The sequence below is a fragment of the Eucalyptus grandis genome, chromosome 3, assembly GCF_016545825.1.
Source record: "Eucalyptus grandis isolate ANBG69807.140 chromosome 3, ASM1654582v1, whole genome shotgun sequence".
Lineage (NCBI taxonomy): Eukaryota > Viridiplantae > Streptophyta > Magnoliopsida > Myrtales > Myrtaceae > Eucalyptus > Eucalyptus grandis.
In genome coordinates this window covers 1,338,863-1,410,216 of record NC_052614.1, presented here as the reverse complement: position 1 = coordinate 1,410,216, position 71,354 = coordinate 1,338,863, and the positions used below count along the sequence as shown (strand labels likewise).

At 40.0% G+C, this 71,354-nt stretch overlaps 5 protein-coding genes across 5 annotated transcripts; 3 read left to right on the top strand and 2 right to left on the bottom strand.

Moving 5' to 3' along the window:
- Positions 1-375: 375 nt before the first annotated feature.
- Positions 376-5,034, bottom strand: LOC104435988 (protein SUPPRESSOR OF MAX2 1). The gene is made up of 3 exons (XM_010048718.3): positions 3,311-5,034; positions 2,537-2,825; positions 376-2,437 (listed from the first exon to the last, which is right to left on the bottom strand). The coding sequence occupies exons 1-3, from the start codon at positions 4,537-4,539 to the stop codon at positions 803-805; spliced, it is 3,153 nt and encodes a 1,050-aa protein (XP_010047020.2). The 5' UTR covers positions 4,540-5,034; the 3' UTR covers positions 376-802.
- A 20,932-nt stretch (positions 5,035-25,966) lies between these two features.
- On the top strand, positions 25,967-30,913 carry LOC104435987 (tRNA (adenine(37)-N6)-methyltransferase). The gene is made up of 9 exons (XM_010048717.3): positions 25,967-26,098; positions 26,200-26,324; positions 26,866-26,966; positions 27,477-27,672; positions 27,767-27,859; positions 28,121-28,180; positions 28,696-28,770; positions 29,140-29,220; positions 30,428-30,913. The coding sequence occupies exons 1-9, from the start codon at positions 25,996-25,998 to the stop codon at positions 30,785-30,787; spliced, it is 1,194 nt and encodes a 397-aa protein (XP_010047019.2). The 5' UTR covers positions 25,967-25,995; the 3' UTR covers positions 30,788-30,913.
- A 6,318-nt stretch (positions 30,914-37,231) lies between these two features.
- On the top strand, positions 37,232-46,483 carry LOC104435986 (diacylglycerol kinase 4). The gene is made up of 12 exons (XM_010048715.3): positions 37,232-37,967; positions 39,147-39,269; positions 39,382-39,516; positions 39,595-39,680; positions 40,592-40,679; positions 42,402-42,477; positions 43,067-43,149; positions 43,363-43,433; positions 44,761-44,838; positions 45,138-45,225; positions 45,567-45,683; positions 46,088-46,483. Exons 1-12 carry the CDS (start codon positions 37,638-37,640, stop codon positions 46,244-46,246), a joined length of 1,434 nt encoding a protein of 477 aa, XP_010047017.2. The 5' UTR covers positions 37,232-37,637; the 3' UTR covers positions 46,247-46,483.
- Positions 46,484-56,888: 10,405 nt separating this feature from the next.
- On the top strand, positions 56,889-57,804 carry LOC104435985 (protein GLUTAMINE DUMPER 2). The gene has a single exon (XM_010048713.2). It carries the CDS (start codon positions 57,058-57,060, stop codon positions 57,577-57,579), a length of 522 nt encoding a protein of 173 aa, XP_010047015.1. The 5' UTR covers positions 56,889-57,057; the 3' UTR covers positions 57,580-57,804.
- A 10,621-nt stretch (positions 57,805-68,425) lies between these two features.
- LOC104435984 (zinc finger protein CONSTANS-LIKE 5) lies at positions 68,426-70,482 on the bottom strand. The gene is made up of 2 exons (XM_010048712.3): positions 69,513-70,482; positions 68,426-69,183 (listed from the first exon to the last, which is right to left on the bottom strand). Exons 1-2 carry the CDS (start codon positions 70,260-70,262, stop codon positions 68,791-68,793), a joined length of 1,143 nt encoding a protein of 380 aa, XP_010047014.2. The 5' UTR covers positions 70,263-70,482; the 3' UTR covers positions 68,426-68,790.
- Positions 70,483-71,354: the final 872 nt, after the last annotated feature.

Here is a 71,354-nt window from a genome sequence, read left to right as displayed (position 1 = left end):
CAAATACAGAAGAAGAAAGGAGAGCAAACGACGCACGAATAGCGCCGATTCAGTTCATCTCGACGAGAGAGAGAGAGAGAGAGAGAGTTTCACGAGGACCGACCCACGTGGTTTCCGCAAAGGGGGAATTTGCCAGAAAGAAAAGGGGGGCTCTTAGTTTCGGGAATTGATCATGGCACAGTTCAAAGAACCGCCGAATACGTCCTTTTTTACAGCACAAAATCGATAGCTGAAAATTTACCTTTTCACTCGTTTGGAGTCCCGACCTACTCCATTGCCTGCCTCATTCAGAGTCAAATTTGTCTTTCACCAACCGAAGAAAAAGTCAAAACATAACAAAAACCCTTAATGTTCATGACTTGGTAAGTCAGATCAGACCAATAAAGATGATGTCATTGTGATATTATATATACATCTTTCCATACCCACATGAACAAAACATGGGGGGAGAACTAAAAAAAGAGGAAAAGAATGCTCATCTTATTGATCATCGTCCGTAAAATTAATTAAATAGACATATTTCTATGGTAAAGACCCTATTATATCTTGTGCAATTTTAATAAAACAATACAAAAAGGCTGAGACATTGAAGGAGGCATCTTTTAGAAGGGGTTCTCGGCTTAAAATCTAATTTGATCAATGTCTCAAACCTCATACTAACTGTTTTTTTTAACCTCTTTTTAACTTTCAAACCGTCTCAGCTCACTCGCCGCACCACAAGCAGCCTGAGATGGTTTTTCGACCCTATTTACATCTCCCTCGAAAAACATACAGAGGACATTACCGACCGCACACCGCTTGATCACGGCCCGTCCACCACCACCTTGATTCTTCTAGGCAGCCACTCCCCCTCTCTCGGGCTGCCGGGCTCGGCGTCGGACTCGAGCCTGATGAGCACGGATTCATCGGGTGTCATGCCGACTGTGGCAGGCAACCGCGCCCTGAGCTGGTGGAAGAACGGGACCAGCACGTTCTCCATCCACTCCTCCAATCCGGTCTGGCCCAACCAAACACCCCCTAGAATCTTGTGGATGGCCTCCTCTTGCACTTCAATGGAGACTCGGTTGCCGACAATGGTCAAGAACGTCTCTCTGATGGAGTTTATGGTTTCCTGTACAGCAGGATCGAAATCCACAGGGCTAAAGATGATGGAGTCGTCAACAAGATTGAGCAGTTCCTTGTACACTTGCGAAGCCGTGGATGCTCGTCTATTGTCGAGGCCGTGGTCCACATCATGATCAACTGTCAGATCGCTTGAATTGTGAGACCCGTCAGCCCGATCATCATCCACATATGCAGCTTCATTCAGGTCAAATCCCATTCCGAGACTGTTCTCCTTCCTGGGCTTTGTGAGCCTGTCCTGCTCCCGTAACCAGCTAGCCCGGCGCTTCGCAGACTTCTCGCAAAGGGAAAGCCTCAACTGCCAACCGCTTCTGGCCAACCTAAAAAGCTTTTCTTCACCCAGGGAAATACCATCCGATGACAACTTCTGATTATCCGGCAACCAATGCAGAGTAAGGATGATGGTGACGTTCCCAAGACTGATTTCACGGCCATGAGAATCGGCAATCCTGCCTGTCTCCATTGCTCGCTTGATGCTCCCGCGGACTAGAACATCTGCTTCATCAATGTCCTCGAGCAAGACTACCGAGGATGGGTTCCTCCTGACCGCGTCAGCTATCCGATCGAGCACTGTCTTACCACGGAAACTGGTAGGGGAATCCCCACCACCACGATGGGATCCGAAAGAAACCACAGTCGGACTAGTGCGACAGACTTGGTCCGAAAGAGCCGAAGCCATCTTCCTCTTGCCGATCCGATCGGGACCAATAAATACTAACCACGTGCCACCCTTAGATCCAGGCCCACGCCGTTTGCTGTTACCAAGCTTCTCCCGGGTCATGGCAGTGGCTAAGGCAGTTGAGGCCTCACGCTGCCACCGAACTTTCTCCAGTAGACCTTTAAGAAGCTTCTTGTATGAGTCTGTATCTGATTTGCTCAGAAGCTTCTCAATGTTCAGCTCAGTGATCTTCTGGGGTTCGGCAGGCTTGACACCCATAAAGTCCCTAAATTGGTCTCCATCGGCTGTCTTCAAGGTGGTTTCAGCAACCTTGGCTGGCCCAAGAGCCAAGTCTGTCCTGACGGGACTTCTCGGTGGGCTAGCCACTGACTCAGGTGGTTGGCTAGCAGGCGTGCTGGAATTCAACTGCAGGGCTTCCCCGAGGCTTCTGTTAAGTTGTAATTTGGGTTGGAACGGCTGGTGCAAGAGTGGGTTAGGATTGCACAATCCTGGCATCAACCGAGGCATAGAACTAATCTTCTCGGAGCCAACGTTTTGTTGATGGAATTGAGGATGAGAACGCAGACACGTGTCTTTCCATTTCTTCTGTATCTCATGGCTCCTCTGCTTTTGTAGGAGGAATCCTTGGTCTTTGGTCTGCAAATGAAACAGAGCAAAATTGAACATTCATAATCAAACAATTTCACATTCCACTCTTTGCAATATATCCGTATCCCAATTCACATGCAAAATTACCTGAAACTTATTCTGACTCCCATGGACTTTTGCATTTTGCAACCACTGGGGAAGTGGCGATCGGCCCGATTCTGATTCAACTTCCGGACTGGGCTTCTCAAGTTCTGTGGATGCGGCTCTTGCAATTTCTTGTTCACATTTTTTATTGCACTCCGGGCAGCAGCCCATTCTTCGAGCAGAATCCAAATTCTCAGGGAGAAGTCTCGGAGATGCAGAAATGGTAGTGGGAAGATTCCTCAGTGGCGAGAAAGATTCAACTGAACTGCCTAGAATTCCATCCGCTCCGAACCTAGAAATCAAAGAAAGAATTTTAAGCATCCACATCCATCCAGTATCCCAAAAGGGCTTTAATATCTCCAACCCATCCTTGTCTTTCCAAACACTAGATAGTTCCTTTACATAAAACTCCTTTTGACTATTAAACCAACTCATCCTCATATCACCGAACTGGTTATCCGAACTAGAAAATTCCTTTGCTTACTCCCCAACAACAACAAACAGGATCGAGGAAATTTAGATTTCAACAGCAGGTAACTTTCAGGTGTCTAACTTTATGCAGTTTGCAAAATGCTCGGAGTTCAGTCCGCACTAAAATTTCTTAGAGACCAGAAGCATTGAATCTAGTTGATTTGCTCGAGACAACACTCGACATTGAAGTTGAATCAGAAAGACCCAGCAACAAGGTTACTTTTCTGCTTATTGATATATAAGTAGAAACTTATTCTTGGGAACTACACATTTAATGCAAAATGCAAAGATTAAAACTAATCATACCTTGGGAATAATCCAGGAAGAGGTGATCTGGCTGCAATAGGCACTGCTTGCAAATCCCAGTCATTTTCCATTAAAGGATGATAAACCTGACACCTCAAGTATGTCTCGCAAGTAGCAGTCCCAATCAACCACAACCTACAACTACTCTTCTCAAACCTTGCCAACAACTTCCCCACCTCCGCCACCATGATCCGCCCCTTCTCGGATACAAACTGCTGCGGCGGCTGAATCGTGCTCAAACCGTAGACGGCCGCCGGCTGCTCCACCAGCCACTTCAAATCCCCTAAATCAAGAACCACGCCACCACCTCCCGAGCTCCCCATCTTGGTCTCCAAGACGTCGCCCAATTCTTGAAATTTGGTGGGTATCTTTGCCTCGTCCGACCCGATTTCCTTATCCAACGGGACAACCTGAATATTCTTGAGCAGCCCATCACCCAATTCTTTGTTCTCGATCCTCTTAAGCAATTCTTTGACCACGGCCTCCGGCTCCGACTCGCCGACCAATACCGGGTTCCTCTTCTTGGGCCTCAACAAGATATCAATCACTCTTTTGACCTCCTCCCCTCTCTGTTGGGTCGAATTCCCGAGCTGCTGCTGCTGCTGCTGCTGCTGGAGTCGCGGATTCAAGTACAAATTCCTTGTAGGAGCTGCAGTGGGTACTGCCGGCGATCGGAAACCCAATCCAATTGGGGACGAATTGGTACCCGCGGTGGCCGGGGCGGCCGAATTCAGGGACTGCTCAATTGTGGCCTTGACCGCAGGGCTGGAGAAGCTAGCTTCCCGCATGACCCGGCTCACGCTCGGGTCGTCGAGAATCGATATGATCAGCTGCTCGAGCTCGACCTTGACGGCGAGCAGCGGTTGCTGCTGCTGCTCGGGGCAGCCGCGGCGCTGGTGGGCCTGCGCCCGCTTCAGGGCGGCCATGAGGGCGTTCGAAATCGGCGGCTCGAGCCCCGGGCTCGCACCTTGCGCGGTCGGGAGCCGCTCGAGCGCGACGCTGAAGCAGAGCTCGAGGGCGCGGCACTGGAGAGGGTGGGACGAATTCGGGTGCGACTTGATGCAGGCCTGCCGGAGGAACCCGGACGGCGAGGCCAGGAGGGTGGACGCGACATGGAGCGGCGTCGTCTGGCTGTGGTTCCGGCGGCCCGCCTCGGCTATGGAGTGGCTCAACACGTTCGCCGCCTCTGGCGTTAGCGTTTGCTGGATCGTGCTTAGACCAGCTCTCATTTGCAATCAAGAATTTATTCGTCGAAAGAGCTTAAAGAAACGCTCCCGACTGTCTTCCGGGCCTCTTCGCAAAAGAAAGGACGCTACCCAGTTTTCGATTTGATGGGAGAAGAATTGGGTCGTGGGGATTCAAATTTCGGGGGGTGAAATCGGAGAGGATGGAATTGGGTTTGAATCAAGAAGCAAGCTATGAAAGAGAGAAACCGGAGGGGAAATTTAGAGGAGGAATAAAAGGAGCTTTTGGCAAAAGGTGAGGTGATGTTATTCAAGTGAGAATAGGGGGGCTTTCCGAAATTGACAGGAAGCTCGTTTTCAAGAAAGGCAGGAAGAGGAAGGGGAAGGGGGGAGGTGCTTGAAAAACAGAGAAAGGGATGAAAAGCTCTGTATCGCAATGGGAACCAAAATAAAAAAGGGGGAAGAGAGAGATAAGGAGTGATGGATAATAGTGCGCGAGAGAAAGGACTCTCAGCTATAAATCCCCTTTTTTGCGATCTCCCCTTAATCTCTCTCCATCCATCTCTCTCTCTCTCTCTCCCCTCTGTCTCAGAGAGTGTCAACAAAAATAAAGCAAGATGTTGAGAATTCAACGCGAAAAGGAGAGATCAGATCCCCTCTCCTTCACCAAGAACCTCTCTCTCTCTTTCTCTCTCTCTATTGAATTCACCCATCAAACCACACGCGCAAAGGAAAAAGTAAAAAAACATCAAGGACAAAATGTAAGACAACAATAATGCAGGGGAAAGGAAAATGGTCAGGGAGAGACAGAGCAAAATTAAAAATGGGAGGACTGCAAAGCCTTTTCGCGTATTAAGAATAAACAAACAAAAACAAAACAAACCAAACCCAACCCAACCCACCCCCCTTTTTCTCTCTCTCTCTGTCAAAAAGTGGGCAAGTGAAAAAAAATTCGTTAAAGTAAGTGGGAAAAAAAAGGAAAATTCTTTTCTCTTTTCAGAGGTGCGAGAGAGAGAGAGAGAGAGAGGAGCGAGGAATTCCTGGAAGTACCACTGCTCATCTGCTCATCTTCCGCTCCCCTTTCTTGGGTCATCCGTTTTTTCCCCATTTTCCATCTCAATTTTCAACCCTTTTTTTTTTTTAATTAGTTTCGCAGCAACAGGAAGTGGTGCTGCCGCTCCTGTCTCTGTATTTCCTTTTCCAATCTCTCTCTCTCTCTCTCTCTCTCTCTCCTCTTTGTCTTCATCCGCCGTGAGATGATGGAATAGGAGAGAGACTCAAAAACACCTTTTCAGGAGAGAGAAAGAAGAGAGAGAGAGAGAGAGAGAGCATTATCGTCTTTGCTGATGAATCGATGCCATCACACTCGCTAATCTCTCTCTCTCTCCCCCTCTCCCTTCTTTCCAATTTTCCCTCTCTAGCGGACTCGCGACCGAGGATTGACTGACCATTTTTTATATTTTCCTCGTCCTTTCTCTTTTTTCTCTCTCGCGTGAAATTCCCTTTCGATCCTTCCCATGCAATCATGCCGCCCCCCTCCCTCACGCGCCGCCGCGAGGGCGTCGGGTAGGCCGGCGGCGGGGCCGCGGGAGGGCCGCGTGGGGCGCACGCGCGGGAGGCCGCGATGCGGACTCCGCCGGGGGTGGGGGGGTTTTGGATTTTTTCTATTTTTTCAGGCTTTTCACACGGGAACCCGCTCCAAAGGGGCATGGCACGGCTTTCTCCTTTTTCATACTTCCGACTTTTCGTTCTCTCTCTCTCTCTCTCTCTTTCTCTCTCTTCCTTTATAGCTTTCGCTTTCTAAACTCTCGTATTTTAATATATATATATATGTATATATTAAAATGTTATATATGTGTGCTTTTAAATTGTGATATTTCGACGAGAAATTAATAATTATGTTCACACGACAATATTGTTAACAATTGCCCTCGAATGCTTGTGGAGAAAAAAAAAAATTAAATGTTGTAATCTTCAATTAATTGCCTTGGTCGGATTAAGTGCGATGGGCATGTGCTCTTGCTAAGTAAAGTACACTTAAACAAAATATCTAGAGGGTAGCTGACGGGAACTTCATTAAATATTTTTATATTTTTGCTTCGTATTTATCGTCTAATGCTCGTCAAATGAGCGTGACTTTTTTTTGGAAGTTCGTCTCTTGAGGGAGCGATTCTTTTTCTTTCTTTTTTGCGTGGAAAGACATTTTCTTGGACTTCTTTTTTATTGGTACAAAAATTCTGGTATTTAAATGAGTGAAATTGGGACAAGAAGATGGTCCGGCGATGTTATTCAGAATGCGTTTGCTTCACAAAAAATTAATGATTTGATATTTACTTGCGTCGCGTACAAAAATAAACACACGAACATTAGTTTCGTTGTCCATAAAAATATTTAAACATGAATTGTTAAATAAGCATCTATATATTTCAAGTTATATGAGTAATTGTTTTAGAAAAATATTTTTTAAATTATTTATTTTTCACATAATAAACAGAGTCTTAATTTTTATATTTATTAATTATAGATAAGTAGAATGATACCCAAAATAAAATAATCTCATTACCTTCTGTTGGCTGCGTCGTGCCAACTGCCAATCAAACATTGAATAATAGCACGTAGCACCCTCAACAAAATAATAGTTTATCCTATAACTAGCCTAATCAGTATTAAAGGTCAAGAAAACCCTGAACCTATAAAGATATTGCCTGAAGTTTGGCATTATTTACAGGGGAATTCACCTAACTATCTTTCTTGTGCCAGAAACTAAACTCGATATGCACATACTTAAATAGTCCATGCTTGAGAAAAGTTTTACCAACCTCATCACTTGCACGCGTAAAAAAAAGGAATGATCCGGCATAATCAAATGATAATTTAGTGAAAATTAATTTGCCCGCGACGTAAGTAAGACGGTCATGTAGCATGTGACGTAATATCAATTGGTCAATCGACTTTTTTCATCAGAATCGATTGGGTTTTCTTCCAGAAAGGGGGGCCTCAATTATTTCAAAGAAGTAGTCAAATTTAGGGCAGGAGAGAGCCGCGTTCCACGAGGCGAAGATGAGGATGGCCCTAAAGAACATAATTTATGACGTCATTAACACCGACACCAAATGCAACATCATTAATTAGGCGACGCAACCTTAAACGAGAGAGAGAGAGAGAGAGAGAGCTCGGTTTTTTTAAGTGATTTTTTCTTTCTTTCTTTTTTCTTTTCTTCTCGTTTTTCCACTATGAGAAAATGATGGTCGTTTGGAATGTTTCGAAATTCGTGTGGCTCAAGCTTAAAAAGGGCCAAGCAACCATGAGTGATGAAACGTATCTCTTGTCTTCGTCCAAAAGCATTGCATGATGCACCCTCGCATTATATCATAAGCCACGCAGCTAGAAAGGTCCGTTTTCTTATGGATGCAATGATTCCCATCTCGAACTCATCATGAAGCAGATGGATATGCGCGAGCTCCGACGTTTCAAAATCTATTTTCTCAAATTGCCTCGAGAGGGCGTGTTATCAAGACTTGCAAAACATGAGCAATCGTTAATAAAACCCTTTTTTAGAGAAGAAGAGTTAGCCATCACCAACCCCTAATTAGTTGCCATCTTGTATGTTCGAGTAAAATAATCCTTGTCGATTGGGATCGAGTCATTATCCTTCAAATAGAATTATTTGTACTTTTTAAGGATTAAAAAATGACTATTACAAGGGTCTTATGGGTGCTCTCTTAACATTTTTGTATCGAAAAAAATTAATAAGTAAATAACGCTGGCTTAGGATAAATTTTTGTTTTAAAGAAGATACCAACATAAAATGTATAGCTTGATATATAAATCATGTTAACTTCAGAAAAAGATGGCTCATTAAATGCATAGAAAATGGTGGAATGCTACCCATCTGACCTCCCAAAAAAATCAAGCATTGATGGTGGAGGTTGGCCTCATGTGCTTGAGTTGGTTTTCAAAATAGACAAATTGTATTTATGACCATCACATCACATCTCCTCCTCCTCTTAGTTTTAAACTTTCACCTTCGCCTCATCGACAGTAAGTATGTCAAAACAGGTGATGTATGTAACGAATCGAATTTGGGCACTGAGTAGGAGGAGAGTGTGCCTGAAATGTAATATGTAAATACTATAATTAACTTACGGAGGCACCTTGATATGAAACAAGTCAAAATAGATAGTATTTTAATAGGTTAAATCCAATGTATCAACCTGTGCCTCCAATTAATTTAAAATCCGAAATATTAAAAAAAAAATTTGGGATTTGGGACTCACATAAATAAAGTAATTAATTTGATGCGTTTCATAAATTGGGCGAGTACCCATCTCTATCAACACATGTTAGAGTTGCACTATGTGATTCTTTTTACCTTTCCCTCCAATTATATTAACAGTTTCATAATAGAAAATTACATGTAATTAACAAAATCATTATGCAATTTCATCACCACCACAAGAATGTGAAACCTTTCTTCATCACTGACCCTATCCGTGAAGGATATGTGCCAACATTTCAATTCATAAATGCATAACTCGTTGATAGAAATATCTTGACAAATACTAGATTAATAGAAAATAGAAGAAGTTGAGTTATGAGAGCATGTCTCCCGTTATATGTCAGGCTGCAGGTACTTTGAGAAGGCAAGATGAATGGGTACCCATCATTTTTTATTTATTTTTAATTTAGGACTCACATAAATTAAGTAATGAATTTGATAAGTAATGAATTGGGTGAGTACCCATCTCCATTTACTCACGTTAGAGTTGAACTAGTGACTTTTTTATTTAATCTCTCCCTTCAACTATATTGATAACTTCACAACATAAAATTATATGTAACCAACAAATTATCATGCAATTTCATCACAACCACTAGCATGTTAATAGTTTCTTCATCACTGACCCTATCCATGAAGGATATGTGCCAACATTTCATTTCATAGATGCTTGACTTTTCGATGGAAATATCTTGACAAACACCATATTACTAAAAAGTAGAAGGAGAATTATGAGAGCATGTCTCCCGATATATGTTCCATTGCAAGTTCTTTAAGAGGGCAAAATTTTGACGTAGTTTATAAATGGGTGAGTCCCAATCTCTATCTACTAACATTATACCTGGACTGTGTGATTTTGTCTATCTCTCCCTCCAACTATATTAGCAGCTTCACAGCAAAAAATCACTTGTCACCAACAAATTGTCATGCAATTTCATCACCACCATGAGCACGTGAAACCTTTCTTCATCACAAACCATGTCCATGAAGGATATGCGCCCATATTTCATTTCATAAATGCATAATTCTTCAACAGAAATACCTTGACAAACGCATATTACTAGAAAATTGAAGGGCTTGAGTTACGAGGGCATGTCTCTTGTTTTATGTCGCGCTGCAAGTACTTTGAGATGACAAAATGAGTGGATACTATTTTTTTTTTTTTGAATTTAGGACTCGCGTAAATTAAGTAATAAATTTGACGAGTTCATAAATTGGGTGAGTAACCATCTCCATCTATTCACGTTAGAGCTGAACTATGTGACTTTTTTTTTTATCTCTCCCTCCAACTATATCGATAGTTTCATAATAGAAAATTACAATTGACCAACAAATTATCATGCGATTTCTTCACCACCATGAGCATGTCAATCATTTCTTCATCACTGACCCTGTCCATGAAGGATATGTGCCAACATTTCATTTCATAGATGCATAACTCTTTGAGAGAAGTATCTCGACAAACACCATATTACTATAAAATAGAAGGAGTTGACTTATGAGAGCACGTCTCCTGTTATATGTCCTACTGCAAATACTTTGAGAGGGCGAAATGACTGGGTAACCATCTTTTTTAGAATTTGGAATTTGCCTAAATTAAGTCAATTGACGCGGTTCATAAATGGGTGAGTACCCATCTCTATCTACTCACGTTAGAGTGTACTATTTGACCATGTCTATCTCTTCATCCAACTATATTGATTGCTTCACAGTAGAAAACCACATATAACCAACAAATTGTCATGCAATTTCATCACTGCCACCGAGCATGTGAAACCTTTCTTCATCATTGACCCTGTCCAAGAAGGAGTTGTGCCAACTTTTCATTTTATAGATGCATAACTCTTCGACAAAAATATGTTGATAGACGCCAGATTACTAGAAAATAGAAGGAGTTTGAGTTGTGAGAGCATATCTCCCGTTTTATGTCCTACTGCAAGTTCTCTAGTATCATTCTCAGGCGATCTTCAAGAAATATATGATGTTTTGACTGTGTTAAGGTATAAAACACAACATCTATTGTTCTCTAGTATTTTAATTTTTAGAATGAATGACCAAGCGCTCAAATTTGATTCCTACATTAAGTCGTTCTTTTACCGGCTTAATCATATTTTTCTTTATATCTCGAATTTTATCCATTCTTTCCTCTATAGATATTGAGTTCGTTCGCTTGGAACATTCATGATCAGACTAGGGATGCGAATCCTCTATATGCCTTTATTTGTATCCTAAACAAGTCAGCAGTCCTTGGACAAAGTTGGTCAAATTATGCATGTAGCCTTAAGACCGAAGCTGTCGCGATGCATTCTCGAAGAGATCTACAAATGTAATGGCGAATCCATGTTGCCACATTTGAAATCCTACAATGATTTTCTAATATGGAAAAGAAAAAGTGATACCCTAATTGCAAAAAAAAAAAAATGTTAAGAATAGTGTTCCTAAAATATCTGTTAGGAGTCATTTAGAGTACTTTGGGAATATGCCAAGAACTAACTATGGGAAGTAACTTACTTTATTTGAAAAATAATATCTTTGTAAATTTAGGCGTCTTGCTGGTTTAATTAACAAGAATTCCATTAAAAAAATAGATAGGTGGCCACATGATTAATCCAATACTGCTGAATTAAAAAATAGGGAGCACAAGGCGTTAAAAGCGAAGCAACTTTTCGGATTCCCAAGCCTTTTTTTTCCCCTTTGAAAAGAATAATTAAAATTTCGGGAACTCGCCAGCTTTATGTGAAGAGGTGAACAAAATCATCATAATTCCCTTTTGGCAACGCACGCCCTCCCTTGCCTTTTACGCGTTTCTCGAGCTAACCCTTTTTCATATTGTTCCTTTTTCTTGAAAATAATAAAACAATAAAACAATAACAAAAAAATAAATAATTATAATGATAATGATAATTATTATTATAATGATAAAGTGTTCCTCAATATCCCTTTTACACAACTTTTTACTGCTTTCCACCTCCAGGCCCTCTTTTTAGGGCGGTTTTTTTTAAGCATGATTGATCGATTAATTGAAAACTATGTTTTAATCAAGTGTTATTTAATTAAGGGGGCCCGATGTAGAAAGTGGCCTCTCTTTTTGCTCTATTATTATAATCATTTTTTGTCCTTTAATTCATCAGAAGTGCATTATAGCACATTAATTTCGCTTTTGAACAAATCCCCCGCTAAGCTTTGCTCCAACGTATTCATGCTCACCTTAATAAAGTCTTTAATCCACGGACCATATTGTTTCGGCTTATGCTATCATCTTATGCACTTATCATCATCAATAAATATTTTCTGGAATAGTAACTTCGACCTAATTGTGTCTCTGTCACCGCAAAATTAACTTCAAAAACAAAATTTAATTCGAAGAATTTTACTATGAAGATTATGTTTTGCTCTCTCAACATATGTAATAGCTATCACATGATCAATACACCTAGCAAGGCTAGGTAGGGGTCGCAACCTAACTATCGTGCTTAGCCTATTGCCGTGAATTTCGCTTGAACTATCGCAAGAGGTGGCAGGTTGATTAAGAGAGACGACTCTCACCGACTCTCTCTCTCTCTCTCTCTCTCTCTCATAGCATATGCATGTGAATAGATGCAATGGGAAGTGACATCCGTCACTCGAGCCTGGCCGTGATTGTCGCGCCCTTGCTCAATCCTTGAAGACTATCTGTCAACCGTCATTAAATCCGCGATAATCGGCTGGTGATTCACTTCATTTAATTCTTATTATTCTTTAATTATGATAATTTGTATTGTGAGTGGTCACTTTTGATCTAGTAATCGTTTATGTTGTTCTTTCCCCCTATTTATTTCAAATATCATTCTGAACATAATGAATCATGGTTAACTATATTAAGGGGTATTCGACAAAAAAGGAAAAAAGCAAAATTAAGGGGACCAATTTTTATTTTTATTTTTGGTCAAATTAAGGGGTCCAATTGAAAAAATTTAAAAAATTCGAAGACCAAATTGCAACGCGTGAGGCAGAGGGTCCATTCTCCTTTACGCTGACCGAGAGGACTTTCGGCATTTATTACCGTTCAAGTATCTCTGCAACCTGCAAGAGACTTTATTGGGACCGGCATGACCATTTTGCCCCCGCCCCGATCCTTCATTTCCCATGTTACCCGTTACTCACACGTGGCATGCCCTAACGACTTGGTGGAGTCAATTTTAAGCTGTTGACTTTTATTTTATTTTTCCCTTGCCTACTAAGAAAACTAGTTTAGGTGAAAGGGAAAGGAAGGTGGCTGTGCTCAGATTTTTACCTAGGTCTATCTCTCGTAGACTTGATATGAATTCAATGCCCTAGAGAATGCATTGGTTACGACAGTGATTAATAAGGCCGAATTGACATTTAAGAAATCAGAAAGAGGGTACATAAAATCAGGATAATTTTTTAATTATATTTGGTTAATGAATGAAAAGGGAAGTTCAATTATAAAAAGTGGGATTAGGAATTGTGATACCAATTGACGGAGCTAATGCTCCTAATATAAGAAGCTCCATGCTTTTGTCTTTAGTATGCCCTCAACTTAAGCATCATACCATAATGATTCTTTCCACTTTATAAAAGAAAGCGAAGGTGACCTCATCACTCCAACTCCTACCCCCATACTTTTTGAAACAATTGTTAGATATCTTCCCATCATTCTACTTCTTTAATTCCAATTGAATCTCTCTCTCTCTCTCTCTCTCTCTCTCTCTCCAATTTTTCCTTTTATTATTTCTTTGATTAATTTACCTCACCATCACTTTCAAAAGAATTTGCTTTTGTAGTTGGTTCCTTGGTGAGGGAAAAGTTGTTTCCTCACCACACCTTGTGCCTTTTTCCTCACCCATTCTCTCAACCTCCCCATCAATAATAGAGGAACAATGATTCCAATTTGCTCTTGTTCCCTCTAAGATTGCTAGATCAACCAATGACCCTAGTCATATGGATCTTCTATCATAAGGACCAAAGTGGCACTTATCTGACCTAATAGACCCCGAAAAGTCCCTTTCTTTCTCTCCCTTAGTTCAAAATGCAATGAATTAATCTATGATAATCATCAATCGGGAGAAAAAAAAGGGTCTCTCTCTCTCCTTCTCTCACTCCCTCGAATCATCAATCAGGAAGAAAAAAAGGGATCTCTCTATATCTCTCTCACAAAGGGACGATGGATCTAATATCATGAAACAATAGGGCCCATGCCACTTCCTTTTCAGTAGTGCAAGCGAAGCCCCTCCTAGCTTTTTGCACATACACGTAAATAGTCGATATAATCATGTCATTCTAGGTCAAAACTTTAAGCAAACACAAAGCAACAAAGCACTCACGAGGTGGGGTAAATATAGGAGCCCCCCCATCCCATGTAGCTTAACCCACTCTCCCTCCTCTCCTGAAAAGTTTTTGGTAGCTTCTTGCACTCAAAGAAAGTAGACTTTCGACTTCCCCCCCTTTTCCTCATCATTCAGGACAAAGGAAAGTGGGTTCGTTTCTTTACGGGATGTTGGAGAGAGAAAAGAAAAGAAAACCATAGATAAAAAATTGAATTCGGCAGGGAGAAGCACCAATCAAGCAAGACACGACCATTGGCTTTCGCCTTTTTCACAATCGAAGATTCCTATGTTATTTCCTTTTTCCAAAAGGGAAACGTTTTGCATAGGAAAAAAGTTTGAAAAGTTAGGTCGACAGATAATGTGGTCTCAATGACAGGAGAGTCCTGGAAAAAACGAGGACTTTTGCTTAGCATTTTCATGTTCATGAACCCATAATTGTCTTTTTGAGCAGAAAAAAGGCGAGCGCGATCACATGAAGCTTTCCCATACATTCCTTTTTCTCGTGCGATATTGATTAGTTCTTGGAGTCTTTCCCTCGGGGGCCAAAAAAAACAAAGACATCAGATATGTTTCATTTTAATTCTATGATTAGTCTAATAAGCGTCTAATGTATGCTTTACTCATCCCCTTTTTGTCAACACGAAATGATTCCGGACAAGATTAATTCCAAAAGACAATTCCGCCAAGTAAATATGGAGGGCTAAACCAAATCATGATTGGGACATTGCCACCGCCGTATCGAAGCATCTTTCTGGGTTTTTTCTCCCTCTTTTTCCTGTCTTTTTTTTATTTTATTTTCCAAAGAAAAAGAATAGAGGAAAATTTAAAGATGCCAAATTCCCACCTCAAAAGCCTGCTTTCAAATTCTACATTGGCATCTAACTTGCTTTTCTAGCTTTCTGGAATTTCGGAATCCTTAAAGATTTTCTAACAATAGAAAACCCCACTTTAGATTAAAATAGGCAAATAATTAAAAAAAAAAAAAAAAAGCCACTTTTCTTACCTCCTTTCTATTCATTTCTTTCTATTATTTTGATTATTTTTCTCCCCCCGCAGTCGCGAGGGTGGAAATTTCGGGGTCTTTTGTTGTTGTCTAAGCACTAATCTGCTTTGCTTTCCACATAAGCACTCGACTTTTCTTAGAGATAACACAAACAGGGAAAAGGCTACCGCTAGAAACGACTGGCCCTTTTGGATACATTTGCAAAAGGGTGACATGCCTACGTGAGACATCTTGAATCATACATAATCTTTTTCTGCTTCCTTCAGTCCTCCGGGACTCAATTAAGCCATAAAGTTAGGGTTTTCTTTCTTTTTTTCTTTTAACGTGTGTTATTAGGGCTAAGCAATCTTGTTCCTCTTCCCTTTCCAAGGAGGGCCCCCCCCATTGGAGTAATCTAATCTAAATGACACTATGGTTTTCTTTTTCTGGGCCACCCAATGATATTAGAGTCTTATAAACTTGGATTGCGTACTTAGGTCAGATCAGTGCATGGACATTGCGAATGGGGAAAGTAGCTAAAAAGTCTTAAACCTATTGCATTCAGTTATAAACATTTTAATTGGATTAATTTAATTATAAACCTTTTGCATTTATACTATTGAATCCATCTAGCTAATTTTGATCGGCAATCACTAACATTGACATTGGCTATCCTACGTGTTATGATCGACGCTATTATGAACAAATTTTACAATTTTTAAATAATTTTATGAATTTTTTTTTTCTTTCTTTTTTGTTCATTGAGTTTGCACGAGAGCTAGCAAGGGCCACCCTCGCCCGAGCTGTGAGGGTTGAGCCCTCGCCCATGCCATGAGGTTGAAAGTTGGGCCTCATGGCCTTTGGAGAGGGCCACTTTCGCTAAACATGGCAAGGGTTTGACCCTCATGGCCCTTGCCCAGTGGCCGGCCACAATGAAAAAAAAATAAAATAAAAAAACATAAAAAAAATATTTAAAATTCTATAATTTGTTCATGTTAATATTGGTCGTGTCACATAAGATAGCTAGTATCGATATTAGTGATTTATGGCTAAAATTGGCCGAATAGACTTGATTGGCATAAATGCAAAAATATTTAAGACTAAATTGATCCAATCGAAATGTTTAAAATTAAATTAGTACTAGTGTCATAAGTTTAAGAATTTTTTGGTATTTTTCTATTTTGAGAATAGAATCTTGTAATAATCCGGCCATTAGGTTGGTTTGACTTACATAATGTGGGAAAAGCGCCAGGAAGCTATGAAGATTCATGATCAGTTCGTATCAACAAATGAAGAGATAATAAGTCTTTCAATAAATGGTAATTTTGCGTTTTTTTTTTTATTGATTAAAGATAGTAAGCATGCTACACAATTGAGGTTGCAAGTTAGCTAGAGAGATCATGGTATGCTACTAGCATGCATTGTAGTTAGGATGATGATGTAGCAGCTCTTTTCACTCACATGAAGGCAACTTTAACTCTTGTATCGTTGATATTAGGGTTAATACCCTGAAAAACCCCAAACTGGTACACTTATGACAAATTTATCTCAAACTATTTTTTTGACCATGAAAAATCCCAAACTGGTACATTTATGACAAATTTACCCAGACTGATTATAAAAAACCATAAACTGGTACATTTATGACAAATTTACCCCAAACTAATTTATTCGATTGCAAAAAACCCCAAAATGGTCAATTTGTGACAAATATACCCTATGCTAAATTGGATTAATACCACAAAAAAATCACTAAGATTGTAAACGGTGATAAACGGAGTGTAAAATTCTAAATTGGTATACCAATCAATTGTCACGTGTCATTTAACTTAATAATTTGAAAATAAAATTTAACGAAAACTAACAAAGGGTAAATTTGTCACAAGTGTACCAGTTTGGGGTAAATTTGTCAAAGGTATACCGGTTTGGGGTTTTTAGTGGTCAAAAAAATAGTTTGGGGTAAATTTGTCACAAGTGTACCAGTTTGGGGTTTTTCAGGGTATTAACCCTTGATATTATATGGTAAAGTCATTGCAAAGGTAACGATGCAATGGTAACTCCCTTCATTTTGTAGCATTGACCAAATTAAGTACCACACACAACGCGAATCAAAAGACACAATGAACATGAATCCCTTGATGATTAGTCCCAATTCATGTGGCTAACGTTTTTAAAATCGATGTTCGGTTCACTCAAATTTGACCTTGCACATATCATGTATCCAAAGTTTGGATCTCTCTGAATTATCGACACCAACGTATTGTTTAAGTATGTCTTGGAGATATGCATCTCTTGCACGAATGGCTTAATTTAACTGTATCTTAGGTCCAAATTGAGTATCTAGTTTGGACTTCCGCGTCATGCCTTCAGCATAAATTCATTAACCCCTCTATTTTTTTTTTTTGCCTCTGTAGCTAATAAAGTCAGCTGCTTATGATATCAGAAGTTAGTCAGAGGAAATTTCTATGCGCAGAAGTCAGCAGCCAAAACCACAAGCAAAAGCAATTTCACCAAGTCAATTTTTGCCTTGTATTTCTGGCCGTTGGAATTTAGTGTGAAGGTGTAATGCTTAGTTACCTAAGATCTTATTTAAACAAAAGTAATGGCTTGTAACGCAGTCCCCACTTAATTTAAACTAAAAGGCATGAGTTAGAGCTTACGTAAACGTTCGGGTTAGGAGCTTATAAGTTATAATTAGTCTCACCAAATATTGACTTTAGCAACTTCACCCTCTCATCGATATCTTGGCCAAAGAAAACCCCCTCACAAATATGCTCTTTCATTTCTATCCCCCAAGCGAATTTCAGTCCCATCATTCACTTTAAATTTTGAACATCGAGATGCTCTTTCAAAAGTTCGCCGATGCACAAACATCGATCGACCCATATTTTCAATCACCACGAATTCATCTGGATTAATAAGAAACTCGTAGAAAATCGCGCCTACTTCCTAGAAAATCATGCCTACTCAACATACTTTTCGATTCTATTTGTATTCAAGTGTTCAGCTATTTGAAATTTTCGCTAGGATCAATTTGATCTTGTTTATCAGAATAATTTTTGAATTGTTTGATATATATATATGTATCTCGAAATATTACGAAATAGATATATTTTAACTTAATAAGACAAATCGATCATTATTGAAGTTGTGATTACACGATAATAATGAAAGATAGAGAATCTATTTTTGACTTTTGCAAAACCTGAAAATCTAATGGATGACATCCTGCACATCTGTGCTTCCTCGAACCGCTCGTCCCATGGTTTGAAATAGCAACTTCCGATTCCCAATCGGGCTATGGGCAAGGGAGGGACCAGCTCAAATGGTGTGTATTCATCATCTGCATCATGACTTTCCCCCCCACTTTCAACTCTCCCTATTCAATGCGAATTTTGTGGGGGGGTTTTTTCTAATTTCTTCTCTTATCCCCACGGCATTCCACGAGATCAAATCATGAGGTGACTGCTTATTCACACATGCTCATCATGGAGGGTTGTTCGTGATTTGGTTTTGGCTCGTTTGGAGGGGTTGACATTTTTCTACCAAAACGGATGATTTCTGCATTTGTTTAGGTTGAATTATGCTGATAATTCTAAGTATTCACGTCCGTATACCAAGCTTAACATAGGATGACTACCAAAATAATTATAAATCTATTATATGGATGTCGATTCAGTTATAAACATTTTAACAATTTGTCAATATAATTCGTCTAGTCAATTTTGGCCAGAAATAACTGACGTAAGATGATTGGTTCCAATGATGACAATTTTTATAATTTTTTTTAAAGTAAATAAAAAGGAAAATGGAAAAAAGGAAAAAAAAATTCAAAAATCTTTTATTAAAAATTACAAAATTATTCACGTTAACATTGGCGTTACCATAGGATGGTGGACCTCAAAGTCAGTGATTTCTAATCAAAATTGGCCAGAATGACTATATTAAAAAATCCTCAAAAAATTCAAGACCAAATTGGCTAAATTTAAAAAAATGAGATTGAATTAACATTAATCTAATAGGTTTAGGGCTTTTTTGGTAATTTTCCCACCTATCACCATTTAGTCGTGAATTCATAATTGATGTCACATACAACTTGAGAGAAAATTCTCTTCTTTTTTGACATAGACGTCTTGTTTTCACACCATAATTCATCGAATTTTGTGCAAACACCTCAAACTATTCAAAAACATTAAGCTCTTGATTAGATAAATGACGTGAATTATTACTTAAACACTCTAAAAGCCTAAACGTCCATTTCTTCCTCATAATTAAGGATCTTATCTTTATTTCGGGTCATCCATGTATTGTGAGAATCGTGATGTATTCCTAGAATATCCTACTACTGTCGTGGCTTTCACTATTTGTGGTAAGACTTAGTATATACATATTTTTCAGGTGATCTTTTCATGTCTACATGATAGAATTACTTTCAACTTTGAGGTGATTATTAGATATCAAAATCGCTTGCTAAGAAAGATTTAGACGAAGAAAATTCAGAGAGCGAGACTTTTGCCAAGGTGAGAGAACCACGAAAGCGGGAGAGAGACTTTTGAGGGTTGTAGTTAAACTACCAAAACCCTAAATCAAGGGCTTAATCATGATCAATCACGTAATCTAAAGAAGATTACGAGCAAGAAAACTTTGTGCCGTGGTGATGCTCGATTCAACATGTGAATCGAAGCCCTTTGAAGCAGAAGTTGAGATCAAAAGGTGAGACAGAATACATTTATAAAGCCCTTAAAGCTGGCTCCTGTCCTCTAATGTCCGAGGGAATAATATAAAGCGGTCTCTTGCAATTTCTAGCTGGTTGAACGGTCACTTATGTGCATTATTGTGCTCGAATAAGAATCTAAATCTTTCTTTAAGATCTTTTATTAGTCAATCTCCATGTGATAATCTGACCTTTTGGGTAAGAAGCAATGAAGACAAAACCATCATGGCTTTGCTGACCTCGTTCCAAATAATGTAACTATCTTTTTTCGTTAAGGAACTCAAAACTCCATTAGACTTGTTTAGTTAAAGAAAAGGACGTACAACAATGCATATGACCTAGCCTTTTGATAGATAGTCCTTGCGTTTTCCAATAGAAAAAAACTCGCCATAAATAACGTAGTTAAACGGCTAACGGCATCCTTTATTACATCATGCATAGACATATTCAGTCAAATTTCTCAATACCCTTTTTGGGTGTAGAGAGAGCATCGCAACTTTTTATTAGGCTTCGGACACATTTTGTTGAGACCGAATCAATAGTCACCATTCCTTCAGTTGATTTTTCCTAGATGGAGTAGGACCAATTAGGATATTCTAATAGACATTGATTCATGGAATTCCTCACAAAAATTTGAAGTCGGAATATCTCCTTTTAATCCGCATTATGTATATGCGTGTTGAATCTCTTTTTTGTGATTCAGGTCAATGCGGAATATTATCCTCCACCAATTAATATTCTCTTTAATTGATCACTAATAGTACCTAAAAGTCGTGACTTGTGCTCTATTTGCATAACTCACCAGCAGGTAAGAGACGGTACCTGGCTTGCTCTGCCTTGATATCCTTTTACTAGTTATGTTTGTTATGATTCATTTACAAAACAAATTTTGTACCTTCATCTTTTTACTAGACTATCATTTATTCTTATGAAAGAATAAGTTTAGGATCAAATGAATCAGATGCGCCTCACAAAAACAGCGGATCGAGAGCATCCAAACTTGCTTAATGCAACCCTCACTCCCCCAAGTCCACAATATCAGGGAGGATCGAAATTCAACGCGTTTTAACTGAGTTAGTACCTCCAAAACCTCTTGCTTTGATTCTCTCTTTCCGTCCTTGAAAATCAGAAGGAGAGAAAGGACATTGCTGGACAAAGTTTTTCAAGGCTTTCCCATTTCAGCCAGCTGCATTTCCCAGTTCAAAGGATTGACCGACGAGTCAACACGTTGGTTAGCTATCAAGTCTGGTGAGGAGCACTCTCGCCCGGTCTCTTTCACAACTCAAAGTGACCTTCGCTTTGTACTCTTGTTCATTGACCTTCGCAGCATCTGCAGAAACGGAAGAAGAAAAAAGAGGAGTAAAGTCCAAAGCAAAGTGTGCAAGTATATAGGCTCAACAGTAGGGCAACCGATGCGGGGGACGAAATTCAACACGTTTGCCAAGTCCGTGAGGGTTTGGAAGTTGGCAGAATTAGCACGAAAAGCGATAGCAAGCGGCTGTTTTCTCCTTTTTTCATCAGCAGAAGCGATTTTCAATTTTGCCTAGAAGCCGTTTGAGAAAAGGTATAGAAAAAAGACAATGTGAAGTGAAGAGAGAGAGAGAAGGTAATGAAGATGGATGGGACTGGGAAAGAGGGTGACAAAAAGCTGACCGACCCAGGAAACTTTAGTGTCAGGAAGAAAATGAAAAGTAGCAGGGCACATAGGTCAAGAATAACAGCTTTGAACCCACCTTTTTAAAGCCCACCCCACCCACAACAACATGGATTGAATTTGAGAGTGAGAAAGAGAGAAAGAGAGGGGAAAGAATCTGCAAACAGTTCGCTGGAAAAGCCTTTCCTTTTGCAATGATGATTATTGACGACCCTGAAAAAGAAAAAGGGGAAGGGAAGGGAAAGGAACCCTCTCCTTCTATGTGAAAATATTGACGATGCAAACACGTCTTTGTTTCCCACCAAAAAGATATCTTTCAACAAGATCACATAGCTTTTCCTTCTAGTAACCCCTCTTCCAAAAAGTTTTAACCCTTGATCCCACTAGTCCTTGCCAGATCGCACCGACCACTTGGTTCGCCTAAATATGATCGGCAGTACTAATCTTTACTCATCAAAAAAGGAAAAGGTATAGGTCGATCTTGTTCAAATACTGTCTTTTCTTTAAAAAAATCAAGTAGACGATTGTCCAATCAATGTATATTTTTTTCTCCTGGTGAAGGGATATGTTTGGCCAAGGTGCCTTACGAAAAAAGCCAAGACATTTGCCTTTTCTCTTCTTCTTTTTCCCTAGGGTTTGTCTCCTTGTTTTCAGAATCTTTTGCAGTGGGAATTCAAGTCGCTGCTGTCCCTCTTCTTTTTTAATTTTTTCCTCTTTTCCATCCCACATGAATGCACTGTCGAGCACCCCAGGGATGCGCAGGTGGAGAAAGGCAGGAAGGACAGCAACCACCACCCCCTCCCCCCATTAAATGCGAAAAGTAGGAAATCGAATTGGCATTTGCAGAGAACGGCTTGCGGGATTGGCGCTGCGGAAGCTCTTGTTTATTATGCTCGGCTCATCAGTTCGATAGGATGCGTATGCATGCTGCATGCACGACACCGCTTTCAAAGCCGAGCATACGATCTTTGTATGTGACAGTGTCAATGACAAATTGTACTATCTATAAATATAAATATATATGCATTTATATCGTGTTGCCTGTCTTCTGTGCTGGGTATAATTGTTAGGATACGAAGATAGGTTACGAAAATATACGAGCATTGATTGGATAAAACAAAACAAACAAAAAAAAAACATGCCTCAATTCTTTTAATCTTTTTTTTTTGAATTCTATGTTTATTATTTGGGAAGAGTGCAGGTTATAGGAATATATGTAAAATATATTCTATTATATGGATACGTGGTAAACAAGAGGATACAATTGGATAATTGGTCGACCCATTTGATTGAGGCATCGGAAGACTACCAGTTTCGAAACTGGAGGCTACTTGATAAAATCACACTACTTACATGTAAATTGTTCTAAGGTAGGGTCATCTGTACAAGGGAGATATCTAAACCTAATCACTTCGTGGAGTTTATAGGATATTTTATGAGCTTTTGTACTTGTATCCCTAGGTAATGACAAATGGAATGGAATCGAATAAATAACATTTGTAAAAATCAATCCTAAATCTGCTTTGAAGGTTGGCCACCGCCAATCCTTGTTGATGACAACTGCCACGATTTATGGTAGTCACTTGAGTGGACAATTGACCGAGACGTTGATGTATTTTCAATAGTCAATGCTTTTTAATGTGCATTAAAAATTATTATTTTTATATATCTTTTAAGTTCTTATCATCGATACTCCTAGACATTTGTTAACGAGATTTTGGGCGTTATTTGATACTATACCCGATTGTTATGCTCCCCTCCTGTTGACATTAGTATGGGATGCAATATGCTAAGAGTCAAGGATAAAAAGCACACACAAGTTGTCATGTTTAAGTATATTGGGGATGAGGGCTCTTTCGTTGCATTTAGTTTGGCTTTCCAAGAGGCTTTGAGGAAAAACTAAGGTGTTTAGCAAAGTTTTTTGGGACCTTCTAATCTTAGAAAAGCTAAAAGTCCAAGATAGGTCCCATCTACTTTATGTTTTCCATTTTTGAAAAGACTAGTTCTTAAGATTAATAATTTTTTTTTTTTATCTTCGAAAACTAACGTCACCATTTTTACTTTTTGTAATTTTACCCTCGTAAGTGATTGTTCATCTCCTCTATGTGGTGAAGCACTGTTGAGAGTTGCAAAGACTAGTTGATGGTTGCCAATAACCTTAGATTGAGGAGGTCGGTGTTGCTTGACCCCTATGATGGCCACCTAAGGTAGCCCAACCTTTGTGAGGGACTGCCTAGGTTGTCGACCTCGACAAGGGCAACCCCAAGCAAGGGGTAGTGAGACCCTAGGCAGCACTTGCTAGGGTTGGGGACCTTTGCAAGGGTCATGCGTCTCTAGATGGCATCGTTGAGGGTACGTGACCTCTACAAGGGGTCACCCGAGGTTGTGCTATCTCGAGCAACGTTTGCCAACAGCCTAAATTCTTTGCCGGAGCCGGTGAAAGGTTTGAGTTATTTTTTTAAAATAAAAAAATGTCCTCTGGAAAAAATATTTTCCAAACACTATTTTACCCAAAAGTAATTTTATAAAGGACTTTTCAATTACAACTTAATCGGTTCGTGGAATTTATAGGATATTTTATAAGCTTTTGCACTTGTATCCCTGGAATGGAATTGGATAAATAATTTTTATAAAAATAAATCCTAAATCTACTTTGAAGGGTGGCCATCGCTATTCCTTGACGACAATTTGGTTGTTATTTATGGCAGCGCGTCCAAGAGGACCACCGTGGCAACAATCACTTGAGCAAACAATCGACCGAGACACTAATGTATTTTCAATTGTCAATGCTTTTTAATGTGCATTGAAAATTGTTTTTTATATATCTTTTAATTTCTTATCAACGATATTCCTGAGACATTTATTGATAAGATCTACATGTTATTTGATACTATATCCGATTGTTATGGTTCCCTCATGTTGACGTTAGTATGGGATGCAATATGCTAAGAATCAAGGATGAAAAGCACATAAAAGTAATCATTCTTCAAGTATAAAGGGATGAAAAATTAGGGTATTTGGGGAAACTCTTTTGGGACCCTTTTGTTCAAATGTTGGTCTTAGCAAAACTGAAAGTCTAGGATGAGTCCCCATATGCTTTGGACTTTAAGCATTTTCGAAAGACCATTTCCTAAGATTAATAAATTTTTTTATCTTCAAAAACTCCCCTCACCCTTTTTTTTTCTTTTTCCGATTTTACCCTCATAAGTAATTCCTCATCTTCTCCACATTGCGAAGCTCCATTGAGAGTTGTGGAGACTAGCCAATGATCGCTGACCCTTAGATTGGGGAGGTCATTGTTGCTTGACCCCTACAAGGGCTACTTAAAGCCGTCTGACCTTTGTGAGGGACCGCTTAGAGCACCCCAGGCAAGGGGTAGTGAGACCCTGGGCAACCCTTACTAGGGTTAGGGACCTCCGTGAGGGTCACACATCCCTAAGTAGTTTCATTGAGGTTTCTTGTCCTTCGCGAGGGGTCTCCTAAGGTTGTGCAATCTTAAACAATGTTTGCGGACGACCTAAGCTCTTTTCAAGAGCTGGCGAAAGGTTTGAATTTTTTTTTAGTAAAGAAAGTCCTTTGCAAATAATATTTTTCCCAACACTAATTTAATCAAAATTGTTTTATAAAGGACTTTTAAGATACAATTAAATTAACACACTTTGCATTTCGAAAAATACCGACAACTTAAATTTGTTTACATTTTGCCAAAGGGTTTTCCCAAAGCGAATCAAACGCAATCTTAGAGGACTTCACTGATCCTAGCAAGTTACAGAATCCCTCTCCTTGTGCTTTAAACCAGTGCTAGAGGACTCTACAACGTGGACCATGCTTCTTAAATGCAATAGTATAGGGTCGAGCCTTAGGGCACTTGGCAACCACATAGACTTTGACAGCACATAGAAAAACAAAATAATTAGTGGATGAGAATTAAAGCACGTGGAAAATGCAATCATGGTTAGAAGCGAAACATTGATTATGCTTCTTTACCTCAAGATCATTTCACAATTAGATTCGGGACCGAAATGTATAATTTCTAAATTTTTGGAGAATGAGTTCATTTCATTAGGAGACGAGATTCTTCCAATTTAGGTTTTGTTCGTGTAGATAAGTACATTACATGAGTAATATGCCTTATGCAAATGCTTTGTCCAGTCGACTGTCAATATTAATTATTGATATCGACATCATGTACATATTAAAGCTAATCGATTTACATAAATATTTCAACTGTGTACACGTCGGACTTCAAACATTGGATGTGGGATAAACGGTGCATAGAAAAAATTATAAAAACATCCTTAATTTTTTCTTGGTCAAAATTGAAAAATAAAAAAAATTCTTGTTTGACCGTTTAATTAGAGTCAAGATGGGGGAAATACAAAAGCGACCTTTTCGCTCTCGCATTTCAAAGTTTTTAGTTGGGCCGAGAGCACTGGGCCATAAAATTTGGGCCTTTGATGGGCTTATTCGAGAGAGAATATATATCCACGGGGAATTACGTCCGTCCGATCGCTCTCGCCCTCCGGCGAGCGATCTCCGTCTTCCATGGCTTCGAATCCGAACGGAAATTCGAAGCTCGGTTTCGCCGCCGCCGTTTTCCTGGCGCTCGCCGCCACGGCGTCGGCGTCGGCGTCGGCCGCCGTCTCCGGTACTTCGCCGAGCTTCAGCCGGACCGGCGTTCTCTCGCGTTATCCTTTTTCGTCGTCTCCGCCTTCGTCCGCGCGGCTTTGATCGGTGTTGTTCTCGCAGTGTACTTGTGGAAGAGGAGGAAGTCGAGGGAGCTGGAATCGAGGATTCGGGAGCTCGAGGCGTCGCTCCGGTCCTCGTCGGAGAAGTGCGCCGCCGAGAGGCGAGGCCGCATCGGGGCTCAGCAGGTTCGGGACTGCTTGTTATTGTTTTCCACACTCGCGGAATTGCTCTTAACGCGAATCAGTGCACTCGCGGATCGCGTGCATTTGCATTTGCGTGTGCGAATTGGTGCGAAGAGCCTTTTGCTATTTCGAAGAGTGAGAGTAGGATGAGAGTGGCAAAAATGAGAAATGATGGAGGGAGATGGAGCGGGGATAGTAGGAAAGACAGTGGAAGTAGTGATAGACTGATGGTGATGTCACGACTGGTTTGTTGCTAAAGTAACAATTGTTTGATCATTGCTGTTTGAAGTTTGCGAAATTTATGCGTTCGTCCAATTCGCATCCGTCTTTAGGATGAGTAGTGTATTCAGTATATTAGAGGGAAAAAAGGGAGTTGTTCCTTCTCCCTGTTGTTATTGATAATATGTCTGCAATTTTTTGTTTTTCAGGATTTGTGATTTGGCTTTTACTTATTACTTAGCATCGAAAATCTTTAAGGAATGTATACACATGGACATTTAAGCTGATAGGCCCTTATATTTTCTGTGCAATGTGTTCGCTCTAGGCTTTGAGGAAAGCTATAGCGCAACCTCGGTTGGAAAATTCTGAGGTCACTTCTTATCCGATGAGACCTATTGGCATTGTCAAGTCATGCTTTTCTACCAGGTACGCAATTTTCCAATCTCCCTTTTTGCCATAATGAGCTTTCTTTTAGTGGTTCATAGCCTTGGTGATAGCTTCTTGTGACTATGATGACGTATAGTATCTTGGTTTTGGAGATTTCGCAAGTTTTTCGATTTATATGATTGGGTGGAGATGGCATAAGAATTAGTTTGGAGAATCATAGTTGGCATACGTGAAATGAGATCTGAATGTTCACATGGAAAGATCTGTGAAGTCTCTTGAAACTAAAGAAAAAGTTTTAGGCAGTGTCATTGCATCAGTTAGCCATCAATTACAATGTGTGTGTGTGTGTGTGTGTGAGAGAGAGAGAGAGAGAGAGAGATGCAAATTTTTTTAGTCTGGTCACTGTATGGAACTTCTAGAAATTAGATTTCTTGTTCAGCCTTCTCTGTTAAGAAGGCAAGCCCATCCAGTTAGCTGTCCTGTGTGGTTAGTTAGCTCTTTATGTGCAAGCTGTTTGGAGGCCATGAGTTGTTGTATCTCCCAATGCAGGAATGGCACGCCAAGGCAGCCTTTAATTGTGCCCCTTGCAAGAGCATCTTTGGTATTTGATGCATCTCTAGTCCCTCCGGCATCACTTGAGGGCCTTGAAGGATATTCTCATTGTTGGATTATATATGTTTTCCATCTCAATACAGATTTGGAGAAGTTGTGGAAGGAGACATCTAGATCAAAGTTCAAGGCAAAGGTTTGTGGTCCATTATTATAAAACTGTTATGGGGAAAGCTCCAACTAGCGTTTGTGTTTGTTGAACTTGTTTAAGAAGATCAATAGATGGACAGGTCAGGGTGCCAAGACTGAAAGGAGAAAAGGTGGGAGTCTTTGCTACAAGGTCTCCACATCGACCCTGCCCTATAGGGCTAACTGTTGCAAAGGTAAACAGCATTATATGAGAAAATTGTGTCTTCTTTTATGGACTTTTCAATCGTTTCTGTCCTAGATTATATGAACATTTTACTATAGGAGTATGTGATAATATGACTTATTTAATAATAAGAAACTTCTCAACAGATTGCTCTGACTACAGTGGAGGATTTCCTCATATTTTGGGATTTTCTGGTTTCTACTTGCAGTTTACTCTCCTGTATTTGGAAAATGCAAGAACTATAACGGACACTTTGCTTTGTATAACCTAGGTGGAAGCTATCAAAGGAAACACGGTTTTACTCTCAGGTGTAGATTTGGTTGATGGGACAGTGAGTTCTCTTTTCTCATGATCTGCTTCCTCGTTCAATAAATTATTTTTTCGAATTGACCCATGATAACCCAAACTGGCCTCATGTACACTGTCTTACAAGTGGCCATCATTGGATTAGGAGTTGTAGTGTTCATGGTCTGATGTTCCGAGAGTTATATTGTCATTTGCATTTGCATCATAGTAATCTTTGGCCACCTCTAATTGATTAACTTTTATTGGCTCCTCAGGCTAGCGCTGTGGCATTAGAAAGCTAATTGGTTAAGAATTGTGCAAAAAATTTAGAATATCTATAGTAATTTGCTACCTGAGTTACTGGATCTTGATTTTTTGTTGCTAAAGCATGGTATCAGCTCCCTTTAACATTGTGTTTTGGATGATTATGTAGTAATAACTGATTGCCACTTGAGCAATACACGTATCAACTGGCTGTAGTGCATACGTCTGTACTTTCCTTTGACAAAATATAGAATTGCTTAACATTAACATATTTATGATTTTGTTTATGTTGGACAGCCGGTTCTGGATATTAAACCTTATCTCTCATACTGTGATAGCCTCCCAGGAGCAAGAGTACCATCCTGGGTAATGGTGAGAACTCGGTTTTTTACTGTTTGTTGTTTGTGATTCTCTTTCAGGGGTTGAATGGTTACCAAACTTTTAAGTATGTAGGATGTTAGTTTCTTTTTCATGACTACCAGTAAATAATATTCTCGAGTGTGATAATATCTGTTGTGACATTTTTAAGCTTCATAGGCACCGTCAGACTTAGGACTCTTAATGATTTGTGCCTTGCCTTAATGAGGTATTTGTAGTTCGTGCTGCAATTGCTTCTGATCTTTGGTTACCCATTCTTTATATGGGTAATATAACCACGAAGAAAATAAGGGCCTTCATATCTAGAGTCTTCTCTATGAAAGACACATTTCCTGAGATCTCACATGCGCCTAATTTGCTCAGGTCGACAGCTCACTAGCAGTTGCTTCTGTGAACTTCTCTGGTCATTTCTCTTCAACACTAGCTGATTGCTGGGCAGTTGCGGTGAGCTTTCTTAATTAATTTGACTAATCATTATGGAGATCTTTAGTTCATGTACTCTCTCTACTCGGGACAGAGTCTTCAGAATTTTTTTTGTCATCTTGTGATGGCTTTGTTTTGTAACGTTTTTATTTTTCCCAATTTCTGTTCTTTTGTTCTCCTTAAAAAAAAAAAAAAACAGAAATCCGTTTGGTAACGTTAATTAATTTTCTATTCCTTGGAGTAAAAAAGTGGAGAATAGATTTGGAACAAAAATAAAATGTAGAAAAAGGTAACTTCTTGTTCACAGGAATAATTTTTAGAAATAAGTTTTTTTTTTTTCCCTTCTTTTCTTTTTCTTTGTTGGCAGCCACCCCTCGTTGCCGCTTGCTAGCCGGCTGACGATCGCCATTGGTTGGCTAACAATTGCCGACTGCTACTGACTGCTGTCGCCAGCCCCACTGCTCTTGGCCGACTGACAATAGTTGACGACTATTGCCCGCCGCCTGTTGCCAATTGTTGCCGACTGCGGATTGCTGCCACCAAATGCTGCCGCGGTGGCGGCGGGCGGCAATCAGTGGTGGTCAGCGGTCGGCAGCAGTCGGCAGCAGTCGTCGGTCAGCGATGGTGGCGTTGGCGGTTAGCGGCGACAATTGGCAGGAAGAAAAAAAAAAAAAAATTTAAAGAAATTTTACATTACAAAAATTTTGTGAATCGTCTCAAACGCATTCTTATTTTTTTTCCATTCTGAAAATAGAAATTTTATGTAGTTACCGAACGCATTCTTTTACTGAAAAATTATTATGAGAAATAGAAATAGAAAAAGATTATTTCTGAAAGGAAACTATTTCCCAGAGTAGAAGCATTACCAAACGGATCCTTAGTTTACATACATTTCCTAATTGTGTGGGAAGATTAGATGATTGATATGCTCATCTAACCTTTGGTGATAAATTTGCAGTTTAATTTTGTTGTCGGTGAATGTTAAACGTGTGTAATTACTGGAATTTCTCAATCAAGGGGTGTTTGCTGCTCTGTTTTTTCTGTAGTTCTTTCTATCTCATGTCAGCATGTATGACTACTTTAGTTAGCAGAATATCCTATCAGAAATGCAGTTGCAAATTATTTAATCTCGTCATATAACAGGGAATTGATTTTCGGAGTCATTTATAAGTAGCGTGGCTTCTCTTAGTTCTCAGTCTGTTCATATTGTGGATAATGTGCATTACAGGGAAAGAGTTCGATGTATGCATCACCAGAAGAGCTTCAGAAGTTGATCGAGGAAGTCCTTTCATGGGATATACGATCGGTATCTCAGAGAAACCGATCACATGATTTGCCTGTCGGGGAAATTAATGGTAAAGCATCTGATATGACTTCGGACCTCGACAATCTGCACGAAGATGGTTCCGATGGACATGAGAAGGCACCTCTGCATCCCACGGATATAGTCTATCACCTTGTTTTGGAAAGATTCGACATTTCGTATAGTATTGATCCTGATGGAAATGTCTTTGTGGAGAAAGTCTCACTTCCCTCGGACATCCCAGATAATAACAATGAGAATATTGCAAACCAATACGAAGAATGACTTGGATGACTAGGTTGCTCAAGGATTTTGGTAATCCAAATGATGATTTGCTTGGATTAGGGTTCATTTCATGCTGGAGCTTGGGGTTCCTGTTTTTTCTCTATGTCTGATTATCCATTGCTACTTCACCTTAGATCCTCTCATTCAGGTTTTCTTCTTCCGTTCAAATATGTAGATCACTCTGCAAACCAACGAGGAGTAGGCTGAAGAGAATAACCAAATAAAATAATCCGAAATATACATTGAGGACAATACTAATATGTACCGAGTTTTATTAATTGTTCAGGATATCTTTTCAGAAAGCCCACCAATCACATGTCCCCAGCGAAGTTGTCCTGCCAAGATGGGCACCTGCATATTCCTTGTCCTTATCTTACACTTTATTTATGAGATCAGGATTCTTCATTTCCATCTCCTGGAGTGTAAACATAAAGGGACGAAGCGCGGGTTTTTTTTTTTTTTTTTGGTCAGTTTTACTCTATTTCTACTCTACATTCACTCTCAGATTTTTGTCTTGTCTCTTGCAGGGCGTGGGAGTTGAAATCCACTCCTGAAACTTACACATCCCCATCTCATCCCTTAAGAAGGTGGGGATTTGAACCCCTCACATTCTCCTTCCATGTTGAAAGGGTGGCCACTGGGGCGAATCGCCGTTTACTTACCGTTAAATCTATCAAAATGGGTCAAAAATTAATTTCTTGTGATGAGTTGAGTTGTTATATGAGTTGTTATATTTAATAAATGGATAATAAATGAGATTAGAATAGTAAAGCTTAAAATAATATGATTATTAAATAAGTTTACAATTTATTTAGTCTCCTCTATCAACGGCATATAAGATGGTGAAAAGAAAAAGCACCCAAGCGAAATTGTTGCTATGTATATCTTACTATGCGGTCGTCCACCCGACCAAGTCGGGCTTACGTGTGAAATAATATGCAAAAAAACAAAAACAAAAAACGAATACTTATGTGACTGATTTTGAGTTGAAATACATATGGTCCTCACCCTTTTTAGTCTCCTCAATCAACAACAGCATATGCGATAATGAAAAGAAAACATGTCGGAGTGAAATTGTCGCTTTGTATTACTTATTATGCGGGGGTCCACCCTGTTAGAAGATATCACACACCCAACTTGGGTCAATTTTTTGCTCTCTTGAGTCCACGATCTATGAATTTTCCTAAGTTAGGTTTATTATGAAAGTGTTTTAACAATATTGGTTGAGTATGAGACGCTAGTTCGTATTGCATGAAAATAAGTTAAAAAGTATTAAATGAGTTGATTTTTTTTTTTTTCGGTTATACTCTAATCCTACTTAAGACTCACTCTCGACTTTGTCCCGCTCCACGTATGTAGGGCGTGGAAAGTGAAAAACCCACTCCTGAAATGGGTTGATTTTGATCAGATTACTTTTGACTTGATCCACCCGTTTGATGGTTGATGGGTTCCACCTAGCACCAAACCATCACTCGGCCTTCAATTCGCCGTCCACAGGGCGGCTCGACCCTACCATTACTATTCCCGCGTTTTTTGATTTTTCTAGTTCTTCCTCTCTCATCACGAGTCCGGCTTCCGGTTTTTCTTTCTTCCCTTTCGAGATGAAAAGGAGCCTTCCCCCAATTGAAACAAAACCAGTGAAAGGGAACGTGGGATTAAAATCGACGTCTCATCGGACGAAGCAGAAGCCCGCGCTAAGTGAGTGGTCAGCCGTTGGTCAGCCGTCTCTTTCGTAAGTGGTCCAACGGCAGAATTCCATGTGAGGCCAGATTTTAAAGAGTTAACCGTACACCGAGTCATTTGTACATATCACGAAGCAAAACTCTGGCAAAAGGGTACTCACGTTAGATTCGTATCGTTTGATGTAGATGTTGGGGTGGGTGGATAAGTTCCAATATTGAAACATGCACGCTACCTATTATAATCGGTTCTCAATTTTTGAACTTTAGAACATATCCTATTTATCCAGAATCGATTCTCGAACCTATCATATTTTTCCGATTTGATTCTAGGAACTACCTAAGAATCTGTTTTGTTTTTGTTCCTTTTGTTGGTTCATTTTTTTTTAGCAAAATCATATGAAACAATCCAAAGTAAAAAATGAACAATAAAAATCATAATCCGCTAAAAATAACAGTCCATGAGATGAATACGTAGTCAAATATAATTATATAAAATAAGAACTTTAAACACATAACATAAAACATAAATTATAAAGCTTCATTTCCCATCCATTCATAAAAATTCTGACGATGTGTTTTGAGGAAGTACAAAGGATGAAAGAGTAACCGCCCGCGGTGGTGTAGCTGGCTTCGCGCTCTCTCCCTCTCACAAAGGGGAGGAGTTCGAATCTCGAGAGGTGTCGCATTCGCACGACTCACTTACGACTGGCCGTGGTGGTGGCTCAATCTGCCAGGTTTCTCGCTACTGCCGTACGGTGGTTCCCGAATCACAAAAAAAAAAAAACAAAAAAAAATACTGAGGTTAGAATTTAAGGTAAAAATAAATTAAAGTTTTCGCTTTTTAGCTTATAAAGTTGATGCCGAAATCGATTCCAAAACTTCAATCTGGTTCTTAGGTAAGTATTCACTTGGAACCTATTTCCGGATTAGTTACAATTGGTTTCGAAAATTCGGAACCTGTTTCCGAATCAATTTCAGTCGAAAGTGATTCTTGAACCTGTTTTTCAAGCGATCCGATCCGATTCCCGATTAAAATTGATTTGGTTGCATATTCTAGTTTGATGAATGAAATCTTGATCGTAAGCTCCGGTAAGGTAGGGGGGCTATTGCGGAACCGACAAGCACGTGAAACCCATTTTAGGACAGAAGAGGGTTTGACGATCGACGCGGGTTTCGAATAGCGTTCGCCGGTAGCGGAAGTTAAGGATGATGTGCGTGTCCAAAACGGCTTGCGCAATGCATCGAAGAAGCTTCCAAAGACCTAAAGGGCAGACTTGGAAAGTACGTGATCCAAACGGATCTCCAGAACATCAACGGTCAAGCTGCCGTGTTTGGACCACGGGGCCTAAATTTTCATTGCTTTCGGCCGAACAAGAGTGGACTGGCCGTTTTACACATTTGCCCCTGTGGCAACGCCAGATCTACCACCGGTGCCCCCCCCGAAGGATGGACCCTCCAAAGAACATCAGCCACGTATGTATCAAAGGATAGAACATAAATGGTGGAGGCGAGACACACCTGTAATTAGCCATGATGATTGGGTTTTACTATCTCATCGCCGAGGGAACGAGTTTAAATTTATAGATACTCGCGACTTAAGTAAAGGTCTCAAGGGTGGTTTACTGGTTGGGGTTCTGAGAGTTTACATATAAATAGCGGCTTGCAGTGAGGCCACACTGGTGCTACCCAGTACTAGCATTACCAAGTACTGGAGGATCATGTGATTCCCATTGGAAAGGGTAATCTCAAACTTATCAGTCTCTCTATCATAAAAAAAAAAAAATGGTGAGGGTGAGTCCATTGGAATTTGTAAAATTTATTGTAAAAGTGTAATTAAATTCTAAAATTTTTGAAAAAATACAAATAAATCTTAAAACTTATCATGAAAGTACAATCAAATTACAAAACTTTCAAAAGATATAATTAAACTCTAAAACTTATCAAATCAGTGTAATTAAGTTCTAAATTTTGTTAACATTTTATATTTGTTAAGTTTGACGGGCCTAATGAAAGGATTTGATTGTATCAATTGTACATTCTAAAAGTTTTGAAACTAAATTTTACTTTTATGATAATTAGTTTTAATATTTGATTGCATTCACGGAAACTTTTGTCAAAATTTACTTCTCTTTTTTTTTTCCACTTCTCGATGAGCGGCTATAGTAAAAGCTCCTCCCAAAAATGTTTTCAGGTGTTTGTCTTGGTTCTAGTGCACTCGAGATTTTATATTATGCGCCATTCAATTCAAGGACGACGAAAGATTCGGTGGTATGCCGACCCCTATATAGAATTAAATTGACCAACAAATCCGGCGTGAAAATATTATTTTGTGTCAAAATATAAATAAGCCACTTGAGACAGACACTCCACATATTTGCACATGTGCATCAGTAGCACTACAGCACAAGTGTCACCTACCCAATATTCATTGCCCTCTCTTTCCAGATGTACAGAGGGAACAATATTATTATAGTCTCTGCCAACCACCCCTTTTCAATGATGCCCGAGCTGGGAAAGTGGATTGACCTTCAGGATCACAATCTTCATCGCATTTATTGGATCTTCAAAATTTTATTATAAAAATGCAATTAAATTCTTAAGTTTTAAATCTGTTAAAAAAGTTTATGAGATAAGTGAATTGAGACTCTTCAAATTTGTTATAAAAGTATAATTGAATCCTAAAACTTTTAAAAAGTAGAATGGAATCGTTAAACTTATTAGCATTTTTTGTTTGTTAAGTTAGACGAAATTAATAAAAGAACTTAATTGTACTAATTTGATAAATTTTAACATTTAATTGCACTTTTTAAAAATTTTACAACTCAATTATACTTTTGTAATAAGATTTTAGACTTTATTACGCTTTTTGAAAGTTTTAATACTCAATTATATTTTCATGACAAATTTTATACATTTTTATACACTTATCTCAAAATTTATTTCTCTACTCACTTATCGATGAGAAGCTGTAGTAAAACACCCCCACTCCACATATATGTTTAGTGTATTTTGTCTCGGTTCTGGTGCACTCAAGATACTGTTTTATGTTCATTTAATTCACGGATGGCGAAGCGTCTGGTGGTGCGCTGAACTTTTTATAGAATTAAATTGACCAATAAATTCGGCGTGAATATCATATCGTGTCGGTATAGAAACAAGCCGCTCGAGACGGAAATTCCCCATATTTGCACATGTGCATCAGTAACACTACAGCACAAGTGTCACCTAACCATATTGATGACCTTCTCTTTCCACATGTACAGAGGAAACATATTATTATTATCATTATTATAGTAGTCTTTGCCAACCACCCATTTTCAATCATGCACAAGTTGGGAAAGGAGATGGACCTTGAGGATCTCACTGTTCATTGCATTTAATGAGGGTGGCCCGCTAATATCCTACAAACAATAAATCATAATCAAAACATTGATTTTTGACATGTTTGGTTTTTTTTTTTTTCAACTAAGCGCTTTGATTGTACTGCATTCTTACATGTCGCATTTAGTATTTTTGCAGGGTGCGAATCTTCACACAGCCCCCACCACCCCAAAATTAGGTGGGGGAAAAGGCTCTTATCCAAATTTCTACTCAACATCAGAAGCCCCAATTAGTCATAATTTCTACTCAACATCGGAAGCCCTAATTAGGGGCTGTTTGGCAACGTGACAAACAGTTTTAGATTCTGATTTTTTGTTCCCGGAATTAGTTTGAGAACAGAATTGCGTTTGGTAAAATTTTTGTTCTTGGGAACAAATTTGGAGTGAAATCAAGAATAACAAAAAGAATTGATTCTTATCCCGGAAATAAATTTGAGAATTAAAACCAACTCCTCTTCTTCTTCTTCTTCCCTTTCGCCACTCGCGACCGTCGTCCACCACCGTCCGCCGCCTTCTGCCGCCGCTAGTTGCCGTCCACTTGTTCGGCGAGCTCAGTGGAGGCTCAACCCAACCCCGCGGTGGCTAGGCGGGCCTCGTTCAGCCCCGACGAGGCTCGGCTGACGAGGGCCGATGACGCTCTGGTGAGGTCGCCGGCCCTCGTCTGGCCGATGGCCATAAGAAGAAGAAGAATAGGAGAAAAAGGAAAAAAATAAAAGAAAAAAAGGAAAAAAAAAAAAAAAAGAAAAAAAAAAAGGGAAAAAAATTTAAAAATTAAAAGAAATTGATTTGAAACAAAATCAATAAGACGATACCAAACGCTTGATTTATTAAAATAAAAAATTTTGGATAATGATCAAACGACTTAAAAATCTTAAAATTTGTTCCGAGAATAGAATAAATAATAATAATTTCTAATTAAAATCTACTCGGGAACAAAATCGTTACCAAACGCACCCTTTAGTCTATCAATCCAGAAAACTTAACAAAATTTAGATAAAGAAGGACTGTTGGACTGGGACTAAATAAAAACCAATCGACCACCTTTACCCACGTCCAGATCACTAGCCTACGAGTCGTTGCCCTCCCACACCAACTCTCGATGCTTCGCCCGCCTCGCCTTGATTTTGCGATCCTCGGTAGCCCCTTCACCTCGATTATCAATTGGGTTCGGACGATTAGTAAACCTCAAAACGAAACGAATTCTCAAGCATCACGCGTAACCACCTCGTTTCCGTTCGTTGGGCAAACGGAGCCGAACCTTCGACCATCTCGAAAATGGCAAAACACGTAAATAAGTCGCAAAGCGATGGGCTATTTCTGTAAACCGGAAGCTTCCTGACAAGACCCAACAGCAACCGGTTACAAAAACCGAAACTGCGAAAATCCTCCGCCTGCTGGTGGTGGACGTGGTGGTGGTGGCGCGGGGGTGGCAGTGGCGGATTGTCATTCGCCATTCTCTCTCTCTGTCCCTTTCTCTCTCTATTTCTCATCGTTCTACGCTTTCTCTCTCTAGACGACTACGAATCTATGCGTACTCGCGGGGACGCAATCGTCGTACATTTGATTACCCATTTTCTAATCTACGAAATGCGCTAGCGAACGCCATCATTGTTCATGATTTCAAGTTAGGATTTTTATACTCGAAGTTTGGATTTTTATTTTCTTGAAATTCGTCTCTCCCCTCCCTCCCCTCGACGCTTCGCTTTCCTAGTTTCCAGTGCTGCTTGATTGGTTCTAGAGGGAGAGAGAGGGGCAGAGGGGTTTCTGGGTTGTCTCTGTTCGGGCGCGATGGATCCCCCAGCGTCGCCGGGGAGCGGGGTGCGGGTGGCGGCGCGGTCGTCGATGATCGACTCGTTCCGGAGCTGCGGGCTGAGGGGGATGCGGATTGACAAGGAGGAGCTGCGGCGGAGGCTGGTGATGCCCAAGTACATCCGCATCGCCATACGGAACTCGATCCGGTTCAAGGACCCGAACAGCGTCGACGAGAGCCAGCCCGCCGCGGACGAGAATGCCGAGCCCCCCGAGGCTCCCATGGTCGTTTTCATCAACTCCCGCAGCGGAGGGCGGCACGGGCCCGAGCTCAAGGTCCGGCTGCGCCAGCTGATCGCTGAAGAACAGGTACGGATGATGCGGTAGTTGATGTTCAGTTGAGTTTGATCACAATTCGTCTCTTTGCGTATGTCTGAGCTCAAGCTCTGGCTTCATATGGCGATAGCTGTGAAATGGGTCTGCTTTCTTGAAATTCGTTTGATCATTTGGAAGCCTAGTCTGGGTTCGCTGCTGTGCTCTGGACTGCTCGATTGGGTGTGTTGGGCATCTTTTATATGGGACGCTTGAAGCATTTTTGGGCAGTGTTGGGCTGTCTTAAGATGAGAAAGGCCATAATTTGGGAAGCGATGTTAGCCGCTGTGATGCTGGAAATGCTTTTGCTAGCTTGAATGCGCATCATTTCTATGCTTCCTTATCGCTGCATAAAATTCGAAGCTCCACTGTCTGTGATATTGGAAAGCCCTTCTGATTTTCTCTTCTCCTTTATTCAATTGGGAAAGGATGCATCTTTTATATGCAGTTTATGATCGCTTCATCAGAGTGACTGTGGATAGTGAATGTCTGTTATTCATTTGTAAAAATTGGAGCTTAATATAAGCCATGAAGTTGTTGAATCTCTCAAATTTTCGAGGGGTGGACATCTGTTGGTTTGTGTTTGTTTTTTAAGTACAGAATTTTCAAGGGGGCGGAAACTTGTTGGTTTGTGTTTGTTTTTTTGTAGTACAGTATTTCTCTTTGAGTTGTGGTATAAACAAAAAAATTTGAGAGAGAGAGAGAGAGAGAGAGAGAGAGAGAGAGAGAGAGAGATTTGAGCCATTTTATGACAACTATAGCAGCGGACAACTTGAATTATTGCAGTGACTCATAAAGATTATTTGATGGATGTGTTCAAAAAGACAAGTTTTTCTCTAAAAGTATGGCATGCAATATTTTGGATATTTATATCTTTCAGTACCACATGCACCCTCTTCAAATTATATAGTATTTTGAAAAAGGTCATATTGAGTTTCCTGAAAGCTTTAGAGCTACATTTGACGACAAGGTTTTCTTTTCCTAGATTGAAAATTATATGACTACTGAAAAAGTATAATTGAGGCAAATAGAATAAGCATCAAAGGTTGTCCGGGCATTTTGCCACTGTTTGTCATGCTGCTATATATCCTAATGTATTAATATTGTACGAACTTTACATTGCACTCTTCATGTTAAGAAGATACTCTTTTTAATCTAAGGTTATCTGTGTTGCAGGTGTTTGATCTACAAGATGTTAAGCCTCATGAGTTTGTTTCATATGGGTTGGGTTGCCTGGACAAGTTGGCTAGTCTTGGTGATCAATGTGCCAAGGAGATCCGGGAGAAATTAAGAGTTGTGGTACGTTCGACCAGCCAATCAAGTCAATTGATAGAGTTGTGCGGATGTGTATAGATGTGGATTAGAACTTTTACATTGATGCTTTATGGCCACCTTTCTGATTGTTTGGCAGGTTGCAGGTGGAGATGGTACCGTCGGTTGGGTATTAGGAGGTCTTGGAGATCTTAACAGACAGCATAAACCAGTCCCTCCAGTGGGAATCATTCCTCTGGGTACAGGGAATGACCTATCTAGGAGTTTTGGTTGGGTATGCTGCTTCTCTTTGTCGTGTTTTAAAATCTCCAATTGTATCTCTCGATTCATTGTGGTGTAATTTTGAGTTTAGGGTGGTTCGTTCCCCTTTGCCTGGAAATCTGCTGTCAAAAGGACTCTTGACAGAGCAAGTACCAGTCAAGTGTGTCGTCTGGATAGGTATGATATCTTTCTTTAATTGTCGACTAATGGCTTTTGTCAACAAAAACTTCATGTTTAGCAGATTGGTGATGCTCATTAGCAATGACTAGGTTTAGGCTGTCCTTAGAGTTTCACAGTAGAAGACAATGACCGGTTGAGAGCTTTTAATGTCATTTATTGCACTTCGATGACTGATTGCAAATGGTAGGCATGGCATTGGTGCTTTTTAATACACCTTCTTGCTTATCCAAAGAAAATGTCAATTGTTGCACCATGCCACGCACCATTGTTGATAGAAACCAAGTGCATGTACATATGAACTTCTGCTCTAAAATTTCCCAGTCCTACTAGTGTGCGTTGAGTAGGAAGACTAATATGATTCCATTTCAGCTGAGGTTTTAATGGATTTGGACAACTTTGTGGGAGCAGAAAAAATATATTGGGATTACGACAGGAAGTGTCTGAGGATGGACATATTGTGAAACTGAGAGCAGGAAAGTAATTCTATTAAGGTTCATTAGTAATAATTAGTGTCAATGTACAAAACCAACAAGTCGATGCAACATTTGTTGAGGGGTAATCGCAGTAGAGGTTGAGAGAAAAGATGCAAAGCCTAGCATATAGGGTTGGCTTCCTGTCATTGGGGCCTGTAATCTTCGGGCCAGAGTTTCATGTAAGGCATCTCAAACAAGGCATCCCAAACAAGTGCCTCAGCATCACTGTTTGTCTCTTATTTGCTAATGATAAAAAAATGTGCTGGTTATATCGCTTTTCCCACGAGAATGGGCTGAAGCATTTTCACAACCTCTTTTGTGTGCTATATTCTTTAGTCTGTCATCGGTAATACTTAATGTGTGTTCATGAGTATTTGATCATTATTCTCTCATTGAACAATCATTTATTGCTGAAATGCTCATTTTATAATGCAGTTGGCATGTTGTGATGTCCACACCAATGGAAGAAGGAATTAAATTACCTTATTCTCTAAAGGCCACTGAAGATTGTGCTCTTGATGAGGTTTGTTAGCTCATATTATAATCATATACTCAATTAAATGTGAAATTTTGATGGATGATAGGGCATACTCAGCAACAAAACTATGTGATGGGCTTTTTCTTTTTTGAGGTTCATTGATCTGCTACATTATGTTTCCTTGGAAGTGATTTAACAGTACAGTGGAGGAACTCATTCGTCTTTATGAGTTCTTGCATGATACGCAAGTAGCATTATTCTGCTTTCACTTAGAATAAATTGGAGAGGTTTTTCAGAATCTCTTGGTGAGGTGTCCCTTCCTTCTACCATATTGTGCAAGAGCAATAGAACAATATAGCGGTTTCCTATTTTGAATGTTTAAACACTGGATTCGTGGTCAACCTCGATAGCTTTAGGAATATAAAGGGTAATGTATGACCCATTAAAGAGTAGAATGTGATTTATGTTCAGATCTTGATAATGTGGTAAAAATGATATTTTCTTACTCTTTATAGTTATAATGTTTTGTATGACCAAAGTCATATAACATGTGTAATCTTACTTAAAAGTGCAGCATGTAGGTAGTGCACATTTGGTCAAGTTCCTTAGCAATTGGTCAACACTATGCACAAGCTTTCATCTGTAAAACTGACATAAGGTTGAAATACTGTATGAAATGAGTGTTGGACTGTTATATACTAACATGTTCGTTAAATGAGTGAAAGTGAAAATGAGAATGTCTTCATGAGTTTCTGGGTCTCATAAAAGATAAGATGTAGGAAAAAGCATATATTAAAGAAACTTTGTAGAGCCTTAATGGAGGATAAGATGAGTTAAGCCTTGTTTTTCTTTTGTTGGTGATTAGCAACCTTTCAGTGCTTTAGTGTGAACTATTCCATGGAGGTATCAATAGGTTGTAGTGGAAGACCATGGAAGATATGGGTGACCACTTAAGGAAGGACCTTAGTATCTGAAATTTGAAGGCTTGATATTTAAAGGAGTAGTAATGCAGTAAGAGATTTTGTGGAGTCTCTGTCGGTTGGGAGAAGAGGCTCGGCTGGTGGATGCTGGTGTTATTTGAGTTTATTGGTGCATAGATGAGGAGTGAATTTTCTCTCTATTTTCTGTGGTGTCTCTTGGTAATGGCTTTGCAGCTCATTGACCTAAAGCATATATGGAGATTGAGCAAAAAGTCGTAATCAACAATATTTTTGTTGTTTTGTTGGTCATAGATGTATGTAACTACGTTAGTGCCATTATAGATGACTTTTGCTGTTCGCTGAGGTTGGTACTCTATTTCATATTATCGCTCTTCACAGGCTTTGATGCTGATTAGGTTCCCATAGTTGTAATACTAGGGATTCTCATGATTTCTATACTGGACTACTTGTAAATGTTATATTCACATGGAATCTATGCTGCATCTCGTCTTTCCCAACCTTGAAGATTTTTCCTTTTAGATTATATTTCCATGTTCAGTCACTGTAAGATGAACTGAGAAGAAATTGATTTTTGGTTGTTTGGATGGGAATGTGTAGTCTATGCTTATGTGGATGTTTTATGCGTTTTGCATGCACTTTCTGTTTTTTTTTTTTGGTAAGGTAAGAAGTATATTGACTTTCAACCAAACACGGCTATACAGCAAAAGAAGCTTGGCTCCAACAAAAGCATGCACTTTCTGTTTTTAGCCAGGGATATGTTTGTTCTGGCTATTGACCTTTCAGCAACATCTATGTTTCTTATGGCCTTGATTTTCTGATGCTCCAGGGTTTGGAATATGAAGGGCAATTGCCTGAGAAATCCAGCTGCTTTGAAGGAGTGTTTTACAATTACTTCAGTATAGGTAAAGCAATTGCTGTTCAAATCTGATGCATATAATTAAGATTGGCAATGCATATGCATTTGATATGACATACGATTCACTATGCAGCACCGCGCATTTAGCATTTCACAACCCAATTTCCTTAGACCTATCTTGCTTTGCATTTATATGTGGACATGTTAATCGTGCTCCTTTGTTTGAGGTAGCAGAAATGCTATTAGTGCGGAGACATGTCACTACCTATTGTTTGCTGAATTATCTGACAAACTGTGGTTAGTGAATTAAGTGAAGCCCACTCTCTCTGTTTTGCATCCTTGTTTTAATTAACATACTCAATATTGCCTCATTACTGTAACCTGATTTATCATAGGACATTTGGAAACCTCTTAGTAACCCTAGCATCACATTTCCAATTAGCCTTTTATCGTGAAAGCCAGAGTCTCCTTCCTCTAACCATCGATCTTTCTAATTTCTCCTTTTACTTCATGGCAGCTTACCTATATAGCATATAAGTTCATGGTTGAAGTTGAACATGAATGCAGCATTTTAGGCTGCCAGTTACTATAGTTATCAACTGTTATTTACTCTCATCCTTCCTCTGGTTTTGCAGGAATGGATGCACAGGTCGCTTACGGCTTTCACCATTTACGCGATGAAAAACCTTATCTTGCTAGTGGCCCAATTGCAAATAAGGTTCTTATTAATTTCTCTTGGCTTCATGTATGGTCTCGTGCATGATTAGAATTGAGGTGGCATTTTCATTAATTTGGGAGCTAAGTGGATTTTGAAGTGTTTTGAGTTGCTATCTCCCTTGCCTTCATTTGAATTGCCACCTTCTTTTTTGCCCTTTTTACTTTGCCGAGATACACTAATTGAAGCTTTGAACTGATTTGCTTGTTGCTACAGCTGATCTACTCTGGTTATACATGCAGCCAAGGGTGGTTTTTTACGCCTTGCACAAGTGATCCAAGTCTTAGGTCAGATACTTGATGAACTTTTTGACATTTTTTGCTACCTTATTCCAGTTTTCATCACTTAAATATACGGTTAAAGATGGTATTATGTTTAGCTGCTGAAATTTTACTCCAAATTCTTCATTTGTTGTCACCTTGTAACTTGGGATGAGAACAAACAGAAATAATGATGTGGAAGTTATGGTTATTGCTCTGAAAACATCGCTTGCCCTACTTAATTTATGCCCTTAACTAGTCCAGCACTGCAAGTGAAGTTAAAACCCTTAGATCTTTGGTATGGGGTCTTTATACTTTTTCCATGCTTCCCTCACCATTGTTACTCTGTCCTTTGGATGGGTTGGCTCACAGAATCCCCATTTTCTTGGCAATGTCATCAGGTTTATTTACTGAGCAATATAAATATTTTGAAGGACCAATTTCTGTTAGCAAAATAGTGTGGTTTGATAAAAATTAGTATGACTGAGAAGCACGTAAACATTGGCAAAGCTGTTCCTTTGATTGGTTGATTTCTATATTTTAGCACTAAGTCTGAGAAATATCTTGCAATATATTTGATGAAATTTTTCCAGTTTTAAGCCTTGTTCATAGAATATAGAAATCAACCAATCAAAGGAACAGCTTTGCCAATGGAAAGAAGTATACATGAAAAAGATGGAATTTGAAGTTAGAGGTTTGACTATCATAAATAGGAGAACCAATGTAATTTTTTTGACTAATTATTTATCTATATACAACTCCGCCATCCATAGCTGGCTTTCCTATTAATTTATTTTTGGAACTGAGCCCAACATGTTTAAACCATGAAATTCTTCATCCGACAATGCTAGCAGAGGTTAAATAACTTTAAAAAGGGACAACATTAGGTTGCATGGAGAAAATTTTTGGTTAGGTTACAGGGGGAGATTGTGGCTTCAAATTACTGTCTGCATTGGACTACTATTTGTCCTCTCTAAATTTTTTGATAATTGAAATGCTTCTCCCCCTCCTCTTTTTTGAGGTATGCTACATACATGGAGACTTCTCTTCATTTTTGTTTCCCTTAGGGCCAATTCTGCACGTGTTCAGGTAGGAGGAATGCCCATCTTACACCTTGTTATTGTTCCCATCTTTCCATAGCAATTCTTTATTATGGTACCTTAAATACTCCAGCAAGTGTGTAGTAGTTGCCCCCTAACCTTTATTAGGACAATGCGGCTCTTTTTTTTTTTTTCCTCCTCTTTTGTGATCTCACTGTTGATAAGATGATATTTGCAGATTGAAAAACTGTCTATTTGTGTCTTTTTGTTCATTCATCTCATCTTACTACGCATGCAAATGTGTTGATTTTTAGGGGACTAAAGAACATTCTCAGGATACACGTTAAGAAGGTCAACTGCACAGAATGGGAGAAGGTTCCTGTGCCTTCCAGGTTAGAGTTCTAAATGTACATGGTTACACGCACACAGACACATACATATGTATGTAATTCTGTTTTACTCTTTCTTTGGGATTCTTTTTTAATGGCTCCTCTATATGTATAGATGCTCATGGTGTAAAACGTTACAAAGTTTGTTATCACTTAAATCTTTATCACTTAAATCTTTCTAATCCTGTTAAAAGCCTATTCTTTTGGTATAAGTATGTTTATCAATCAGCAGTACTTGTTTTCTGCTCCTGATTATCTCATTTTTCAAGTGTTATCTGTTCACTTTTTTCCCTGGTTTCCAGTGTCAGGGCCATAGTAGCTCTGAATCTTCATAACTATGCTAGTGGAAGGAATCCATGGGGTAATTTGAAGCCAGATTATCTAGAAAAGGTTCTTCTTATAAATCTCCTTGCATGAAAATAATTTTAATGAGATTTTTTGCTTGTTGCATGCTTCTAACACGATTTTGCTTCTTCCGTAAAATGGAAATTTTCTCAAAAGCATGAAAATCGTTAATGTCCTAAGAACCAGTTCTGTTGTTACTGAACACTGTCTTAGAACGAGCAACTTGGGACATTCTGTGCACATGAATGAAGCAATATGATATTTTATGTTAAGGTTGCATTCTTCTTCGACTATGTGATATAGAGCACTTCAGAAACTATCTGCCACTTATGTGGTAATAGTGCTTTTTCAGTTGACCTAACGGTGGGGCATCATATGTCATGCAGAGAGGATTTGTTGAGGCCCATGTGGATGATGGTCTGCTTGAAATATTTGGCTTAAAGCAAGGATGGCATGCCTCATTTGTCATGGTTGAATTGATATCTGCGAAGCACATTGCCCAGGTAAACTATCTTTGAGATGTTTTATGCTTTAGTATGAGATTCTAGGATTGAAATGCCAAAAGAAACCAAAGGAAAATAAAATAAATGTGGGATCTCGCAGTTTTCTTAGTGGCAATCAGCATGGCGCTGGCTGTGGACCCACATCAGATGCTCACATGTTGCCAAGGGCTACACCTTTTGTTTTAGTTTTCTGTTGGATCTGTTTTCGTGTCCTGGCTGTATTTCTCTAGCCGGTAATGGGTTGTCCTCAGAAGCCTGCACCTACTACTGAAGTTTTGGTTTTTCGCTACCCAAAAACTAAGCCACCTGAACTGTGAGAAATTGAGCTGGGGTGGGGTCTCTAGTTACCTGGTTTTCCCTAACGTGCAAGCTGAGTTGTTGGTGGTTTTGTTTTTGCCTGTCAGGCTGCTGCTGTTCGGCTGGAAATCAGGGGCGGGGAGTGGAACAACGCATACATGCAGATGGATGGAGAGCCCTGGAAACAGCCGCTGAGCAAGGATTATTCAACTTTTGTGGAAATCAAGAGGGTGCCCTTCTGCTCGTCAATGATCCGGGGAGAGTGAAACAGCGGTAGGATATTGCAGTAATGGGTCCATGGAATTGGTGTCTATATTTTATTTATTTATACTGGGTCATGTACCATAGTCATAGCTCAGGTTTAGAATCTTAATGTGATTGCTGTAACTGTATATTGTCGATTGGTTGTATTAATGTAATGTTGAGTTGGTTTTAATTTGAGGAGCTCTTTTGTCGCAAAAACTGATTCACTGGTTGTGAAAGCTCTTGATTCTACTTCGATACCTTAGTAGTTCTTGGAAATCTTGCCATGACAATGTTTGGAAGAATGCCTTTCAGACCACATTCAGTATTTCATACATCCTAGAAGCAGATCATAAAGATGGAAAATTTCTGGCACTCAACGTGCCTCGGTCGCAACCGAATTGAGCATGGCTTTTACACTTTTTTGGGGTTATTACATCTCCAATTCTGAATGACCCTTGCAGCTTCCTTTGGTGGCCTCAATGAATAGCTGTTCCATCTCGACCATGTGTAAGCTGGCCCTTACTGACATGTAGCTGATGAACTGGTCTGCTGTGCTTACTAAGTAATAATCACCCTACAAGATTGGCAGAGACTAAAAAATCAGTGCCCCTATTCTGGTCAATAGAATTCTGTGTACAGTTAAAACAGACGCCTTCTTCCTAAGCACGTTATTCACTTTCTGAGTAAAAAGCCTTGCTGATAATCTTCCGAGGGACAGAGATATTTGGTGGATTAGCCCCAAATCAGTGTGGAAAGATATGAGGAAGCTAAAGAACTTGTATGGTGAAACTTTTAGAAAATAGACTGAGGAAGCTGCCTCATGGTAAATTGAGCCAGGAGCCAGGTAATCCTAACACTTCTCATGTCTCCACTTCTCAGCTATCCAAAACACCATTGGCCCATGGAAGAGTAGTCATTTTAGAGACCTGAACAATCAGCATAGCCAAAACTAAAAATAAAAAAGAGAGAAATTGACAGAGGGTCTTACTGCAGGCAAAGATGTGTAGTGGGAGGAGCTTTTCTGTGATAGATACAGGCATTAAGCCAGGGGGTAGGAAGAAGAAAATGACAGAGGCAAATCGCATAGAGATGGATACAGAAAAAAAGTTTTTTTTTTTTAAAAGTAAGCCAGGTGAGGTGGTTGGGGGGGACCATGATAGATAGGGTCAGGCCATGGCGCAACCTGTGTCTTCAAGTAATCAAAAAAAAAAAAAAATGAAATAAAAAATAGGGGTCTAGGCAATCAATTTTCAAGTCACTGGGGGAAGGAAAGTGGCCTGATGACCGTCTTTTTTTCCCTCCTCGTCCATTTCTATCCACTACCCCATTTACTGACTCCTGACTCATCTTCCACATTTGGGTGTCTTTACTTTGCACCCATTAATAATGGTAACAATGCCTGGTTTGGTACTCACAATGGCCCCTGTTCCCGTTATCAATTCCCCCACTGTCTTTGGAGCTTTGCTTCTACAATGGATTGTGAATCAGCATGGCCTACCATATCCATTCTACGTCCAGATATTCGAGGGCGGTCTGTTTGATGTCGTGGTATCAAGATAGCAGGTTCAGTCTGTAAATTTCTTGGCCTTATCGTGTGGCCCCAATTAATCACTTGATTTTCATTTTTGAGAACGGGGGTGTCCACGTGTCGAGTGAGCAGTATGTAATGAAGATTCAAGTTTGCTTCCACCCACCCTATTAAACTGTTAAGACTCCGCCACAATCTTCTGGCGGTGCTTAATGACTGACAATTATTGGGCATAGCTTCAAGCTCGGGGATCAATAGCTGTTGCTATATAAATTATGTTGAGGGGTTAGCCACGTTTGTAAAGTGATTGGCACTCTTTGCTGGTACAAATTGATCACGATGTCATGCCTTGAAGAAATAGAGAAATCTTTCAAGTTTCAATATACTGATGTGAATGGTCAAGATCCGGTTATGTATTGATTTCCTTTGGTGCGTGAAAGTTGGCCAAAGCATCAACTGGTCGCAAAGTCAAAATATAAACAACCATGATTAGAATCTAAGGTTGATTTCTCGATCTATATATATAGACACACACACATGCAATTCGCTTGCCGAATTTCATCCAAATTACTGATAGTTGGCTTTGAGACATATAGATGGCTCTTTTTTCCCCCCAAAGTCTCTAGGAATTGGTATCTAACCTTTAATTATGCTTATGAACTATATAATCCATCCTTTCTCTATACATGGAGAAAGCACAGGCCCATTCGCCGCATTTTAGGTTGTCCTAGCCAATTATAAGTCAAGAAATAACAATTCCTTCGGCAAACGTCAACCCCAATATGAAAATCCCACCGAAACGATTTGTCATAGGCTTTGGACCTCCATTCACAATCTAGAGAAGATAGAGATATGCTCTTAACATGTGAAGCAAGAACATTGTTTCATGTCAACATCAATCCCTCATTACATCGACATGTGATGCGCAAAATGATTCTCGACGATGAAAACTTTTTCGAAAGACTGTGGGAGCCACTTCCAATTTGGAGATAAAGATACGCCCTGTCTTGGCTTTGTTTAAATGAGCCAACCAACTTGTTCAAGCTTGTACATCAGATAGAACTAAAATATCTCGTGTTGCTTGCTTATTGGGCTGATGTTACCATTGTGTGACGGATGCAGGTACTTAGGTTAGTGCCAGGATAAGAAAATTATGTGTCTCGCTAGCCTAGGAGGCTAGGATTAATAATTAAATATAACTTTATAGATCATAGCCATGTACCCTTGCAAAAATATTGTAATAGGCACCAAGTGATCATAGGATCACGGCTCCCACCTGTTATCACGGCTCTTTCGCAGCCATCTTTCCCCAAAATAATTTATTCTTGTTGGACAATCTTGTTACGACATCTAGCTTTAGTGCTGTCCTCCCATAGAGCCACATGAAAAATTGCTATAGTCGGGTACACTGAACGCAGTTTTGCTACACATAATTGGATCATTAAGTGCTTTTTCCACCATCAACACCTAGGAGCGTAGCGTGCATAACACAAAGGAATCTAATTAGTACAAGTGGCTTTCCTTTGCTACCAATGGTCAGGTTGCCCTTTTTTCAACTTTCTTCTGTCGAAATTCAAGCACAATAATTTGAAAGTCGAGAAAGAAGGAAAAACTAAAGGGATTAGAGACGAAAACAAAAGATATCGCTTTTGCATGGTAGATTGGTGCAGACGATGGCCCTCTGATCTTCTGGAAGTCAGTGTGTGAAGGAATTGGGCCATCCATCTGACGATAGCTCTCTTACAAAAGAGGAGGTTACTTTTCAGGGCAAAGCACATGGTGGTTTGTACTCATCCGAGTACACCAATTTTGTTTGAAATGATCGTATGGGGTCAGGTCAGATACTGAGGCTTCTTAAAGCTTGAAGTCTATCTGGTAATACAACATGCACAGCAGGTCGCCAAAAGCGAGCATAAACTTGGCCAAGTTGCTCACGAAAAGCTTGGGGTCACTAGGTCCATTTGCTTGCTAAAATGGTTACAACGGCAGACAGTCATGTTCACAACCATTATTCTAAGAGTTTAAGTCATTGGAGAACAGTCCGAATCTAGGACATGCAAATTAATCCTAAACGTGTAGATAAAAGAACCCAAGATGTATGAAGAAGGGAGACACATTAACCGAAAATGTGAGAAATCACACTCTGAACTATGTAACCTTGTTGATGATGAGTAGGCAACCATTTCTTTCGAGAGCTTGAGTTATTGAAGAATGGCGCGAATCATGCATTATATCCTAAACAAGGACGCCACTTGTTTTGAGTGCAATTACTGTTTTAATTCGTAAATTTCTCAATATTAACCTCTTAAATGTCTATACAGATTTTCCATATTCAACATCTTTATACAGAAGAAACTGACTTACATGAACTTATTGTAAGTTTTTATAGTATGAGAAATTTATTCCTTCAATTACTAATCCTTAGAAATCCAGGTAGTTTTATCATCAAGTCCGCATGAGGTGACCATATCACATGTCATAAACGCAATATTCTGTTGGCTTTTATGATGGTATGTGGGATGCTACATGCACGCACGCCGGTTCACTGCCATTAAGTAGAACTGCCAGGTATCATCTGAATTCACGCAAGGAAGAACGACAATATAAATGGTCATCCCGATAAAGTTGTTCTGATCGATTGCAACAAACTTTCTGTCGTTTGCATGATGATTCTATTTATAATATTGCGAGTGGTGTCACAGCATTAGGTCATGATCACTTGTAGGAATCTAGTGCATAGGCAGATGGGTAGATCAATCATGGACTGGAGAACCATGCTCGTGCAGAATAATCTCCGAGCATTGGATGCCGAATCTCGAGTTTATACAACACAATAATCTCATCAAATTCTATTATCGCCACTCATTAATCTCTAATTTTTATTCTTAGTATTGGCACGTGAAAAGCTGCAAAATTCATTGGATTGTTTCGTAAAATACTGAGGTGGGAGCGGAGGAATCATGTAATGGACATACCCTTTTCTCAGTTCCATCCGAGAAGGGAACATTTGCTTTTTCTCTAATTTTTTTTTTCTAATTTTTTTTTTGGTTGTTTCTTCCCTCCGCTTTCCTTGTCATTATCTTTTTTTATAAGACAGTCTTTCTTTATCTTTACATCTTTGTTGCTGTGACCATTGATTCCATCACCATCTCTTCTCTTTCTCTCTCTCTCTCTCTCTCTCTCTCTCTTTGCTTTCGGATGAATCATTCACTAAGTTAAGCATTATTATAATATAGGCAAAAAATGAAAAGCATCTTAAAAAATGGCCCAAACCCTACTCAAGTGCCTTTATCCATCATGCCTTTGCTTTGACATTTAATTAAGTACACATCTTTTGGTTACCGGCAATCATTTCCGCCCGGACAAGATTAGATTAGTGATGAGGAGGATTCCTTTGGTTGAGTCTGGGCTGGTTATTTGCACGCATGTCACTGACATCCGAAACAATCGACGGAACTATCGTTAATTAATATTGTTGTCTAGAATAGTTTTGTATTAAGCAGACTCTGGTCTGCGAAGATGAGTTATTTGTTAAGTAGGGAACTTGTACTAAAAGCTGCACCTTGTTGCATGGCCAGTCGAAGAGCTATCAGAATGATATTACTTTTGTGGTAGCCCACTTTAATTAATTCTCATCCTTAGCCTAACCTAGCAACGACCAAGGTTGTGGCAATCCCACTTCACTAAAATAATCCTACAGATTCCACCAAATGCACATCTTTATCAAAGATTAGGAAAAACTTCACTTTAATCTAGATAAGAACTATGCCAAGATGCTGTTTAGTTTCTTTATAGCATCAATGCGATCAATAACTAAGTACCCACTAATTAAATGACTTCACGAGCCTTGTACGCAATTCTAGTTACAGAATCCGCCTAACATAAGAAGAAAGAAGGTGCACCAAAAGTTCTCCATGCAAAAGGAAGCGTCGCCATAATTGTCTAAGCTTATCTATTTCAAATTACACAAGCTGATGTGCTGTAATAGAAACTTCAGTGTCTTTCCTCGGTTCTAATATCACTGGTGTCGTTAGGGAAATCAAATGCAATGATTATACGATTCTGTGTCATTGTTAAGAACGCTTCCATGCTTTTCACTCCCATCCAATGATGGAAAAGAAAGAGAAAACCATACGTGTCGATGTCTAGTATCAATCTTACCCACCTACGGAAGAGCGACGCATCGTGTCCATGCATGCATTTCGATCCTCCTCAAGCAAAGTTCGTGAGAAAGAGAGGGAGATTAAAAGGGAGAAAACGAAAGTAACTTTAGGCGACCATTGGTCAACATGAGTTCGCTGTCATGCTTTTTTGTAGAGTGCACAATGGACCAGCTGCGATAATAATATTCGGAACGACCAAGACATAAAACACCATCGTCAACTAAAACAGTAATTAAAGCATGCCCTTCATGTAAGAACAAGAACCCATTTGCAAGATAAAAACATTTTAAAATACATGAATTGATAGAGAGCTAACCAATTCTGATGGAGAGAGAGAGAGAGAGAGAGAGACGTTCAACTAATTCAAAATCATTGAATAATGGAGGAGTGGGATTTGGTTCGGATTTGTTTTGTTTTTTGGTTGCTTTACTATTCTTCTTGTTCATCATTGAACCCTTTACGCTCCATGGAAAATCGATAATGTCTAGTGGGCAAAATAGACAGCACCATAATAATTAAATTTTGGTTTCGCGTTGGACCTATCTTATGTGGGAAGGAATATCCAATTGTCCTTTGCGTGTACGTCGAGTGGTGGAAGGTGACGATGATTCTATTAGCATATGAAAAAAGAATAGGTGGGTCCAATTAATATTTCATAATTGGGAACCTGCTTGAAGTGGAACATACCATAGCCCCTGAATTCTTAGAGCTTTTCGAGGGTTCTAACCCCGGTTTATCTACTCAGGTGGTCCTATAGCTGTCTCTATTTGAATTTTTTGGGACATATATTGGGCAATGTTTATCCATATGAAATTTTATTACAGCCATCATAAGATTTATATGAAATTGTGCCGTAACTGTGTCGTGCCGCGTCGTGTTGAAGCATATGCAATTGGCAACATCGTTTAAAAGTGCTATGATGTGACTACAAATGATTATATGTTTGGCAAAAGTTGCCATAAAATCGAGGTGGTTATCAAAATGATAATAAAGAGTTATAACATTTTGATGGTGTTATAATTGTGAGATTTTTATCAAATGCCTAGAAAAGTCAAAGCACACGATTTCGCAACTATAGCAATTGTATAAAAGCCATACCAAACACACACATAATTTGTTATAAGATTACCATTTTAGGGAATGCTCACAAATGGAGAGATGTAAGAGACTATAATTGGAAAATTCTGGTTTATTAGGTGGGATTATCAATAGGTCCGTTGCAAGCATAAAAAAAAAAAAAAAAAAAATCTTTCACGTTCACATTGAGTGATCGATACTTTTGTAACTGAATTCTTTCCAATGGGAACAATCAAGCTCACTTCCATGCTTTGTTGGTTCACGCAAAGAAAAAGGCTAGGGTAAGGATAAGGGTTTTAGGTTCTTGCTTTTTGGCTCTTTGGCTTGTACCCACATTCACCTTTGGCGTAGCACAAGGCAAATGCATTTATCTCCATTGCAAACGTAAGTTAGGGTTTCGCAAATGGGAAAGAGGTAGAAGATGGCAAAACGGAAGCAAACACTAGTGGTGGTGGGTCTTACTCCTTGCGACCCCGTCATTTCTCGCGCCCCCCCGTCACCATCCTCCTTTTCTTTTCTTCTTATATAATAATGGGGACTATCATAAAGGGAATTTAGGAAAAAAAAAAATTCGGATTTAACCAATACAAAAAGAAGGGATTCAGAAAAGGGTCTCTTCGAAATTGGATAGGTGAGATACCTACACAATCTTCTTTCCCCTTTGGTGTACGTCTCAAAGGGCCTAAGGCTCTTGATGCCTCCAATGCAGAATGCGGGATTCCTAAGAAATTCACATGAATTTTGGTCCCTACACAACCCAATATATTTAAATACCAAAGTATGAGAAGCAATTTCGTCCCCTGACGTGGGTCCTCTTTTGACTTATTGCAAAAGTTACATTTGGTAAAGTTGCATTTGGTAAAGTGAATGAAACCTAACTTGAGTTTTCTTCGAAACTTCCCTTTTAACTATATTTTAAAACTCTCATTTAGGGATGAATATTTCCTAAATTGGATTTACAAGTAATGTGGTGAATAGATTGATATGAGCCTTAGTGTGTTGTGTACGATTTGTTCGATTTGATAAAACGAGTCTATAGAATATGTTCATCGGATAAATATGTATAAACAAAGTTAACAAGTAACGAGATAACAGAGAAGGCCAATTGAGTTGACCGAAGATGGCTTTTATCTTTTAAGAGGGAAACTCGTCTATCAAGTGAAGCAATTTCATTTCTTCTTTTGTCATATTTAGTTTGATTTTGGCAAATAATCACATCAAAATAAGTATTTTTCGAAGGTTTTCTATATCACTAGATAATGCCAAGTTCCACAAATTGATTGTGATCATCGTCCATTGTACAAATCTAGTACAGCCCCTATCATAACTTTCAAAATCCATTTTGCTCTAACCCAAGTGATTAGATAGAGATATGCCTTTCATTTAGAGCAGGGACATCACAAAATCCATGGATAAATAATGATTACTACGATTATCATCCACTCTCTCTTGGTGGTTTACCTTCTAGTGTCGCAACTTCACACATAATGATCTATCAAATTAGGGGTGGGACTACTATACCCATTTTTTTAACACGATCTTCCATTTATAACATAAAAAGATAAACGACAAATTTCAGTTGTTTAAGTAAGATTTAGCAACAATTTAACAACAAAAATCAAATCCAGCTTCGGCCACTCAAATTTTCGATTTTATTTACCAAACAAAGGGCATCTTCTCATGGAAATCTTAGCCATCATTGCCGTTTTCCTCCGCAATTTTCATAATCGTCCGCTTTTCTTGTGAAAAAATAGATTGTCGGCATACTCAAACGAGAGAAAGGGCTCCTCGAGGATAATGTTGTGAATTTAAAATGTAATGTAATCAAAATTAATTAGCTAGTCATTAATTGTCGAGAAGACATCTGGTAGACTTTTGGACGGTTAATGATTAAATTGATGTTTATCTGAATTCTCATCCATTCATGGGACCTACCCAGATGGGATTTAACGGGAACAACACGAAACGCGTGATATTAGATCGCAGGGTCCCCTTAGATCGCCTCAAGAAAAAGCAATTGGCGGAACCGAAGAGACTTTTGATGTCCCACTTCATTCTAATTGTCATTCTACCCCATGCCGAGATATGCACACGATATAAATATATATACACACACACTAACGTTTTTTTTTTTTTTTTTTTTTAGTATTATCTTTTACCATACCATCATTTATGTATGTTTTTACATTTTTCATAGTTATTGATGATCAGCTTTTTATCCTTTTTTTTAAGCGAGCAAGAGCCTTGTTGATTAATTAGAGATTAAGAGTTTTTTTTTTATGCTTTTATAGATATGTGCCGAAGGTGAAGGCTTAGTGACGCCACCAGCCACTAGGTCACCAGCCCCTAAGCAAGGCTCGAGAAACCCTCTCTAGCCAGGGGTAAGAGTTGTGGTGCTTCCTAGATTTTATTTTTTAAAAAGAAAAAGAAAAAAAGAAGAAGCAAAAATCATTTATGTTAATGTCAGCCGGCGCTGATTGGATCACCATATTAGCAATTTCAGCCACTGTTGGCAAATAATTAAAGGTCTAAGACTAAATTGATTATACTTAATAAAATTAAGACTAAATTGATTAGCATACAATAAGTTTAGGATTTTTTTTAGTTCTATCATCTTCAGTTGCCAGATATGGCTAGAATAGAATGGTTGAGCCACAGTCAAACCGAATCTAAATGGTTTGAGAATAGAAGCCTTTTGGAAAGGGTGAAGCTGGGTTTGGCTTAGCCCTTTTTTAGCTTGTCTCCATCGAAGATGATTACGGAGCTCTCGACTGGCTCCGCACTCGTCAATGGAGCCCTTCCCATCCCCACCATTGTAGAGAGGGTAGCAACAAGTCAAAAGTGAGATAGGCAACGGTGACTTAGATCTCAAGGAATCCATGGTGAATTGCTACGGTGATGGTGGTGGAGGCCGCAGCAGCAGGGCGACGTGACTTAGTGGTTGCGGGTACCTAGGGGAGGGCATGGAATATGTAATTAGTCTTTGGTGGGGGGATACTAATGTATCGCTTGTGAAGAATTTCATGTGGCTAGTATATGTTCAAGCACAAACGACTACCACGTGTCCGGAAAGCAGCATTACTTATGTTTTAGGACAACGGTAACACCCTTCGTTTTGTTTTTCTCATGACAAGTTTAGATAAGCGTTCTAGAAGTATGATCACAGCTAGCAAATGAGTTCCCTTTCCCATTAGCCCTCCACCAAAGTAAACAGAGAGTTGGGGTGGTGCTGGCTGCCTTATCAAAGAATTTTAGCGCCGAAATATGATGTGGAAAGGGCATGTAGCAGCGCAGGTGGAAACCCCGAAAAAAGGAAGCGAAGATCAAGAGTTTTTTGAAGGGACACTGTACAAATCTATATGCAATTTGACAAATTATAACACGTATCTAGGCAAGTAATTGCATCCGAGAATGGTTCTGCCAGGCCCCCATCCACCTATCATTGACTAGATTTGGGGGACAATTCTTGCTGAGATTTATGTACGATGAGTCCAAAATGTCTGTCCAGATCTTCTTTTTTAACAAGGAGATGCAAATAAGGTCGACTCTCCTTAAGTGTTATTATAAGAGTCTCATGTCATGCATAGATGTTTGTCCAAATTTTGGTGGAATGAAAGATTTCTGATCAATGGATTTGGAATTACATATCTTAAATTATCTGATATATCATGTTGATAAAAATGTTCCATTTTCTCCTATATCACGATTACCCTCTTTAAAGTATACTGGAGTGAAAGCTACTCAATGGGGCCTACAGCTATACTTGTGCAAAATGACGATATAAATCACCAAAATCCAAAACCCACCTCTAAAAAACCAATATACAGAAGAAGCTCATGCTAAAAAGAAAATATAAAGAAAAAGGCACCACTCTCTCTATATAAAGCACCCTTGCCATCCTCCCTTCCTCAACCCAATTTCCTGCGTATTTTTAGACCTCCGCCCTCGCTTTTTCTCCCTGCTTCCTTCTCATCTCCACAGCTCGTCCCATCCCCCATCATTTGATCTCAAAGAGAAAAGAGGAAAGGGAAAGAATTTCCCAAAAAAGCCAAGAGGGAAAGAAATGGAAGCTACGAGCGCGAGAGGCAACCCGATGGCCATGACGACGATGACCACGCCGCCGCCCGCGGCTGCGCAGAGGTCGCCGTGGCATTCTCCTGTGCCGTACCTCTTCGGGGGCCTGGCAGCGATGCTGGGCCTCATAGCTTTCGCGCTTCTCATCCTTGCATGTTCCTACTGGAGGCTCTCGGGTTACCTGGAAGGCAACGGCGAGGGAGGAGACAGAGACATTGAGGCCGGCGAGGCCAAGAACGACGAGGACGACGAGACGAAGAAGAAGAAAGAGGCGGCTTTTGAAGAGAAGATACTGGTGATAATGGCGGGTCAGGTGAAGCCGACCTTCTTGGCCACGCCCGTGTCTAGTAGCGCCAGCACCAGCAGGTCGTCCTCTTTCGGCGACAACTCCAGCGCCACCACCAGCAGCTGCAGCTGCAACGACTGTGACAATAACAAGAGTGAGAGATCGGAGGCTGAGACTGAGATGGTGAAGCAGGGGACGCAAGAAAACCCTCACCCCACCACTTAAACTCTCTCTCTCTCTCTCTCTGAGAGATGATGTGAGAAGGGCATTTCAGTTTTTACTTTTTAGCCTTTTGGGGTTTCAACCCATTTTCTTGTGGGTTCTTTGTTGATCCTTGGCCATGTTTCGGTTTTTCCTTCTCTTATTCGGGAAATGTAAATACTCACAAGAGATTTAAAGAATGAAAGAACCCCCTTTTCGTAGTTCTCGACCTAGAGTCCTGAACACAAATCCTTTTCCCTCCACATTTTCGTGATAAGTCACTAATCTCCAGTTCAGAGAAATTGCCAAATATCCACGGGAATGGTTTTCCAGATGGTTCCTTTCTCCTTTCGCGCCATGGAAGGAGAGATTCCTGACAAAAATCGGATGTTACAATGAGCCTGGTAGGATCCGTGAGTGAAGATGAAGGTGAGATATATCAGCAGAGTTCTTTTGACACGGAGAGAGAAAGAGAGGGACAGAGAGAGGGAGAAGGTGGTCACACGTGTAAGGCCATGGAGGTGGAAATAGGTGGCGCTGCGTTGGTACAGGCGTGGCTGATGCGGCGAGGTGAAACTGCTTGCGCCTCAGCTCACGGTTTTCTTTTCTCCTCTCTTCTCTTGGTCGTCGCGAAATTCTGCGTTTCCTGTTTTTTTTTTTTTTTTTTTTGAACGACTGCGTTTCCTGTTGACGACGAGGGTTTTCAGGGGTTCTTTCTCGTGAAGTCACGTTTGTTCTCCGTGTCTTTTTCAAATATTTTTTCTCTCCCCTGCTTTTCCGCAACAGTTCTAGCCCCGATCTGAAACAACACCACTTTTTATTTCATGGCTTTCTCGGAAATTCAGTTTTTGACCCTCACTATCTATCGGCCCTCCTTTACGTTTCCACCGATACGCAGTCGCTTCCATCTTTATTCTCTATCCGGCTCTTTTCCGGCAAGAAATTGCGAGTCGTGTCTCGAGTTCTCTCCATTGGTTCGTCCCCAATTGAGTGCACCGTAAGGAACGGATGACTTTCAACGTGAGCAAGGGTCTTCAACGTTAGGATGAGTCGCCCAAAACACGTCCAAATAGAGAGTACACGTCCAAATAAAATGAGAAAAAGAAATCGAGACATAAGATTTTTGTCATATTACATCCAATAGAGGGGGTCTTCCTATGGCGGGACCCTTTGACTTTCTATCAGTGAAACCACACTCCAACATTCAATTTTTTGCATGTACACGATTCATGTGAGCTCAGGGCATATTATTTATTGGATCATGTAAATATTTTTTTACTACTTTTCCTAATCAGCTTCACATGCGTATCTTTCCTGCATTCTTGTATGAGTCATCAACTCCACTAACATGACCTAATTTTCGAGAGGTTGATCTTGCTTCTCTATTCATTGAATCCCAGTCTATTTTATTATTTTATGCACAAGACCCAACTTAAAGTGGATAATTCATGTGGTAAGAACGAGGTAACCACCAATTATTTTTATTATGTCAAAATGATGAGATTGGATAGCATCGCATCGATACTAGGTGGAGGATTGTCTTAAAGTTTCTGTCACTAAAGAAGGTAGTTAACAGAATTGTGTCTCTTTTTTCATAGGAGGAAAACTTAACGACACCTATATCTCTTACAACCTAGCCAAAGATATAAAAGCCCATATCACATCGTGCCATGTGTAATTTTATGGGCCATGTCAACATAAGTAAGAGGACTAACTCTACAAAAAAAAAAGTAAATTATCATATTCTTCTTATTTCGAGTAACCATCAAAATCCATATAGCTCTTCATAATTTTAACTTCGGAACGTTCTGAAAAAAGTCAAATTGAGCGTTAATCTAATTCCACCCTTTTGATTAACCAAAATATTTTTCATTTTTCTTAGTGCCATTCCTCTGATGACGCGCGCACGCAAGACATACACTAGAGGGAGTGCGATGTTCGTCACTAGCGGAACACTCTAAGGTGCTAAGCGAAGTGTTCCTATCTTAGTGGCTTGTATTGAAAATCCATGCGATCGAGCAATGATTGGACAGCTTTTCTCATAGTGATATGTTAAGTAAGCCACCCAAGGATACATACATGATTAGGTTTCGGGAAAAAAAAAAAAATTTCTCCCGCTCCAATTGTATTCCGAGGGGCTCCATCCATTTGCACATGATGTCCTAGGAGCAGTGACTCCCATACAATCTTCGATTTCTTTTTGCGTTTAAATAGCATACCGTTCATAATTTTTTGCTACCGCGCCCTAGATATAATTCGATTTTACTTTCGCGGTAATTGTGTCCCAAGAATCAGCCAAAAGAAGAGATAAGGGGAAAAATTCGACTATAAAAGAAGGTGCTTTATTCCAGCCTTAGGAGCAAAGGCGGAGGATGCGGCAGCTAGAGAGTATGTTTTCTTTTCCATCATTCTTTGGCATGACTTCATATACTTATATTCCCAGAGTGAGACGGGTGGTACGACTGGCGAAGCCTCGAACGTCCTGACATGGGAACATAGTACCAATGCACAGTGAACCACTATGTAATGCTCGTACGATACTTCGAAGGAGAAGAATAGAGTCCATTATCCTTTGTTCCTGTCTGCTTTCAAGAAATAAAAGGAAAGGAGAAAAAACAGCGCACGAATGCATGCCATGTGTGCTTGTGGTCCGTGCTTTCTCCCTTTTTTAAACGTCAAAGCTTCCTTCTCCTTCCTAGTGAATTTTTCGCAAGAACAAAATAGATGCTCGTTGTCTAGGTTCAATCCCACCATCATACCTCATCACCAAGAACTAGTGGCTCCCCATCCTAGTATCCTATATATCATCACTAATGCATTCCTTGAGCATTAGAGGGATTCTTGGTGCCGAGCAATGAGGACTAAGCAATAAGGATTTGATTATCCGTTATATATAGGTTTGGTTTGCATGCGTCATGCAGTACGAGAATGGGTTTACTGCTTTCAATGGATCTTTGGAAGATAATCTAATTTATCGGCTTTTTCCTTACCATGTCTCCACTGGCTGGTGTGGCTAAGCAATGTGTTCTTAATGTTTAACATGGGGTCTCTCGCTCAGCATCGAAGCATTTGTCTCATTTCGAAAGAAAATGCTTTGTATATTACCGACCCAGATAGAAAGAGAGTAAAAACAGAGGCTGCCATCTCGTAAAAATCGATCGGTCGTGACATAATGGGAGCACCATCTCTGCACGGCAACATAATTCCGAGGGACCCGAAACTTTGTTCCCTTTTGGCCACGTTTTGGACAATTGAATTCGATAGTATAATGTCGCCAACGGATGCCAGGAGTGTCTTTCCAGTCTTGTTCCCCGCGCGAGGCCATTCATTTATTATCTCTTTTGTTTTCAGGGGCCGGGTTTCCATAAGGTGTCCAGGTGCCCTTTTAGGGCATAAATGTAACTTCGCTTTCCAAATCAGGTTCCCGCGTTTTTCACCCAACCCTGCAAGGCGTTTCGAACTACTACCCTTACCTTTACAGACAGGCAAAGGTTGAAAGGTAAAAGACTCTAGCGATAAGTTTCATGGAAGTGGTGCGAGTAAGAGTAAATTTAATGGTACGATGATTTGATTCGAAACATGTATTGATGGTCCTAAAATATCGAGTTTTTCTTATCACATCGAGACCAGAAGATAGAGATCTCGACCCACAAAGTATTTACTCTATCGTGTGCTTTAATTATATGTAATTCATGCAATGTTGATAAAATTTCTATAGATCTTACGGCACACATATTATTGGAGAGATGGTAGAGTTGGTGGGAAGTGATATTCTCTACTTGTATTGTACAATTGGAGTCTCTTGTTTCTTCTTCTTCATATGGGCCTAAACTCGCATATAAATGCCGAAATAGAAAACACGCGGACCAAAGTGACTAAGGCTGATAAGGAGTAAGCAACTCATAATGTAGCTGATCAAGTCTTTTAAGTTATATTTGCTGATGGAGAAAAATAAACCACAAGCGCGGCAAGTATATGCTGTCACTATTCTCAAGAGCACGAGCGATCCGCAATGGATTTCAAACCTAAAACAGTAAACCCACCATCATCACGGGCGGGAGAAAAAAAACCTAATGACTTTCTCTAGTTAATTGCAACTATTGTGTGCATGTATAAATGTCGGTTCGTGGTCAATCTTTCCACGGAAGATGTTGTCACCTCCCTGTGAACAAGAGGGAAAAAATGAATTGCGCTTGAAGTTGCCACAACAGAAGCAACCAATAGCGTCAGCATCAGACGATTCGCTCTTTTTTCCCTACAATTCCTGAGAGCTCCAGGACATGGATGCACTCACTACCTGGTCACTCATTTTGGTGCGCCCTACTGAGAGAAATTGATCGAGTACTTCATATTCACATCATGAATCATATGGCCCTGATCAAACCAAGAACTTTGACGATCTAAAGCGATCCTACTAACGCTGAATCGAGACCCTTCATGGATTCAATCAGATTTCTTGTGGCAGATGATGAACACTGATCTTCTTATTTTCTTTTTTTCGATGATGTGGAACTCCATCTTAAATGGATGAAGCTCCGGTGGTCCTAAAAGATGTAGCCTTCTAGCCTCATGAATAAGGAAAATTCGAGTCGAAAGAAGAATGAGCATCCTAACCATAAGTTTGCTCAAATTGGGTTATGGATGTTGGGGAGTGGTTCCTCGTCCCATTAATAGGATGGCATAGGGGTCTCACACCTTGATGAGCGCATGGAGGTCCAGGGCTGCCTTGGCAAAGGTTTAGGAGGTAGCACCCCCAACCACCAGAGGGTTTTTATAGTTTGAGCATGTATTTTATTGATACTTTGGACTTGGATCTATGAATAACTATTTTTGTCTATATATAATTTATTTCTCTTATAATTGAGGGTTGTAACAAATTGGTGGGAGATGCTACTTATAGTGGAATTATCTGTTGGATGTAGTCATAGTTTAAGGGTTAATCAAGATAAACCTTGTGTCTTGATTTCTCTTTCTAGCCTTCTACTCTCTCTTTTATTGTGTTTATGCACTGAACCCCAATAATGGAGACAAAAGGAGATTTGTGCAACTTTATCGAGAAGTTGTTCTGGCTATTGCTTTTTTGAATGCTTACATCATGTCAATCACTATCAATAGATTTGCCGCCCTTCGGCAATATAAATCATACTAATCCATGGTAGGGTTGTGCTAAGATAGTCGTGTGATGTATGTGTAGAGTCAAAGTCGCACTTTCTTTTCATTAGAAATTCTCACCTTCTACTCTCTATTTTGTTGTTTTTATGCACTAAAACCTAATAATGAAGACAAAAGGAGATTTGTGCAACCATATCGAGAGGTTGTTCAGGCTATTGCTTTTTCAAATGCTTACTTCGTGTCAATCACTATTAGTAGATTTGCCACCCTTCGGCAATATAAATCATACTAATCCATGGTAGGGTTGTGCTATGATAGTCGTGTGATGTATGCGTAGAGTCAGAGTCGCACTTTCTTTTCATTAGAAATTCTCACCTTCTACTCTCTATTTTGTTGTGTTTATGCACTAAAACCTAATAATGAAGACAAAAGGAGATTTGTGCAACCATATTGAGAGGTTGTTCAAGCTATTGCTTTTTCAAATGCTTACTTCGTGTCAATCACTATTAGTAGATTTGCCGCCCTTCGGCAATATAAATCATACTGATCCATGGTAGGGATGGTTGTGCTATGATAGTCATGTGATGTATGTGTAGAGTCAGAGTCACACTTTCTTTTCATTAGAAAAGGTTCAAAAATCAGGGATTGCATGACGCATAGTAGTTCCAATGTATAAAAAAGCATGCCTACGAAGTGACATTGGCATACTACATATGAACATTTAAGTGAGTGGGTTGTACTCAACATGCATGTAGAGTCGGTCGCACCATTTTGTATACTGATAGATCGTTTTTTGTATTCCCGATTTATCCGGCAGGGTTTCACATATCTAGCTAGAGATGGCTGCAACATTGTCCATGCGGAAAATCTTTTGTAGGAATAATTGGTCTTTTGAGTCTTGACAAAGTGAGTCCATTTGCTTGGGTGGGATTAAACATGCCATTGGAATTTCAGCCCAAACCAAACCCCTAAACCTTTAGATGGATATCTGCACATGCTTTGTGCTTCTATGGTGAATTTTGGACCAGAGATTTTAGGCCCAAACAAGACAGATGATGGGCCATCAACTTCGCCAAGTTCCCAGCCCATGGATATCGAGGATGTACCGGCCCACCATCTTTTTAGTTTGGCAGGCCCTATCGATTCTCTCTTTGCGCACTCCAATCATGCCCTCTCATGGATGGGGAAGATAAATTTGGCCCTAATTTTCAAGTGTCAATTTAAACGCCACCAACTTTTATGCGGGAGACAATTTGGGTCCCAGCTTTCAAGTGTCACATATAAAAAGGTACCAACTTTCACTCGGATGATAATTTTGGCCCCAGCTATCAAGTGTCACATAAACAGGAATCGAATTTTATTAACCATTTAGCCATATTTATTAACTTTTTGTCAAAACTTGTGTATGTAGCAATTGATGTGACAAACGAATGTCAACATAGTAAATAGTGAATGCTACGAAAGTAGACATGGCTTGCATAAACAATCAAAACGACATCATTTTGGAGCCAAAATTAGGGTTTTGAATTGTAGGGGTGAGTATGGTCTAGATGGGGCCAATCTAACATCTAACTCAAGGACCAATCTACAGTGTGTTGATTCCTATTTTTGTGACTGGGGACCAACTTGTTGAGCTTGGGATTGAGGACTAGTTTTAGGGCGATTCAGATTCTTCTTCTTTTGCATTCCTTGAAAGGACAAATGTACTCTTAAAAATTATAGATTCATTGACAACACGATATTAAGCAACCAAACTATGAACACCAATACAAATCAAGGAGAAATCTAGATAAGGCAACAATAGAAATCTCCACTTGCCAAAAGTAACAAACCTCAAAAAATGAACATGTGAAATAAAATTAGATAATAAAATGTTTAAAATCTATAATATGAAACATGAATTGTACACACACCGTGTGGGTTTGAGTTATAAATATAATGAAAAATGAGGAGACACCGAGCACTTTAAATTATATACTAGTGTTTGGAAAATACACACACATATACATAAATATACATATACATATACATATATATGTATATAAAGCCTCATGATTAATGAGCAACTCACGTAATACAGGTTTGAACGACCTCAAGACCAGGGACAAGTCCAATCCCCTTAGGATTGGCCGGGTTGAGCTAGTCCAGGGTAGGTCTTGGGTCAACCTTGGACGAATGCTCAGCTTTATTGAATTGGACTGAGAAGGACGATACATGTATTGGCGCTTGGGGTTCTTCACAAAATCAGAGCATATTCACTGAATTTCCGCTTAATTTCCCACTTTCAATCTGCTTTGAATTAATGTCTTTTCGTGCGACATTTGAATGTGTTGGTTACAAGGGTCTTCGGAACAAAATTTGATGGCTTTCTAAGGGGCCAAAATTGTCTCGAGAGTGGAAGTTAGTGCCTTTCCATGTTAAAATTCCACGAAACGTGTTGACCAAATTATTATATTCCGGAAGAGAGAGAGAGAGAGAGAAAGAGAGAGATAAACTTAAACGGCGAACGATGGTGGCGTGATCTCTTCCTAGTCCTCTAAAAGTCCTATTGGAGAACCAGAATTACTGCATGCAAAAAAAAAGAAAAAAACTTCCAAAGGATCAATTACGCGTACAGCGTTACTTTTACACAGCGAAGCCTGCGCTCGGCCGTGACAGCTAAAACCAATCCCCAAAGAGAGGGGGAGAATACTTCATAGAAATCCGAGACCCCTCGACAGCACCAGCAAGACTTCATTAGCAAGAAGCAGCCCCCCGACCATCTTTGGAGAAGAAGACACGCTCGGAAAAGAACATATTTCAGACACTATCGGAAACGGCTTTCCTTTCTTTTTTGCCCTCCTCATCATCATTCCTCTTCTTTAGTCGCCATGATTGATTCTTCTCTCTCTCTCTCTCTCTCTCTCTTCCTTTAATTCTTCTACCCTAATGAGTAGTAGCAGTCAGGGAGATGGAGATGAGAGCGAAGGACCACTTTTTGGACAACGTGGAGCCCGCGGGGCATGGCCGGGGGGGACGGGGCCCCGTCGCCCACGTGAAGCCCACGAGTTATGGCCCTGCCCCTTCCTTATCTTCTGATAGCTACTCCTCCTCCCTCCACTTGCATATCCCGACGCTTCTCCTCTTTTTTCCTCCAAAATAGATCTGTAAAGATTCCCTCTTTCAACATCGAAGTCGTTATACTTCATAAATCTTCTTCTCGTATAAGCAAGAACTAGGGCTGCGAGCATTGACTTCGATCCTCATGACTTCGATCCACATCATATATTAGGGTACGGGCAAGTCGCGGTTGATTTAGTTATGACGCGATCGATGCCTTTCGGAACACTTGATTAGTCAATTATCGATCTCCAGAAAATCGTTCGTGGAATTTGTTTTGTCCGCGACCAATCGGTATGATTAAAAAGAGGACATGGACCCTGCAATTTATGCCTAGACCCTAATCTGCAAACGATCCCAATTGAAAAAGTCTTTTTGGAATAATTGTCGTGACTATTAGTGCATAACAAAGATCTCTCTAGAACACTCCTGTTGGATATCAAGTTGGCCAATTCTACCTTCGCTCCAATTGTTTCGCCAAAAATGAAGGATTTGGAAAACATTTCTCTATAAACGATTGCTTGTATCACTTGGAATAATTGGCTAATAAAAAATATTATCAATATTAACAATAATTTATATCTAAATATTTTCATGAATGATTAAAATATTTTTCGTTTATTTGTTTTCATAAGCAATATAAGCATTCATTTTTAGAAAAATGGTTTTTAAATTATTTATTTTTTGTCAAACAAATTGAAATTAGGGTTGAACGATTTCAAGTTCCATCTAGGTTTTATTTGGAACTTGAAATCTACTTGTCAGAGCAAGTTTCTTAATTTTTGGAATCTGAAACCTACCATCTAGCTAGTTTTTAGGTCGGTTTCAAGGTCTACCTAAGTTCCATGCGTACTCTTAATTGAATGATTATAATAAATCATTACCTCAAATAACCACAATTTATTACAATCCATTGATCACAACTTATATTTAGACACACAAAAATTATGAAATATTAATGAAGTCAAAAATCTTAGTCAAAGATATCATTAGAAATGAAAGCTCAAATTAGTGATATTAGTTTATACACTCATCATTGAACGCTATGGAATGCTTCTGAATACGCGTGACAATATAAAACAGGAAGAATACAAAAAAACTTGTCCCAAGTTCCACCTAGAACTTGGAGTCTACTTGTCAAAATAAGTTTCTCAATTTTTGGAACCTAGATTCTGCCCTGCACATCATAAAGTCTGAAATCACATTGGTTCACACTGATCCGGCTCTCAATTTTACCATGAAATCATGATTACCCCTAGTGGAAATGTCACTTTTGTTGGTGGATGACTTGAGTTGGTTTTGACCTTTGACTGCTTTTCCACTAAGAAAGACATCTATATATACTCTTGGTTAAGTGCTGTATTGATAACACAACAGCCCGTCTAGGTTGACCGTCCTTGAGGATATGAAAACAATCTGCACACGTGAGCACATAAAGAACGCACGACAAACCGGGGATTTTAGGTATGTAAATGGTTTCCCATTTGAGTAGTCTATGCTTTCCAACTGGTTTTAATTAATGATTTTCTTTGCTAGTCACTTTTACTAATCCATTCAACAAAAGCAAAATAATTACAAAAAAAAAAAATCATATGCAATTTATACATGTGAAGGCACATATATTGTGAAAGTTTGGGTGTTACGAGATAAACGAAAAAATTCAAACCTTGTGCATAATATGATTTGAATTAAGCAGAAAAACAAATAATAGAAACCTATTCAAACACTTACGTTGTGAAGCAAAACAAAAAGCATTACTAATCGATCTATGTTTTTATTTAAGAATTTCATGCACCGATTCACTGATTATATCCATCTTTCTGCACCAAATAAAATTTTGCTCTGCAAGACTAATGCAATTATCTAACTTAAAAAAAAAAATATTTTCCCACTAAAAACCCTACTTTTTTCTTTTCTTGGTCGGACACGAAAACACAACTTCAGGCAGCGGCATTTTCAGAAACCCTAAAATGGGCAACGGTCTTCATGATTGTGCTGGTGCCAATCATCATTTTACCCACAACGCGAGAAGGTCGATAAATAAATGGAAGCTTCTCACCCGAGGCTTCTTGATTTCCACTCGAAGAAAGCTGAAGTTTCATAAAGAAGTCCCAATCCTCGAAACATTTTACAAATGGGGTAACTCCGATAACTTTTTGGGACGCAGATCCTCCTCCATTCTGTCTCTCGATCCTTTCTCCTCAATCATTTTATGAAAAGAAGCGTTGCCCTATTCTCAAAAGGAAAAAACGGAAAAAGAATAATAATAATAAAAATAAAGTGTGACTTCGGGGTCTGGCAAGATAAAAAGCAGACATGATTGTGGTCAAAGTCCTGCTTTTCTTGAAGCTAGAACGTGAGCATCTCCATCTGTCAGTACTGGAAAAGATCCAGAACACAGGGCCGGAGAGACGAGACTACCCTCGTGCTGCTCCAACTACACAGCCTTTGACTTCATTGCTTGCGTTTGTAGGGTTTCATCCCAATTTCTTAGAACGACGTTGCAATTAGTTTGACAATGACTAGGTTAAATAATGCTTGTTGCCACGGGCATCCGTCGGCCAATGGATGGGTCGAAACAGATTCGTGACCATTCCCGAACCAAGGAACGCAAACAAGGATCACGCGTATCTCTCAAGAAAAGAGGAGGGAGGAAAGCTTTGACAAGAAAAGGGTTTTACTTTTTAGATACGACTAAAGCCAAAGATAACAGGAAAAAGTTGAAATCTACACGAGCCTGAAAGTGAAAAGCAAATGGGCTTTCTTCTTCCTCTGAGCTGAAAGAAATCTTGTTCAGATGCAACAGCTCAGAATCAGGAATCAGGGAGAAAAAAGCCGGATCTGCCCATAAAAAACTTCCAGTATTTTGCACAATATATTATGACGAAGACAAACACCGTAACCTTAGACCTAGGTGCAAAAAATTGAAAATCACATTCAAGCAAAATACAAAGCTACATAAGCACGTTTAGTTGAACAAGGATCTGCTAAGCCACTAGCTGTAGCTCCCGGCGTTGATTTCAATCAAAATGTCGGGACGACCCCGTACCGCGAGTCGGCCATGAATGCTGCGGAGGCAGTCCCGTAGATGTTGTCCACCTCCGATTCGATCTCCGTCCGCTTGGCGAAACGGCCCTTGATTCTCGGCCGGGTCTCGGCATAGGCCTTCCTCGAGGCATACCGGATCGTCTTCTCGAACTTCCGGTTCTTCCTCTTCTCCCTGTACCTCAGTACCCTAGCTTCGCGGTCCATCCCGCTCATCGGAGTTGGTTGATTCGCCGTTGTGGTTGTGGCTGCCGAGTTCGTGATGCTCAGGTCGGTGCTGTTCCCGCTCATGCTTTGGACGAAAGGGTACGAGATATCGGACATGGAGTTCCCTTCTGGTACGACTCCAACATCAAGCGAAGAAGACGACACCTGCAATAATATGGACACAGAATTTAATTCCCAATTTCAGTAACAAGATACCGGTTCTTTTGGATTTTATTACTAGAAATACTGATCAATCCATTGCAAATCTTATTCGAGTATTGTAATCTATTTAAAACTTTCAATTGGACGATCAGGGTTGAAAGTGTATGACCAATTTTTGTATCCAAGACATGCTGAAACTGTGGAATTAATGTTTTCTTAACATGAATTCTCACTTTAAATTTTCCCCTAAAATGATAGTTTCATCGGATTATTGGCATATATATGCTTCAATCAATTGGAATTCAACGAAGATCGAGTTTCGAGGTAATTACACTATGGCTGAGGTAGCTGAAGGATGTGAGCTTGGATCTGCAGAAATCGATGTCGAAGCAATTCTCCGACGAGGGATGAACCACCGGGGCCGGAGCGGGCTTGGTTTGGACCGGCACGAGGCTATCGGTGGCCGACCCATGAAACCGATCCATCGAGTTGTTGCCACACTCGAAATCAAGAAACGTCTCCACGTCGTTGAAGAACACATCTCCACCACCGCCCGGCGCTACTTTCACGTCCATCCCTTCCACAATCTTATTAGCACTCGCGCCGGTGGCGTTCGTGTACAGCCACGAAGCCGCTTCCTCCAGCTCCTCATTCTGGCACGAGCCGCCGAAGCCGCCACCGCCGCCGCCGCACGTGTCGGCGCTGCCGGTCTTGGTAGGCACGGCGAGGAAGTTGAAGGCGGAGGCGGCCCTGGAGATGGACTCGGCGGCGTCGAGGAAGGGCTCCACGGGCACCCGCTCGTGGCGGCGGGCGAGGGGGTTGGCGGAGTGGATGTCGGCGTCGCAGGTGACGCAGAGCGCCGCGGCGTCCGCCTTGCAGGTGACGGCGGCGGGGGCCTGCTCGCAGACCTCGCACACCCACACCCGCTCGTGGCGCGCGGACAGCTTGGCGGCCCCGTGGACCCGGGCGTCGCAGCCGAGGCACAGGAACGCCACGTCGGCGCGGCAGAACACGGCCGCCGCCGCGGTCTTGCACGAGTCGCACGCCTTCGCGGGCACGCTCCAACTTCCCCCGAAACCCATCACCCACTCTTTCTCCTTCTCTCTCCTTCTCTATCAAGACTCCAAGAGTTGCAAGCTACACAGGTCGAGAGGAAATGGGATTTTCGAAGCTTTTCTTCTTCTGGCAACAGTCGGAGGAGAGGATCGTGCAATGGGGTGGCGTTGATATTGGGGTCTGATTTTTCAAAGGTGGGGCTGGACGATGGAGCCGCTGCTGCTGCGCGTCTTGATCTTCGGGTTATGTATTGGTCTAGTCAGAGAGAGAGAGAAAGAGATGGAGGGAGGAGGGGGAAATCCGGATGCTGACGACTTCGGGGAGGACACGTGGATGATCCTCGGCCAAGTAAAAGGTTTTCCCGAAGTATTATTGGCGAGTAGTTGTCAAGTGTCTGTGCCGACGTGGGCCCCTCCTCGGGCCATCCCTCGGGATCTACTCGTAGCGAGCACTTAGCCTGGGGAGTCACCATGAAATATTGAGAGTGAGACGGGGCGAGTTGGGAAGGAGGCAGTGAAACGGGTGACCCGTGTGGTGGCGGGTCGGGGAATTTTTGGGGGGTTGGAGAGGGGGTCTTTGCTTTTAGGGTGTGGCTCTTCTTAGATAATTTTTAGGTCGATCCGCTGCCACAAGTTTGGGTTTGGCCGTGTTGGGCATTGCCTCCCTAAAGTTGCTAGAAATGTATCTTACGATTAGCCCTACAATTGCCTAAATATGTCGAAAGTTGTCCCTCGAGATATTTCCAATTTCTTTGAGCTGTGCGGTTGTCCTCTCCTTAGCATGCATGGGATTCGGGTTGCCTTAAATCTCGGGGGATCATCTGTCTTCCATGTGTTTTTCACTAGAAATCAATAATGGGGTGGCATTTTGCGACAATTAATTGTGCAAACTTCTAATGAAAAATACGGTTTGATTGACAACTTGCTTCCACTTTAGCCAAAAAGTAACAAATGATGTTTTGCCCCACAAAAGAAAAGCATTTTCCTAAATCATACATCCGATTGGTGCATTACAATCAAGGATATCACCCACTTTCAATTTTCAATATTGAGTAGCATGTTGGTGATATCCAGGGTTTATAATCCACCAATCAAATGTATGGTTAAAGGATATTTCCT

Coding starts and splice junctions, on each gene's coding strand:
- LOC104435984 (XM_010048712.3), bottom strand. CDS start 70,262: ATGGGTTTCGGGGGAAGTTGGAGCGTGCCCGCGAAGGCGTGCGACTCG. Junction 69,184..69,512: donor TCAGCTACCTCAGCCATAGT/GTAATTACCTCG, acceptor ATATTATTGCAG/GTGTCGTCTTCTTCGCTTGA.
- LOC104435988 (XM_010048718.3), bottom strand. CDS start 4,539: ATGAGAGCTGGTCTAAGCACGATCCAGCAAACGCTAACGCCAGAGGCG. Junction 2,826..3,310: donor CTTCCTGGATTATTCCCAAG/GTATGATTAGTT, acceptor TTTGATTTCTAG/GTTCGGAGCGGATGGAATTC. Junction 2,438..2,536: donor GGAGTCAGAATAAGTTTCAG/GTAATTTTGCAT, acceptor TTTCATTTGCAG/ACCAAAGACCAAGGATTCCT.
- LOC104435985 (XM_010048713.2), top strand. CDS start 57,058: ATGGAAGCTACGAGCGCGAGAGGCAACCCGATGGCCATGACGACGATG.
- LOC104435986 (XM_010048715.3), top strand. CDS start 37,638: ATGGATCCCCCAGCGTCGCCGGGGAGCGGGGTGCGGGTGGCGGCGCGG. Junction 39,517..39,594: donor TATCTAGGAGTTTTGGTTGG/GTATGCTGCTTC, acceptor TTTTGAGTTTAG/GGTGGTTCGTTCCCCTTTGC. Junction 42,478..43,066: donor TTACAATTACTTCAGTATAG/GTAAAGCAATTG, acceptor CTGGTTTTGCAG/GAATGGATGCACAGGTCGCT.
- LOC104435987 (XM_010048717.3), top strand. CDS start 25,996: ATGGCTTCGAATCCGAACGGAAATTCGAAGCTCGGTTTCGCCGCCGCC. Junction 26,967..27,476: donor AAGTCATGCTTTTCTACCAG/GTACGCAATTTT, acceptor CTCCCAATGCAG/GAATGGCACGCCAAGGCAGC. Junction 28,181..28,695: donor TAGATTTGGTTGATGGGACA/GTGAGTTCTCTT, acceptor TATGTTGGACAG/CCGGTTCTGGATATTAAACC.